This window comes from Aquarana catesbeiana, linkage group LG05, assembly GCF_042186555.1.
Source record: "Aquarana catesbeiana isolate 2022-GZ linkage group LG05, ASM4218655v1, whole genome shotgun sequence".
Lineage (NCBI taxonomy): Eukaryota > Metazoa > Chordata > Amphibia > Anura > Ranidae > Aquarana > Aquarana catesbeiana.
In genome coordinates, this window is record NC_133328.1 from 127,762,557 (window position 1) to 127,834,645 (window position 72,089).

The following is a 72,089-nucleotide window of genomic DNA, read 5'->3' on the forward strand; positions in this document are numbered from 1 at the left end:
TTACCTGAAACCGAAGCCTGCGATGTCACTTCTGTCCCCACTAGCAGCGAGCGTCCATCTTCACCCCTCTTCCTTCCGGGGCCGCGAACTCTGGCTCTGTGCCTGTCCGGAGTCGCGTGACGTCACTCCCGCGCATGCGCGCAGGAGCTGCCAGTCACGGCATGACCCCTATTAGAAACGGCACGATGTGCGCCAAGGTCATCGGCGCTCGTCTTTTCTGTAAATATCTCCTAAACCATGGGGGTTTAGGAGATATTTCAAGCACCTACAGGTAAGCCTTAATATAGACTTACCTGTAGGTAAAAGTGGTTGTACAGGGTGTACAACCACTTTAATACCTAACATGTTCTGCATTAGGACTTGCTGCTGTGAAAGTTCACAGTGACTTTGCTGAAAGATACCAGCACCAAACTCGCGCATACTTAGTTCCTCTGTATGTCCTTGAAAAGGTTAAATGGCTTACATATATAGTACATTGACTTTATTTTGTGTGCATATGTGTGATGATGCTGGGAGCATTTGCTTGTAAGTTCCTCTGTATCCAGAGACAAATAATATTTGTTAATATTTTTGTGTTTTCTGTAAAGTATTGAATTAAAAAAATGTTGGCCCTTTATGAATGACTAAGAATAAATAATATACAGCAGACAAAATAAGTATTGAACACGTAAATATATTTCTAAAGGTGCTCTTGACATGACATTTTCACCACTTGTCGGTAACAACCCATGCAATCCACACATACAAAGAGACTAAAACAAATAAGTCATACTTGCCAACAGGTCCCGATTTTCCTGAGACAATCCCGATTTTGGGACCCTCCCGATTAATTTCCCAGGATTTTGCTTTTGTCCCTGGAAAATCATGAATGTTTTAGGGAAAAAACGGCCGACGGGCTACAAAAAATGTCAGTCGTCGCCTCTGCCAGTACATTTCCCCTTGTGTTCAGTGGAAGGAGGAGGGGCAGCCAATAGTCTTCTCTCTTCAGTGTATTCTCTTGTACACGGAAGCCTATTGGCTGCACAGATCGATCGGAGGCCCCTCCTCTCTCCACTGAACACACGTGGAAGCCGGGAACTATGTAGCTGCCGCTGCACATGAAGGAGATGATCGCTGCTGCTGGGGACAAGAAGGGCTCTGCTGCACTGGGGACACAGATGTGAAAGAGGGCTTTGCTGCACTGGGGACACAGATGTAAAGGAGGGCTCTGCTGCACTGGGTACACAGATGTAAAGGAGGGCTCTGCTGCACAACACAGATGTAAAGGAGGGCTCTGCTGCACTGGGGACACGGATTTAAAGGAGGGCTCTGCTGCACAACACAGATGTAAAGGAGGGCTCTGTTGCACTGGGGACACGGATGTAAAGGACAGCTCTGCTGCACTGGGAACACAAATGTAAAGGAGGGCTCTGCTGCACAACACAGATGTAAAGGGGGGCTCTGCTGCACAACACAGATGTAAAAGAGGGCTCTGCTGCACAACACAGATGTAAAGGGGGGCTCTGTTGCACTGGGGACACGGATGTAAAGGAGGGCACTGCTGCACTGGGGACACGGATGTAAAGGAGGGCTCTGCTGCACTGGGGACACGGATGTAAAAGAGGGCTTTGCTGCACTGAGGGCACGGATGTAAAGGAGGGCTCTGCTGCACTGGGGACACAGATCTAAAGGAGGGCTCTACTGCACAACACAGATTTAAAGGGGGGCTCTGCTGCACTGGGTACACGGATGTAAAGGAGGGCTCTACTGCACAACACAGATTTAAAGGAGGGCTCTGCTGCACTGGGTACACGGATGTAAAGGAGGGCTCTGCTGCACAACACAGATGTAAAGGAGGGCTCTGCTGCACTGGGGACCCAGATGTAAAGGAAGGACTCCACTGCCTGGGCACACCTGATATAAGGAGGGGCTGTGCTGCTGGGGACACCAGATGTATGAATGGGCTCTGCTGCTGGGGACACCAGATATAAGAAGGGGCTCCGCTGCTGGAGACACCTGGTGTAAGAAGGGGCTCCGCTGCTGGGGACACCTGATGTAAGAAGGGGCTCCGCTGCTGGGGACACCTGATGTAAGAAGGGGCTCCACTGCTGGGGACACCAGATGTAAGAAGGGGCTCCGCTGCTGGGGAACACCAGATGTAAGAAGGGGCTCCGCTGCTGGAGACACCTGATGTAAGGACAGACTCTGCTCGGGACATCTGATTTGAGGAGGGGCTCCACTGCTGGGGGCACCTGATGCAAGGACGAACTCTGCTGGGGGGCACCTGATGTAAGGACGGACTCTGCTGGGGGCACCTGATGTAAGGACGGACTCTGCTGCACAACACAGATTTAAAGGAGGGCTCTGCTGCACTGGGTACACGGATGTAAAGGAGTGCTCTGCTGCACAACACAGATGTAAAGGAGGGCTCTGCTGCACTGGGGACCCAGATGTAAAGGAGGGACTCCACTGCCTGGGCACACCTGATATAAGGAGGGGCTCTGCTGCTGGGGACACCAGATGTATGAACGGGCTCTGCTGCTGGGGACACCAGATATAAGAAGGGGCTCCGCTGCTGGGGACACCTGATGTAAGAAGGGGCTCCACTGCCGGGGACACCTGATGTAAGAAGGGGCTCCACTGCTGGGAACACCAGATGTAAGAAGGGGTTCCGCTGCTGGGGAACACCAGATGTAAGAAGGGGCTCCGCTGCTGGAGACACCTGATGTAAGGACAGACTCTGCTCGGGACATCTGATTTGAGGAGGGGCTCCACTGCTGGGGGCACCTGATGCAAGGACGAACTCTGCTGGGGGGCACCTGATGTAAGGACGGACTCTGCTGGGGGCACCTGATGTAAGGACGGACTCTGCTGGGGGCACCTGATGGCATCTGGTGGCAGGTGACACACTCAGGGGACCCACTGATTCTACATTATGGTGAGTTGAATGCTTTCATTCTATATTACAATGTAGTAATAGAAATAATGCGCTTCAATCATGCTGACACCATAGCAACCATAGTCCTGGGATGATTGAAGCGCTAACACCAGGTGTTTGGAGTATCTTTATCTGCTGATTGTTAAACTCTGGAATACACATATTTCTAATGTGGTGTAGGATCTGGGGCTGCTGTCCCTCCATCCCCCCTTTCCCCCTTTCCCTCTCCATCCCTCATTCATCTCAGACTCTAACCACACCCCTTTGAGCCATGCCCATTTAAGCCACGCCCACTATTTCGCGTAAACAACCCCCATTTTTCGGCTGCCATGACTACAAACGCATGCCCTGCCCCCTAATTATAATTCGACTCCGACTACAGCCAAAAAAGTGTCCCTAAAATTTTTTTTAAGATGTTGGCAACTATGATAAGTTCAGAAATTAAGTTATGTGTAATAACCTGAAATCAAGACTGGCACGTGATACTCTAAGTCCCCTGACAGAGAGGGTGCTGTTTTCACTCTCTGGATCATCAGGCTCTGCACTCATCCAGCAGAATGCATCAGAGGCTGAGATATTTTACAATGCCACCTGCTTTCTCAGGTATGAATGAAACTTGCTGGGCTGTTCAAAGTAGGCGGGTTGGGACAAAATGGATTATTTGTCAGATCCATGTTCTGTGTTCTTCTAAAGGAACCTGAGTTCTGCCAGTGAGGAGACCCATCAGAAGATGCGAGAGTGTCCTGGGCTGGTGGACGCCCTGGTTGCATACATAAACCAAGCTCTACAGGCTGACAAATCTGAAGACAAGGTGAGGAGCAATCGTTAATGTGAATTTTTAACACACCTTTAGTGGATGTAAACCCTAACCAATTCTAATGCTCTGCGGGTTATTTACGAAAGGCAAATCCACTTTGCACTACAAGTGCAAAGTGCACTTGAAATTGCACTTGAAAGTGCAGTCTCTGTAAATCTGAGGGGTAGATCTGAAATGAGGGGAAGCTCTGCTGATTTTATCATCCAATCATGTGCAAGCTAAAATGCTGTTTTTTTTATTTTCCTTGCATGTCCCCTCAGATCTACAGCGACTGCACTTCCAAGTGCACTTTCAGTGCAATTTCAAGTGCACTTTGCACTTGTAGTTTGCACTTGTAGTGCAAAGTGGATTTGCCTTTCGAAAATAACCCCCACTGTGTTCTTTGAAGATGAGTTAAGCTGGGTACCATTAGAAATTGTGGTAGCCCATGTCAGCCACTTCCCACCCGTCATCCTTCAATTAAAAATCTGAGCAGAAAATTGACGGCTGTATGGCTGCTGCATCCAGTCAAATGCAGCTGCTGCTTCAGTATTCTGACAGGCACCCGCTGAAGCTGTCGGAATATAATAGCCACAGAGGGAGATTCCTCCATCAGTACTATGTAGCATGGATGGGGAATCTGTTGATCTTCCTTGCATGTCCCCCTCAGATCTACAGCAACTGCACTTCCAAGTGCACTTTCAGTGCAATTTCAAGTTCACTTTGCACTTGTAGTTTGCAATTGAAGTGCAAAGTGGATTTGCCTTTCGTAAATAACCCCCAATAGCTCTGTGGCTTGAAAAAGTAAATATGGCATTCCAGGGATTGTTCAGTGTTAAGCCTGAATTGGGGATACAGTTTAGTATTTACAGAATATTTTTAGGTAAGGAGATAGGTTAAAGGATAAGTCCACCTTTGGGAACATGTTACATTTTCCATCTGTTTTTTTGGGTGGAACATGTAACATGTTCCCACTGCTGCAGTCTCCCTGATCACCAGCCTGGCCACATCATTAATTCACAGAGTTCTGTGAATGGGAAAACTTTGTGGCTGACGGCTTGTAGTTTTCATTGAACTACCAGTGTACTGGTGAGTGCTCTAGGTAGTTCATTAACCTCCCTGGCGGTATGATTATGTCAGATTTTTGCATCTCAAATTGGTACAATTGTTTTGCATAGAAATTTGGCGTTTTATATTGTAGGCCTGTAATTCTTAGCAATAACACACTTAAATCTGTCCAAACAAGAGTCTAGTAGACATCCCGGGTATAACGTTTGAAACACAAAATCATAAATTATAATATAATAACTATAAATAATTATAAAAAATAATAATAATAATAATAATAAAATTAATTTTCCCACAATTCACTATCACTCAATTCTGCAAGTGTTCTAATTTACTATCGCTGTTTTCTAGCTGGTCTAAAACCACTTTTGATGTAAAGGGACACTTTTTGGTTGCTATGGACAATCTCAGGTTTCCAGGCAGAAAGAACAGTATGTCTAATATAAAACTGCATGCAGGGCATTGGACAAAGCGCTAGGGACAAAAGGGATGTGAAATTATTTGATACAGTAATGTAATCTGTAAGATTTCAGTGTACTGTATGTGTTATGAATTTTACATTTTTTGAATTTGCCGTGCCTCGCAGGGAACAGAGCCCAGCACACAGAGGCATGTGGTTCGGTGTTACTGCTAATAGTACTGAAATTTATCCCCGAGCCACACTTGGGAAAACCACCAAGGAGGTTAATGGTTCCTGTCACTGTGTAACTGCCTGCCCGTACTGACGGTTTGCAGGAACCCTGCATTACACCTGTGACCTGCTGATCGCATGTGCAATGCTTTCCAGGCTCCTAATAAAACAAAATAAAAGAAATGCACATTTTTTTACCCGCAAACAGATGTGCATTTATTTTTTTTTTTTAAAAGTGAACTTCCTTTAAAGCTAACGTTGAATCTCCCTATACATAGTTGCCTTGTTGCCTTCTTTGGTTCTCCTTTACCCTCCTAATCAACATGCTAATGAAAATTTTAAATAGAACCTTGTTTCACACCCAGTGATGTCATCACTGGGTCTCTGTGCTTTGCTAAGCAATGAAGGCTGATCATGGCTGGCAGAAGGGTCTGGTAAGTTGCTGTATATACTGTAGCTTCTTGAAAACATCACAGCACCCTATCTCAGTACTCCTCCCAATCCAAGAGCCCTCAGCCATGATGCAAGCAGTTGGATGATTCTTGGGAGGAATTATACAATATTGAACTGCCCTAATGAACAAGTATCAGTCTGGAGGAATAGATGTTCCTAGGTAGACTTTATTTGCATGCAGACCATTCTAGGTAATTTTGTGATACTGAACATATATTATTGAAACAACTAGAATCCAATGAGTGAAAACGGTGCTTCAGGGTCAGTAAGGCTGGGGAGGAAAAAGCTAGATGATGCTGGACATCCAAGCCAGGAAATGGGACAGGCTCTATCTGACTTGTGAAGCTTCTAATGCACACCAAGAGAAGCTTACAATGTGTAGTGAGTTCAACATTAGTGATTTTAGTACAAGAGAGGAGCCTGTGTGATTTTGCAAGACTGAAGGTAAGGCTAGAGATTTAGGAATCCATTTTGTGCTAACTTTAAGGCTAAGTGTTAGGGGCTCTAAATGAATCTTTTACTAAAGAGAGGGGTTCCACACAAACAATAGATTTTTATTTTTCAGGAATTTAATAATAAAAGAAAATACATAATGATATTGTGATTTTGGGATATTGTTATCAAAATTTCAGAATTGTATTTATACAGTATATAGCACAAAGACACTCTACTATATCAGTAAATTTATATCTGTTTCTCTTCTTACCCTAGTTTAGTGGCTACAATGTGGTATATTTTCTCATTGAGGTAGTTCAGAAAACTATACCACATTTTGGCCACTAGATGACGCTAACAATCATAGAAATGCATCTGTTATAGAAAATATGGGGACAATGGGGGTCATTTACGAAAGGCAAATCCACTTTGCACTACAAGTGCAAACTACAAGTGCAAAGTGCACTTGAAATTGCATGGAAAGTGCACTTGGAAGTGCATTTGCTGTAAATCTATGGGGTAGATCTGAAATGAGGGGAAGTTCTGCTGATTTTATCATCCAATCATGTGCAAGCTAAAATGCTGTTTTTTTATTTTCCTTGCATGCCCCCCTCAGATCTACAGTGACTGCACTTCCAAGTGCAATTTCAAGTGCACTTTGCACTTGTAGTGCAAAGTGGATTTGCCTTTAGTAAATAACCCCCTCTGTGTATCAAAGCAATTGTTACTTCTTTGTTTAAAAAAAAGAAAAAAAATGTTTTCACTTTTGTTTTTTTTGTTTTATTTTTTAATCCTTTGTTGCAAATCGGTGCTGCTGATCCCATGCATCCTTTAGTCAATTCCTACCTTCATACATGCAATCCAGAATGGCTGCATAGGATTTTTCAGGGCAGATTTCTTGATGGAGACAACAGTGGATTGTGAGTGTTATAATTGTAGTCTATTGAAGGCTTGTATGACAACATAGGAGAACAAATTGGAGACAGAAGTGTGGTCACTTCATTACAGTAAGGGATTAAACAAAGACCTTCATGACAGGATTACCATGTATTTTATTAAAAGCTGCATATTTAAGACTAATAAAAACAACTTGGTTTACATTTACTTTAGCTATAGGCTGTTGTAAAACAGAGCTGCAGAATCTACTGCGACTACAGTAGGCTTAAAACTGGCTGTGGACAGTACCAGGATGCATTTACTCAATCCCACGCTTCTGATCCAGGCTCTAGTGGAGCACAAGGCAACCACAATCCAGAATATCTACAAGTTACTGGGATTGCATGTGAGCTCCAGTGCTTCTCTTGGAACAGATCAGAACTGAGACAATGCTCTACCACACTACAGTAAGCAGTAATGCAATAATACAGCAGTGATCCATTGCAGACACATTTTGTACTTTTTGGGAGAGTCACAATTGTGCATGTAAGCTTGTGCATTTTTGCAATAAGATTAAAAATTTTTCAACTTTTTGTAGAAGAGCTTTAAACGTTGACTTTTGTACCTAATTTTCTGTTCTCTGGAAAAATCTCACCTTGCATTTACATACAGCCCCCAGTTATGTTCCCCTAAATCTAAGTGATGAACTACTGGAAAATGCATGTTTTCATGCGACCTTTTTTTTTTTTTTTTATTTCCCCTTTGATAAAACTTCTAAAATAAAATGCAACATTCAACTATGTTAATTCTTCTGCAAAAAAAATGCAAAATATAGGAATAGAAAATGCATTTTATACATACATACATATGTATAGTAGCATTGGGGTTACAAGGCTGTGCTCCAGATGTGGCTAATCAAGTAAGTGTACAAATGTTGGCACTTCATCCTTTCCTTTTTGTTTCTTTGGTATCAATGGTACTGAGATCATTTTTGGCCATGGTAAACCCAGATAGAGAGAGATGTAACTATAACTGAAATGAGCATGACTGAGGCTATTGGTCTTACTACGTTGATTTATGCAAAGGGTTGGCCATTATTAGTAAATACAACTTTATGTACCTTTTCTAGAGTGTTGAAAATGCAGTATATGTGCTCAGAAACCTGTCCTACCGACTGTATGATGAGTTGCCCCCATCTTCCCTGCAAAGGCTGGAAGGAACCCAGAGGGGACGCACTGCGGCAGGAGATGGTTTCGGTTGTTTTACCCCTCAGAGCCGGAAACTGAAAGAGGTAATTATTTAAAACTCGCTGCCATAAACTATTTGACACAATTTTACTGAGATATCACCAACTTTAAAATTTCAGGTAAAAGCACAGGAAATGTCAAGTAATCCTTAGATGAAGTGTATTTTCCACTCTATATATTTTTTTTTTATCAACTTGCAATGTACTTCTTGCCTTGCTGGAAAATTTGAATACTCTAGAAGAGTTCACTCCTTTCCTTGTTGAACGGCAAAGGCCTCTCCTCTTTTGAGAGTGTCTACTACTCTGTGCTGGTCCAGCTCCTGCACCCCTCCCTTCACCTCCCTACATAATCCTTTTTATGTAGTTTCTGGGGAAGGAGCAAAAGGGAATACAGGTACTATAGAATGTGACTTGCGTGAGAGCTCTGAGTGTACTAGAGCTGCTGACATCACACTCAAGATGGTGGTGCCCAGCGGGGCTTTTGGATATCTACACGAGAGGCTTTTAAAGGTACATAACATGCATAAAATGTTAAGGCGAAAGTAAGTTCTACTGTCAGACAGTGAGCAGACAGGCCTTTTATTGCAGAAGAGACCTTACGGGGTTGATTTACTAAAACTGGAAAGTGCAAAATCTGGTGCAGCTGTGCATGGTAGCCAATCAGCTTTTAACTTCAGCTTGTTCAATTGAGCTTTGGAAGCTGATTGGTTTATATTCAGAGCTGCACCAGATTTTGCACTCTTCAGTTTTAGTAAATCAACTTCTACATGTCTCTTCTGCATTTCGATTCAACTACCTGCCTGCTCTGTTTCCTCCGGCATGTACACTGAGCTGTGCACATGCAGCTCGACTTACATGGGTAGCCCCGGTCTCTGTGTGCTGGGATGACCGCCTCCTGCACATGCACAGGACTGAGGTCATCCAGTTCCAACCAATGAGGATGGCCGAAGACCTACATACAGCAGAAAATGTCGACTAGGAATAAGACCTTCTGAGGGAAGGTACGTTTTTAGTTCTGCTTTAAATACGCCTAAAATTTTATGGGAAAATCTTTGTTGAAATGAATGATCTGGTGACAGGATCTCTTTTTTAAGTACGATAACATCTTCCTTGGGTCAGTGATTGAGCCTTGCAGAACATTGTTTTATGCTCCTGTTGCTTATGGAACACCCCAATCTCCCATATGGTTATAGATGGTAAATATGCCAGTGAAGACTGGCTATTAGTGTATCCGAGACTTGTGAAGCTTCTAATGCACACCAAGAGAAGCTTACAATGTGTAGTGAGTTCAACATTAGTGATTTTAGTACAAGAGAGGAGCCTGTGCGATTTTGCAAGACTGAAGGTAAGGCTAGAGATTTAGGAATCCATTTTGTGCTAACTTTAAGGCTAAGTGTTAGGGGCTCTAAATGAATCTTTTACTAAAGAGAGGGGTTCCACACAAACAATAGATTTTTATTTTTCAGGAATTTAATAATAAAAGAAAATACATAATGATATTGTGATTTTGGGATATTGTTATCAAAATTTCAGAATTGTATTTATACAGTATATAGCACAAAGACACTCTACTATATCAGTAAATTTATATCTGTTTCTCTTCTTACCCTAGTTTAGTGGCTACAATGTGGTATATTTTCTCATTGAGGTAGTTCAGAAAACTATACCACATTTTGGCCACTAGATGACGCTAACAATCATAGAAATGCATCTGTTATAGAAAATATGGGGACAATGGGGGTCATTTACGAAAGGCAAATCCACTTTGCACTACAAGTGCAAACTACAAGTGCAAAGTGCACTTGAAATTGCATGGAAAGTGCACTTGGAAGTGCATTTGCTGTAAATCTATGGGGTAGATCTGAAATGAGGGGAAGTTCTGCTGATTTTATCATCCAATCATGTGCAAGCTAAAATGCTGTTTTTTTATTTTCCTTGCATGCCCCCCTCAGATCTACAGTGACTGCACTTCCAAGTGCAATTTCAAGTGCACTTTGCACTTGTAGTGCAAAGTGGATTTGCCTTTAGTAAATAACCCCCTCTGTGTATCAAAGCAATTGTTACTTCTTTGTTTAAAAAAAAGAAAAAAAATGTTTTCACTTTTGTTTTTTTTGTTTTATTTTTTAATCCTTTGTTGCAAATCGGTGCTGCTGATCCCATGCATCCTTTAGTCAATTCCTACCTTCATACATGCAATCCAGAATGGCTGCATAGGATTTTTCAGGGCAGATTTCTTGATGGAGACAACAGTGGATTGTGAGTGTTATAATTGTAGTCTATTGAAGGCTTGTATGACAACATAGGAGAACAAATTGGAGACAGAAGTGTGGTCACTTCATTACAGTAAGGGATTAAACAAAGACCTTCATGACAGGATTACCATGTATTTTATTAAAAGCTGCATATTTAAGACTAATAAAAACAACTTGGTTTACATTTACTTTAGCTATAGGCTGTTGTAAAACAGAGCTGCAGAATCTACTGCGACTACAGTAGGCTTAAAACTGGCTGTGGACAGTACCAGGATGCATTTACTCAATCCCACGCTTCTGATCCAGGCTCTAGTGGAGCACAAGGCAACCACAATCCAGAATATCTACAAGTTACTGGGATTGCATGTGAGCTCCAGTGCTTCTCTTGGAACAGATCAGAACTGAGACAATGCTCTACCACACTACAGTAAGCAGTAATGCAATAATACAGCAGTGATCCATTGCAGACACATTTTGTACTTTTTGGGAGAGTCACAATTGTGCATGTAAGCTTGTGCATTTTTGCAATAAGATTAAAAATTTTTCAACTTTTTGTAGAAGAGCTTTAAACGTTGACTTTTGTACCTAATTTTCTGTTCTCTGGAAAAATCTCACCTTGCATTTACATACAGCCCCCAGTTATGTTCCCCTAAATCTAAGTGATGAACTACTGGAAAATGCATGTTTTCATGCGACCTTTTTTTTTTTTTTTTATTTCCCCTTTGATAAAACTTCTAAAATAAAATGCAACATTCAACTATGTTAATTCTTCTGCAAAAAAAATGCAAAATATAGGAATAGAAAATGCATTTTATACATACATACATATGTATAGTAGCATTGGGGTTACAAGGCTGTGCTCCAGATGTGGCTAATCAAGTAAGTGTACAAATGTTGGCACTTCATCCTTTCCTTTTTGTTTCTTTGGTATCAATGGTACTGAGATCATTTTTGGCCATGGTAAACCCAGATAGAGAGAGATGTAACTATAACTGAAATGAGCATGACTGAGGCTATTGGTCTTACTACGTTGATTTATGCAAAGGGTTGGCCATTATTAGTAAATACAACTTTATGTACCTTTTCTAGAGTGTTGAAAATGCAGTATATGTGCTCAGAAACCTGTCCTACCGACTGTATGATGAGTTGCCCCCATCTTCCCTGCAAAGGCTGGAAGGAACCCAGAGGGGACGCACTGCGGCAGGAGATGGTTTCGGTTGTTTTACCCCTCAGAGCCGGAAACTGAAAGAGGTAATTATTTAAAACTCGCTGCCATAAACTATTTGACACAATTTTACTGAGATATCACCAACTTTAAAATTTCAGGTAAAAGCACAGGAAATGTCAAGTAATCCTTAGATGAAGTGTATTTTCCACTCTATATATTTTTTTTTTATCAACTTGCAATGTACTTCTTGCCTTGCTGGAAAATTTGAATACTCTAGAAGAGTTCACTCCTTTCCTTGTTGAACGGCAAAGGCCTCTCCTCTTTTGAGAGTGTCTACTACTCTGTGCTGGTCCAGCTCCTGCACCCCTCCCTTCACCTCCCTACATAATCCTTTTTATGTAGTTTCTGGGGAAGGAGCAAAAGGGAATACAGGTACTATAGAATGTGACTTGCGTGAGAGCTCTGAGTGTACTAGAGCTGCTGACATCACACTCAAGATGGTGGTGCCCAGCGGGGCTTTTGGATATCTACACGAGAGGCTTTTAAAGGTACATAACATGCATAAAATGTTAAGGCGAAAGTAAGTTCTACTGTCAGACAGTGAGCAGACAGGCCTTTTATTGCAGAAGAGACCTTACGGGGTTGATTTACTAAAACTGGAAAGTGCAAAATCTGGTGCAGCTGTGCATGGTAGCCAATCAGCTTTTAACTTCAGCTTGTTCAATTGAGCTTTGGAAGCTGATTGGTTTATATTCAGAGCTGCACCAGATTTTGCACTCTTCAGTTTTAGTAAATCAACTTCTACATGTCTCTTCTGCATTTCGATTCAACTACCTGCCTGCTCTGTTTCCTCCGGCATGTACACTGAGCTGTGCACATGCAGCTCGACTTACATGGGTAGCCCTGGTCTCTGTGTGCTGGGATGACCGCCTCCTGCACATGCACAGGACTGAGGTCATCCAGTTCCAACCAATGAGGATGGCCGAAGACCTATATACAGCAGAAAATGTCGACTAGGAATAAGACCTTCTGAGGGAAGGTACGTTTTTAGTTCTGCTTTAAATACGCCTAAAATTTTATGGGAAAATCTTTGTTGAAATGAATGATCTGGTGACAGGATCTCTTTTTTAAGTACGATAACATCTTCCTTGGGTCAGTGATTGAGCCTTGCAGAACATTGTTTTATGCTCCTGTTGCTTATGGAACACCCCAATCTCCCATATGGTTATAGATGGTAAATATGCCAGTGAAGACTGGCTATTAGTGTATCCGAGACTTACAGGAAGCCAGAGGCTGACTCAGCTCACCATGTTCCAGCTAGAACTAAATTAGCACTTTTGGGTGACTTCATTAAAGGTCCACCACACAGGTGATCTTTGTTTTACCTTTCTTTGTTGCTCATGCCCAGACTTACACTGTACCTCACTCTTTCTCACAGCAACAGGGCACAGACCTTTCCACTTTTGCAGAGATCTCAAAGGAGCCGAAGGGGATGGAGTGGTTGTGGCATCCACAGATTGTCCATCTATACAACCGGCTACTGCAGCAATGTGAACTCAACAGACACACAACAGAGGCGGCAGCAGGAGCGCTACAGAATATCACAGCTGGAGATCGCAGGGTAAGCAATGTCCTAGCCTGTTGGATCAGCGAATACTTGTTCAAGGCCTGAAAATGACTGCAAGTATTTATTATGTGATCGCTTGATTTTGGATAAACTGGCCGGTGTATTTTTAAGGCTTTGGTAGAAATATGCCCTAAAAGGAATACTACAATATAAACTATCAACACAGTGGGGTTGATTTACTAAGACTGGAGAGTGCAAAATCTGGTGCAGCTCTACGTAGAAACCAATCAGCTTTCAGTTTAATTTGTCAAAGCTTAATTGAATAAGCAAAAGTTAGAAGCTGATTGGCTACCATGCACAGCTGCACCAGATTTTGCACACGCCAGTTTTAGTAAATCAACCCGAATACCCTGTGGAAAAACTCATATTAAACATGTAGAAGGTATTTAATGTAGTAGAAGGTGGTTAGAATATGAATGGGGTGTAATGTAGAAATAGCTGAGAGATGTCCTTTTGAGAGTCGTTGTAGGGTGTGATAGGTATGATTTGATTGGCTTATATCTTTCTGAAATATGCAGTTTTAGAGCTTTGTATGTAAATATGTTTGTGCTTTAACAGTGGGCAGCTGTCATGAGCCAGGTGGCGCTGGAACAAGGACAAATTCCGAACCCCGTCCTTGCCCGCAAAATGAGCAAGATTCAGGCCAAATCGGTGTGCAGTACCGCTTTTGGCCTGAGGTGGGGGGCGCGGGAGACCAGCAGAGCCGAATGCCACGTTCAGAAATGCACGGAAAGGCCCGAGTACAGCATGGCTGACCTCGGCAAATCTCAGGTAGGAAGTCTTTCCGAGGTTTGCCAAGGTCAGCCGAAGCGTCCTCAAGCCTTTTCGGCCATATCCGAGGCTCTCCGACACCCCCCCGCCTCTGGCCGCATGCGGTATTACATCCTATTGAAGTCAATGCAGAACGAGTTATTTTAGTTTCCATTGACTTCAATGGGAAAACTCACTTTGATATGCAAGTACTTTGCATTATGAGCATACTCCTGGAATGGATTATGCTCGTAATCCGAGGTTCCACTGTATTAGGTTTTAATTATGCTGATTACTGACCACATGTAATCCATTATATTCTTGTTGCACTAAAATAACTTTTCTTGGCTTGGAGAACCTCCAGGCAGCAAACAAAGTCAATTGCCTGCCTAGGCAATTGAAGAAATTTATTAGCTTTCATAAGGTAAAAAAGTTTACAGCGTTTTATCTACATTTGCATTGCAGCCACATAAAGCAGGGCTTTTACAGTGCCTAGGCTTCTTGCAAATTGGCCTGACTGCTTCTGCCTCTGGCAGGGCTAGAGTGAAAGTTTTTTTTTTTTATTAGTTTAGCATCTCTTTACTTAAACCTTACCTTGCTTTACTCTGCATCAACATAGTTCAAATTTATAGGAATATATAGAATTAGACGGACTGTAGTCTTTCATTATTGCTAATGATGTCATTGATGTTACAGCCACCAAGCTAGTCAGCCATCTTCTAGAAAAACTTCCTGGGGACAGCAATGATAAAAGACCTCCTTCTGAAGTCATCGTGAACATTATCGCTGTGCTCAAATACCTGACTGTGGCTGGACCTCTCACAGCACGGGATATAGTATATTTCAATGGGCTCAGCAAACTGAAGTACATAAAAAGTAATCGAGATGGGTAAGTGGTGCTAGATAAGATAAGTACACAGGACATTGTTTAAAGCTAGGCCTAATAGCAGAACAAGAGGTGAGATCTAGCTGGTAGCAGTAGTGCACATATTATTTTTATGCGTCAGTTTAATTATCCACTGTATCTTCATGCTAAATACTTTGTAATGTTTGATATATTTTTATATATTTTAAACACGTGAGGCAGACCCCCAACACTGTCCATAAGTTGGTGTTTAGCTGGATCAGGATTTTGATATACAGGTACATCTCATAAAATTAGAATATCATCAAAAAGTTAATTTTTTTCAGTAATTAACCACTTGACCACTGGGCACTTAAACCCCCTTCATAACCAGACCAATTTTCAGCTTTCGGTGCTCTCACATTTTGAATGACAATTACTCAGTCATACAACACTGTACCCATATGAAATTTTTGTCCCTTTTTTCACACAAATAGAGCTTTCTTTTGGTGGTATTTAATCACCGTTGGGTTTTTTATTTTTTGCGCTATAAAAAAAAAAAAGACTGAAAATTTGGTAAAAAAATGAATTTTTCTTTGTTTCTGTTATAAAATTTAGCAAATTAGTAATTTTTCCTCGTAAATTTTGGCCAAAATTTATACTGCTATATATCTTTGGTAAAAATTAGTACAAATTGGTGTATATTATTTGGTCTTTGTGAAAGTTATAGAGTCCAAAAGCTATGGTGCCAATATCTGAAAATTGATCACACCTGAAGTAATGACGGCCTATTAAATTCTTGAGACCCTAACATGCCAGAAAAGTACTAATACCCCCCAAATGACCCCTTTTTGGAAAGAAGACATTCCAAGGTATTTGAAAAGATGTATGGTGAGTTTTTTTGAAATTGTAATTTTTTCCCACAATTCTTTGCAAAATCAAGATTTTTTTTTTTTTTTTTCACAAAATTTTCATATTAGAAGGTTATTTCTCACACACAGCATATGCATACCACAAATTACACCCCAAAACACATTCTGCTATTACTCCCGAGTACGGCGATACCACATGTGTGAGACTTTTACACAGCGTGGCCACATACAGAAGCCCAACATGCAGGGAGCACCTCCAGGCATTCTGGAGCACCCAGGCCAATTCTTATATTTCTCTCCTACATGTAAAAATAATCATTTATTTGCTAGAAAATTACATAGAACCACAAAACATTATATATATATATATATATATATATATATATATATATATATATATATATATATATTTTTTTTTTTTTAGCAAAGACCCTAGAGAATACAATGGCGGTTAGTGGAACTTTTTATCTCGCACGGTATTTGCGCAGCAATTTTTTTGTGCTTTAAAAAAACAAAACAGTAAAGTTAACCCAATGTTTTTGCATAATGTGAAAGATGAAGCTCCACGCTCGTGGAATGGTGCCAAACTTCGCTACTTAAAAATCTCCAAAGGTGACGCTTTAAAATTTTTTACTGGTTACAAGTTTTGAGTTACAGAGGAGGTCTAGGGCAAAACTTATTGCTCTTGCTCTACCGATTGCAGCGATACCTCACATGTGTGGTTTGAACGCCGTTTTCATATGTGGGCAGGACTTACGTTTGCATTCGCTTCTGCATGCGAGCACACGGACAGGGGCGCTTTACATTTTTTTTATTGTTCATTTTACTTTATTTTAGTTTGACACTTTCCCCCCCCCCCAAAAAAAATTTTGATCACTTTTATTCCTATTACAAGGAATGTAAACATCCCTTGTAATAGGAATATGGCATGACAGTCAATAAGACCCCACATCTCACCTCTAGGCTGGGAAGCCTGAAATTTAAAAAAAAAAAAGATCCTGGCTTCGATCGTAGCGGTAAGTCGGTAGAAGCACCGGAGGGTGGCGGGAAGGGGAAGCATCCCCTCTCGCCTCCCATAAGAACGATCAAGCAGTGGAACAGCCGCTATGATAATTCTTATGGTGTAGGGAATCGCCTGCTGAAAAAGCTGATATCTGAATGATGCCTGTAGCTGCACCCAGCATTCAGATATCCCCGCACAAAGTCAAGGACGTCATATGACGGCGGGTGGGAACTGGTTAAAAATTGCAGAGTGTTGTGGGGTATTGCGGAGTATTGCAGAGTATTGTGGGGTATTGCAGGGTATTGCGGGGTATTGCAGAGGATTGCGGGGTATTGCGGAGTATTGCAGAGTATTGCGGGGTATTGCAGAGTAGTGCAAGGTATATTACAGAGTATTGCAGGGTATATTGCAGAGTATTGCGAGGTATATTGCAGAGTATATTGCAGAGTATTGCAGGGTATATTGCAGAGTATTGCAGGGTATATTGCAGAGTATTGCAAGGTATATTGCAGAGTATTGCGGGGTATATTGCAGAGTATTGCAGGGTATATTGCAGAGTATTGCGAGGTATATTGCAGAGTATTGCGGGGTAGATTGCAGAGTATTGCAGGGTATATTGCAGAGTATTGCGAGGTATATTGCAGAGTATTGCGAGGTATATTGCAGAGTATTGCAGGGTATATTGCAGAGTATTGCCAGGTATATTGCAGAGTATATTGCAGAGTATTGCGAGGTATATTGCAGTGTATTGCAGGGTATATTGCAGAGTATTGCGAGGTATATTGCAGAGTATTGCGAGGTATATTGCAGAGTATTGCAGGGTATATTGCAGAGTATTGCGAGGTATATTTCAGGGTATATTGCAGAGTATTGCAGGGTATATTGCAGAGTATTGCAGGGTATATTGCAGAGTATTGCGAGGTATATTTCAGGGTATATTGCAGAGTATTGCAGGGTATATTGCAGAGTATTGCAGGGTATATTGCAGAGTATTGCGAGGTATATTTCAGGGTATATTGCAGAGTATTGCAGGGTATATTGCAGAGTATTGCAGGGTATATTGCAGAGTATTGCTGGGTATATTGCATAGTATTGCTGGGTATATTGCAGAGTATTGCAGGGTATATTGCAGAGTATTGCAAGGTATATTGCAGAGTATTGCAGGGTATATTGCAGAGTATTGCAGGGCATATTGCAGAGTATTGCCGGGTATATTGCAGAGTATTGCAGGGTATATTGCAGAGTATTGCAGGGTATATTGCAGAGTATTGCGGGGTATATTGCAGAGTATTGCGAGGTATATTGCAGAGTATTGCGAGGTATATTGCAGAGTATTGCAGGGTATATTGCAGAATATATTGCAGGGATGGCTGAGTATGGAGGGGTGGATGGATGTGACTGTATTTGTCACTGAGCAGCGCTGTGGGCACTACACATGCAGCCCACAGCGGTGCTGCCATCCGATCCCTTCCCCTCTCCCCTCGCACTGTACCGATCGGTACACAGAGGGGAGGGAAGAACCAGCGTCATGACGTGACGCCGGTTTGTTTACATGTGATCGCTCCGTCATTTGATGGAGCCTTCACATGGTAAACGGCCGCGATCAGCGGCCGTTTACCATGATCCGTGATGCGACGGGTCCTCTGGACCCGGCGGTCATGGAAGTTCTCGGGTGTGCGCCCCAGGGGGCGCGCGAGAGCAGTATTCTGGGATGATGTCCCAGGGACGTCCACCCAGAACTAGCCGACCGCTCTGCAGCCTTCTTTCGGCTATGGCCCGGTCGGCAAGTGGTTAGATTCAAAAAGTGAAACTCCTATATTTTATATTGATGCGTTACACACAGAGTGATATATTTTAAGCATTTTTTTTTTTTTTTTAATTTTGATGATTATGGCTTACAGCTAGTGAAAACCAAAAATTCAGTACCTCAGAAAATTAGATTACATAAGATAAATTAAAAAAAAGGATTTTTAATACAGAAATTTTGGTTTACTGAAAAGTTTGTCTATGTACAGTATAGTAAGCACTCAATACTTGGTCGGGGCTCCTTTTTGCATGAATTGATGCATCAATGGGTTTAGGTCAGGCGAGTTTGCTGGCCAATCAAGCACAGTGATCCCATGATCATTAAACCAGGCATTGGTACTTTTGGCAGTGTGGGGAGGTGCCAAGTCCTGCTGGAAAATGAAATCCGCATCTCCATAAAGCTGGTCAGCAGAGGGAAGCATGAAGTGTATATTTAGATCCATTGACATTTGAGTTAAGAGGTCACTTTCCTAAGCTCTGATGGGTCCAAAGAGGGAAGTGCCTGAAATAAAAGTAGTATGTTTAGTTGAATGAAGAAAGCACCAGATATATGGTTGGCAGTCCAGTTCAATTTTATTCCATGAGAATAAGAAAGAAAACTCATTTTAGGTCTTTACAGATCCCCCTTCTTCAGGGCTCCTGCAGGGAGAAGTTGGGTGAAAGCTGGACTGAGAATGGGTGTCCTGGAGTAAATGTCTCGAGTATAGATGGGGTCTGCTCTGGTCATTGGTCTAGTAGACAGCTAGATTATTGACCAGGGCAGGCTCTTAAAAGGAGAAATTGCCTAATTTAGAGGGACTTCCTCTCATTTCCTGTTGTATCTATGGAACCTGGAATGGAATGATAAGAATTGAACTTAATTGTCCCCAAAGGGACAGTTTTTTTTTTACCCTAGATTTAGTTTTGAACAGAAGAAAAACAAATAAAGACCATTTTGTATGTATCATGCTAAAATTTAAAGCAGATAAGTCCACGTTTGTGGAAAAATCTATATCTATCAAAGATAGATAGATAAATAATCTCATATTCATTTGCTGCACAAGCCATATTGAGATTTTGTGGTGTTAAAGTGGTTGTAAACCCTCACATGTACCCAGTAAAGTGACTGGCTTCAGGTGATACAGAGGGAAAACAAATCCACCTACATAAGCTGTAAATGTTTATTTACAGCTGTCTTTCCCCTATATTCATTCAATGTGCAGAATGTATACAGAATCTCTCAGCTCTGAAAAGCAGGGGGTGGAGAGCTGAAGTTAAATCAGTGAGGAGAGCTCTGAGAGCTGATTGGAGGAAAGGGGCATATCCCCCTTCACACAGCACACAGGAACAGAGCTCAGGTTGTCAATCAACTGGAGCTCCCTCCCCTGTCATCACACTTCTCTTGGTGTCAGGAAAACTTGTCAGAAATTATATTTGGGGGGGAGATTTACCAAAACTGGAGCACACAGCATCTGGTCTAGCTGTGCATATTAACCAATCAGCTTGTAGGATTTATTGTCGAAGTTTATTTGAGCAAGTTGAAGTTAGAAGCTAATTGGCTACCGTGCACAGCTGCATCAGATTCTGGACTCTAGTTTTAGTAAATCACCCCCTTCATGCTCTAGATTGAGACAAGTACACACTATAGAGGAATATGCTTTTGTTCATATTTTATGTCTGAGGGTTACAACAACTTTAACGTTACCTTTCCTTTTCAATCTGCAGGTTTGTAATTTCCTGTAAAATGCATGCAATGTGGCTACCTGCAGGCCTTCTGTACACAAATTGTGTACAGAAGTTCCTCAGAATAGTAATTTCCTGCTTGTTTGATTGGTCGGCACTAAGGTACAAGTCAGATTTTAGGCATGTGCAATAGGAAATATATTTTTGGTGAGATACTTTCTAAGGGTTAATTACTTACTGCAAATCCTTGCAAAACACATAGACCACCCAGGGGGATTCATTGATTGATTTATTTTTTCCTCCCCAAAAGTAAAGTTACTCTGTAAATAATTACAATAAATGAGAAGCTATTCATTTATCATTGATTGATTAGTATCTATAGGTTATAATGCTAGATAGCAACACATTAAGATGAACATGTCTCTTTTTTTTGTCCACACAGTGAGAAGGCCTCCCGGGCAGCCTCCAGCCTCCTTACCAATATGTGGCAATACAGCAAGTTACCCCGGGACTACAAATCAGTAAGTAGATTTTGTACAGCACTTTTACATATGCCATTTACCTCCTCATATAATCTACTCTGTTCCAGCAGTGAGGTGAAGAGTGAAGCTCCATCACTCATTACCAGGATTTTTATATGGGGTTCCTAATATGCTAACATTGATAAAAGGGGTTGTGCTGAAGACAAGTTAGACTACCTGTGTGGAGAACAATCTGAAGACTTGAGTTTACTGACCTTCTGAAAATGCTACTCTCAAAATAAATATACAAATTAAGGTTTCTTACTGTATGCTGGTTGCTTGTTTTGGATGAATTCAGAAGTGATCACTACTGGCATCTCCAGGAGTAGGTCAGCAACTGCAGTGGTCCTATTTCCCTCAATCCAGGTCTTCTTTTTAAAGGTGAACTGTATCGCCCAACATCCTTGACATGTAACATTTCTTTGATTGGAAGCAAAACCTTAAAGCGGAGTTCCACCCGGAACTTCCGCTTTAAGGCCTCCTCTCCAGGTCCTCTTTGTGAAACAGAGCTTTAGGGGAGGAGGGGGAGAGCAGGTACCCGATTTTGACAGCTACCTGCTCCCACTTCCGATGGCCTGTTCTTCATTCTGAAGTCTTCTGGGACATATGACAGGTCCTAAGACTTCGGAACCAGTCCCAGAGAGCAGCGCCACTCTCGCATGCACAGTGGGCATCCGGCTGTGAAGCTGCAAGCTGTCACAGCCGGGTGCCCATAGTAGATGCCAGCACCACCGAAGTAGGGCACGGGGAGAACATAGTGCGAGTGCGTGCACCGCTGGATCGTGGGACAGGTGAGTGGCTGTTTATTAAAAGTCAGCAGCTACACTTATTGTAGCTGCTGACTTTTAACCACTTGCCGACCGCCGATGTATGTCCAAACTTTGCCGGTGGATATCGTTGTTATGGCAGCAGCTAGTTGCCATAACCCCGGTATCCCTGTTTTCGTGCGGCGGTCGGCTTTCAGATAAAAGTGGTCCCTGCGGCGGTTTCGCGGTTTCCCCCTCCCGCCGCGATCCGGTGCCCTCCGCCGCTTACCGGAGCCGTCGGTAGCGGCGGAGGTGATCGCGTCCGTCTCCCTTCTGTGCCTGAAGACGAATGAGGCTAAGATGGCGCCCACTCGTCTCCATGACACTGCTGGGCGGAAGCGACGTCAAAACGTCACTTCCGCCCACATCTCTTAAAGGCACATTTTTTTCAATGTCATTTTTTAAAATGACTTTTTTTTTTTTTTTATTGCATTTTAGTGTAAATATGAGATCTGAGGTCTTTTTGACCCCAGATCTCATATATAAAAGAGGTCCTGTCATGCTTTTTTCTATTACAAGGGATGTTTACATTCCTTGTAATAGGAATAAAAGTGACACAATTTTTTTTTTTTTTTAAACAGTGTAAAAATAAATAAAATAATGTAAAATAAATAATAAAAACAAACAAAAATTTTTTTTAAAAACCCCCCGTCCCGACGAGCTCGCGCGCAGAAGCGAACGCATACATGAGTAGCGCCCGCATATGAAAACAGTGGTCAAACCACACATGTGAGGTATCACCGCAATTGTTAGAGCGAGAGCAATAATTCTAGTCCTAGACCTCCTCTGTAACGCAAAACATGCAACCTGTAGAATTTTTTAAATGTCGCCTATAGAGATTTTTGAGGGAAAAAGTTTGACGCCATTGCACGGGCGGGCGCAATTTTGAAGCGTGACATTTTGGGTATCAATTTACTTGGCGTAACATTATATTTCACAATATAAAAAAAAATTGGGCTAACTTTACTGCTGTCTTATTTTTTTATTCAAAAAAGTGTTTTTTTTCAAAAAAAAGTGCGCTTATATAACCGTTGCGCAAATACGGTGCAAAAAAAAAGTATTGCATTGACTGCCATTTTATTCTCTAGGGTGTTAGAAAAAAAACAATATATAATGTTTGGGGGTTCTAAGTAATTTTCTAACAAAAAAATCTGTTTTAAACATGTAAACACCTACAATCCAAAACGAGGCTGGTCCTTAGGTGGTCCTTGAATGGAGTAAATAAAAAGTAGTAAAAATAATGCTACTTTGTGTCTTTAAATTTCAAAACCGTACAGTGTTTACAAACACTGTTCAAAAATTATTTTATTCAGCAGTGGCTAGTTGCTGTGCAACATTTTGACAGGCAGGAATAGCCAATGAATGCGGCAGGGGGAACAGCAGGGAAAAGGGGGGAGGGAAAGGACAGGGCATGCTAGATTCACCTGGTGTACTTTGATTACCTTTTTTTCTAGTGTGTGTATGTGTTTGCGTGTGTAGCATGTCCAGTGTCTACAACTGGTTAAGGTAACTGCAAGTACAGAAAAAAATCTTGTTAATTCTGCCAGAAAGCCCATGAACTGACATTACCTCTGATACTCTAAAGTACCATGCATTGTTGTCAGCCCTGCCTGAGTTCTCCTCTACTAGAATACCCTTCGTTTCCAAACAAAAAGAGAGAGGTCAGCAGCCTCTGGGTGCGCACCACATTGTCAAAAGTATTGGGACCTTTAAACACACATGAACTTTAATGACATCCCAGTCTTAGTCGGTAGGGTTCAATATTGAGTTGGCCCACCCTTTACAGCTTTATGCTTCAACTCTTCTGGGAAGGTTGTCCCAGGAGTGTATCTAAGGGAATGTTTGACCAGTCTTCCAGAAGCAAATTTGTGAGGTCAGGCACTCGCTCGGCCATTTTTTTTCTGACCTCTCTTTGTGCACTGGTGTACAGTCATGTTGGAACAGGAAGGGGCCGTCCCCAAACTGTTCCAACAAAGTTGAGAGCATGAAGTTGTCCAAAATGTCTTGGTATGCTGACGCCTTAAGAGTTCCCTCCACTGGAACTTACTGGGGCCAAGCCCAACCTCTGAAAAACAACCCCACCCACACCATAATTCCCCCTCCACCAAATGATTTGATCCAGTGCACAAAGCGAGGTCCATAAAGACATGGATGAGTGAGTTTGGGCTGGAGGAACTTGACTGGCCTGCACAGTCCTGACCTCAACCCGATAGAACACCTTTGGGATGAATTGGAGCGGAGACTGCGAGCCAGGCCTTCTCGTCCACATCATTGCCTGACCTCACAAATGCGCTTCTGGAAGAATGGTCAAACATTCCAATAGACACACTCCTAAACCTTGTGGACAACCTTCCCAGAAGAGTTGAAGCTGTTATAGCTGCAAGGGTGGGCCAACTCAATATTGAACCCTACGGACTAAGACTGGGATGCCATTAAAGTTCGTGTGTGTGTATATATAAAAAAAAAATAAATAAATAACAGACGTCCCAATACTTTTGACAATATAGTGTAGCTCATCCAACCCACCAGTCCCAGAAAAAGAAGAAAATCAGCCGCTCACCTGGAATACCTTTGCTTGTGCCAGCCAATTACCATTGCCTCCTTGTGATCCAGTCTGATTGTACAATCTCTATAGATTTACTAAACCTATATAATCGGGGGACCCACCTAGACAATCCACTCAATTTGTATCAATGCAGGCCTGCCCGTGTAACACATAGTTGATGGTGGACCTAAAGAAGTTTTTACAATCACATTGGTTAGTGTATGGTCTCTTAAAGGGCCTGTGTTGATGGCTTTATTCTTGTCAGAACATCTTCTTTATTTGCATAATAAAATAGGAATGCAAATGCAGGTTGATGCAGTTTAGAAGATTAACTGTAGTAGATCAGATGCCCCTGCCAATAAACTCTCTCCATATGTAATATCTGAAGCATTTTAAACTGATCTCAAATAAAAGCAGAATGCAACTGAAGGCAATCTGCATTTACTCATCAGCACAAGCCCCGTGTGAAACATGTCAAAGCAGAAGCCTGTTTGGATCAAGGTAAATGGTCCTGCCGTCAGGACTGTACTGCTGGGTGGATTGACAATCGGGCAGGGGATGGTGGAAAGGTTACACCTTGGGGGATAAGAAGATGCTTCACTTTCTTGTTATTTATATCCTATATTTTATATTGCAATATTCTGCTACTCTTACACACAGTTACTGATCAACGGCATTATCTGGTCCAGTGGAGTTTCCAAACCAATGTTCCTACCTCATACAGACACATACCATCCAGGGTTTCTCAGCCAGGGTTCTATGGAAGCCTAGGGTTCCTCCAGAGGTTGCTAGAGGTTCCTTGAGCAATGAGCAGTTTTTGCCTCTAATGCTCTTCTCGTCGGAAATAGATATGATGGCTTTTCCGACTGGATTCCGCTCGAGCTTGGCTTGCATACACACGGTCACACAAAAGTTCGCTGAACTTCCGACCGTCAAGAACGCAGTGACGCACAACACTACGACGAGCCGAGAAAATGAAGTTCAATGCTTCCGAGCATGCGTCGAATTGTTTACGAGCATGCGTAGGAATTTTGCGCATCGGAATTGTTACAGACGATCACATTTTCGGATAGGAACTTTTTCCGACCGAAAAATTGAGAACATGCTCTCAATCTTTTGCTGGCTGGAATTTGGCCAGCAAAAGTCCGATGGAGCATAGACACGGTCGCATTTCCCAACCAAAAGCTCTCATCGCTCTTTTGCTGGCCGAATTTCCGATCGTGTGTACGCGGCATAAAAGTTCCCACTTACACCAGCTTTCTGGAATTGTCTTCCCAATGCCCATAAGTGTAAGGGGCAATCTTTCCACTGACTATCACACTAATATATCATGAGTTGTAGATATAGTAATTTTTACCAGTGGGTTCCCTGAGACCGGAACTTACTTCAAGGGTTCCTCTGTGTTGAAAAGGTTGAGAGAGGCTACTGTAGGTAGAAAGTGATTAGCCTATCTGTATAATTTAGTATTGCCAAAGAAAACTGGAACGAATGCAGTGGTACAGTACATGGGCAGAATATAACCTCTTCAAGCGTTTAATGCTACTGGCATGATCTGAATCCAGGACCGCAGTGTTGTAAGACATCAGGGCTAATCACTACACCTCCATTCCCCCTAGTTAGATGTTCCTTCTCACCGAACACCTCTTTTTTGTTTTACAGAAGGGCTACCGGAAGGAGGATTTCCTTAGCAACGCCCACTTGCAATACCAGTCTCCGTGTCTCCTCAGAAGATCAGCAAGAAAGCACTGACCAATGGACTGCAATCCTGGCCCTTCCTACTCTCTCTCCTGTGTACACCTAAGCACTCTTGACATAGCACAACAGAGCCTGAGGGGGACAGTTTATGTAGCTAGGTAGAATATCGACTAGAGTTACACATTTGTGTGCAAATGTATTTTGTAAGAAAAGAAGAAAAATAAATAAAATTAGTCTATGGGATTGTACGTAAATACGGGTGAATGTGCGTGTCTTGGTTTGTAGAGCTAATGCAAATACATGTACTATAACAGGAAGCGAAAACCTGTGCCTTTCTACTATTGTTAGACCTTCACACCCAGCAGGCTGTACTGGCCAGTCTCGGCAGTAGTGATTTTTTTTAACTCTTAGATATGCTGCTTGGAACTAGTATAGGTCTGGTATACTTACAGCAGTTTATTTGATCCCTTTGACAAATAATGCCACTTTTAGGCAAAAAAACATGCAGTATCCAAGGGTCAGACTGTATTCTGACCATGTAGAAAATTTTATAAAAATATTGGGGTAGGGGCAGTATGTCCCTTGGTGTTAAGTGTATGTTGCGATGTACAGATTGGTCAACTGCAGATGAATTTGGTGTATGAAAGTCCTCCCTAGCCCCCCCCATGTGTTTTGTCTTTTCAGAAAAAAAAAAAAAAAAAGTTTCCGATGGCTGTAAGCAGTGGGATCGTCTTCTTGGAGAAAACTAAATGTCTCTTTTCACTTCTCACAAGTGGCACTTTAATGGGTTCCATTTATTGTACAGATTGGGTTGTATAGGGGCACCCTTGGGCCTTTTATATAAAGATATATGATGCAAAGAGAAAAAAAAGAGTAAGTTATAAAACATTTTTTTAAAAATGTGTCCAAAACACAACCGTGAACTTTAAAGAGCGTCTTTCCATTGTAGGTGTATTACAGAACGCAATATTCATTGTATAATGGAATTCGGCTTACTTAATAAGGCAAAACGCCATTAAAAATCACAGTATTCCTTGGTAATGGCATATCTGATCGCTATTGGATTACTGAACTTTGCAGATCACCCCAAGACTGCTTTACTAAATAAGCCCATATACATCCATTACTATGCAGATTTAGGTTTTAAATCTCAGGGAAGCATTCCTGTTTGTGTGCTTATGTCCTTTTCAACTGACTTGCTCAAATGTGCTTTAGCCCTTTGCGGGCTCTTGTAAAATATAGCACAGTGTTTTTGGTACTTAATAAATAAAAAATGTTAAATTCAGAAATTGTTGTGTTTCTTCTCAGGATAAAAGGTTAAGTGTGGGAACTTTACATAGGAGCAGTCCCTTGCATTCCTGGGCGGAGGTGGAATCTTTATTTGGCTTTGCTGAGGCTTGTTCTACACCGGGATCCTCAGGGGGTGAAGACTACGTCAGACACACGTATTCCCTTAAAGTGACGTTCTGTTACATAGAGACATATATGCAATAAACGGCAATAGCATTTGACTGTGCGCCCTCTTCTGCCATCCTCTGGTGAATGCCAGATTTTTTTGCAATAGAATAGAAAGGATCAAGCGTCAAGAAAAAGGTGATCAACAAGGAGTACAGCAAACACTTATTATACGTATACAATGATGGAGGAGTCTACAGGCAGGGAGGTCGAATGAACAAAGTGGTCAGGCTAGATGGAGATGCACATGAGCAGCGTCTCTCCATGCAGATTGAGCACGTTCAATGATTTCTGAGTGGGACTAATACTTTGGATCTAATCTCACATTGTGTGTCGAGAACGATAAATTCCACCTTTCTCTTGTATAGGACAGTTGTAGTCAACATTTATGATATGGGGGGGCCTCAAGTGTGACCCTCAACATCACCAAAGGGCCGCACATAAAATCCAATATCAGAGACTGGAGACCCACAACAGGATGTAGTCAAAAAATAACAAGTATAGGCGCAATAACTCAGAATATCCACAGGATCAGATCTACACAAGTTATGAACCAAAAATCATTCAAATGATAAGGAGAAGAAATAACAATCCATATAGCAAGCACAAACCGATAGTCTATGTGTTGCTGTTAAATGAGGTGAAGGGGTAAAAACGTCCAGAAGGAGCAAGCAGGGCTGCCATCATGATAGGAAAGAAACCATATTCCTGAGGCTGAAAAACAACAAGTAGAGAGGCGCCTCTGGGTGCAGTCGTTTTTATAGGTAAAAATACTTTTAATAAAACATAGATAAACTCACATTACAGTGGTTAAAAGGCATGGTAGTATGTGTCATGGATGGCGCTTCCGATCCTGTGCCTATGGACAGTCTCTGCGGTGGATGTATAAACAGCTCTTCCGGATGTAGTAAGCCGGCTTCATACACGGAGGAGCGGCCTCAGAACGAGGCTGGGAGCACACGAGACCGCTGGCTGCAAGGGGATGACGTCATCAACAGTGGACGCGTTTCTTGGGCATGCGTGCTTGGATGGTTAGCAAGCCGCGCCCCTTTATCAACAGACAAATCTACTGACCATGCTAAGAGGTTTAAGTAGGGAAAGGGGGAGGGAACGGGGCGGGGAAAAGAGCTGAGAGGACAAAGAACAAGGGATGTGTATACAGCCCAATACTGATGAAAGTGACCGTGACATGTGTGGGCAGTGCAGAGAACGGAAAAAACGGAAAGGGACTAGAAGTGTCACCAAGGAAACTATGTGACCTAAAAAGAGAGGGACAACAAAGAGGAGGAAAGAAAAAAGGGGGAAGGGGTAAAGAATCCCTAAAATAGGGGAGAAGGAGGAAAAAAAGGGGGAGGGGAAGGGAGGGGGGAAAGAAAGGAAGGGAATGGGTAAGCCAGACTAGCAAACATCTATATCGCATCTCTGGAGGTCAAGATCTAGAGCATCTCAATATACAAATATCTAAAAAAATATATAAACAAATATATAAAATATTTATCCTAAAAGATATATATACACACAGAATGTGTATATATACAACATGCGTATGAAATACACTGGAATATATAAATGAAACAAGTGAATAAAATTACCTTACATGACATCATATGTGTGAAAAATATGAAAATTGCGGTATATGATGAGTAAGTAAATGTCAAATAATATAAGTGCCTGAATAGGCGTTAAAACAAGGACAGGGAAAAGAGGGACCATGAATAACGGAACCCGTGGATAATGGATACCTGTATTATTGGAAGTCCATGGTAATAAAATTATAACAATGGAAAAAATGCATGTATAAGTAAAAATTACACTACTGTGGGAAATATGAAAATTGCGGTATATAATGAGTAAGTAAATATCAGATAATATGAGTGCCTGAATGGGCATTAAAACAAAGACAGGGAAAGGAAGGACCATGAATCACGGAACCCATGGATAATGGATACCTGTATTATTGGAAGTCCATGTACTATATTTCAACAATGAAACTGGGAGAAGAAATAGTACCAAGTATTACAGTATGGTGGAAATTTCTATTCCTTCATTCATACCCCCAGGTGAAAGAACATCTAACTGGTAAATCCAGAACGTTTCACGGGCACATAGTTTCTTGAAACATTCTGCAGCTGGTAAAGATTTGGGGATTTGTTCAATAATGCCGCGTACACACGGTCGGACTTTTCGTCTACAAAAGTCCAACGGACGCTGACGGACTAAAGCTGGCTGGTAATCCGATCGTGTGTGGGCTTCTCCGGACTTTCAACGGACTTTTTTAGCCTAAAATCCGACGGACTTTAGATTTGAAGCATGCTTCAAATCTTTACGTCGTAAGTACGACGGACCCCGAAGTCCGCTCGTCTGTATGCTAGTCCGACGGACAAAAACCCATGCTAGGGCAGCTATTGGCTACCGGCTATGAACTTCCTTATTTTAGTCCGGTGTACGTCATCACGTACGAATCCGTCGGACTTTTGTGTGGTCGTGTGTAGGCAAGTCCGTTCGTTAGAAAGTCTGCTGCAAGTCCGCTGAAAGTCCGCCGGAAGTCTGTCGGACAGGCTGTCGGACTTTTGTAGACGAAAAGTCCGACCGTGTGTACGCGGCATAACACACACTTTAAGCCCTATAGTGGATTTCTGGTGGGCTTGGAAAAAATGTTTGGGCACACTATGTGCCACCTTCAGAGGATCAATCCCACCCTCAATAGATCTCCGATGTTCACCGAACCTAGTCCTAAGTGCTCGTATTGTGCGGCCTACATACAGTAGGCCACAAGGGCAAGATAATCCATAGATCACAAAATTGGAGGAGCAGTTATAAAAATCTTTCAACGTATAAGTGACCCCTTTAGTAGTGAACGATTTCTGGCCATGATGAACAAACCTACAGGTTTTGCACAATGGTTTACGACACTGAAACATCCCAACTAGTGGGATAAGTACAGGCTTGTTGGGAGAACAGTGTCTGGATCGGGTTTTAGTGGGGGCTATTTTCATCTTGAGGTTGGGAGCTCTATGATATGTGACCTTAGGTTTTTCAGAAATATAAGGTTTTAGCAGTGGATCTTGTAGTAAAATATTCCAATGATCCGCTAGAATTTTTTCCATTTTTTTAAATTGATAATGGAAAGTGGTGGTGAACCGTACTGTGTGATGATCGGGGTCCCGGGATGGTTTCGGAGGTTTGCCTTTTAGATAGTGCTTGAAAGCCTGATTGGTAAGAGCTGGAGGGTAGTCCTTGTCTTTGAACTTGTTTTTTAACAGGATACTCTGGTCAACGTAATCACATTCCCTGGTACAGTTCTGTCTTAATCGGCAGAACTGTCCCTTTGGAATGTTGTTGATCCACTGCAGGAGGTGGCAACTTTTATAGTGTAAAAAAGAAGAATTTCCCGCAGTCGGTTTAACATAGTTTTTGGAAACAATAGTGGATGTGGCTACATCGGCACTTAGCTCCAAATCGAGGAAGGGCAGCATGTCAGAACTGGCAACAAAGGTGAAAGAGAGGCCATACTGGTTGTCATTACAATTTTTAACAAAATCGTTAATCACATCGACATCGTCATCCCAAATGATGACGATGTCGTCAATGTAACGACCGAAAAACATAATGTGACGTGCATATGGGTTGTTGTGGAGAATGTGTAGATTCTCCCAATAGCTCATAGCCAAGTTGGCATAGGAGGGCGCAAAATTAGCCCCCATGGCTGTTCCCTGTATTTGGACATAGAATTCTTCATCAAATTGGAAGTAATTGTGCGTTAGGCAATATGAAGTAGCTTCCAAAATAAATGCCACCTGGCGGGGATTGATGAAGGGGTCATTAGGCCAAAGGCATGAGGAATCGATGTGTACAATGAGTTCACATCAAGTGAGAGCCAAGTATAAGTTGGCTCCCACTTGTATGCCGAAAAAGTTCCATCAAATGAGTCCCATCTCGAATATATGACTGTAATTTTTGAACAATGGGCTGGAGGAAATGGTCAATATATAAGCTAAGACCCGTAGTGATGCTGTCCATAGCTGCCACTATGGGTCTGCCGGGTGGGTTATCTAGGCTTTTGTGGACTTTGGGGAGGTGATAGAAATAAGGGATTTGGTAAAAATCTTTGAGAAGAAAGGACTTCTCAAATTTGTTGAGGATATCATTCTGAAAGGCCTCAGAGACCAAATTATTGACCTCTTTGGCATACTCGGAGGTTGGGTCGTTATTGATTTTATGATAAGTGGAAGTGTCAGAGAGCAGCCTTCTGGCCTCTGTGACATAATCTTTCTTGTCTTGCAGGACAATTCCACCACCCTTGTCCGCCGATTTTATGACCAAATCCTCTGCTTCCATTAGCGATTTAAGTGCCTTGATCTCTACAGGTGACAAGTTGTGGGTATTGGTGGCATTAGAGGATTGACAAAGCTTCTGAAAATCTGAAAATACAACCCTATAAAAACTCTCAATGTATGGGCCTTTGGCTTGTGAAGGATAAAAAATAGATTTTGGCTTGAAAGTGGTGTGAATGATGGGAGGGGAGGTAGCGGTGTGTTGGGTGCCCGTGAAACGTTCTGGATTTACCAGTTAGATGTTCTTTCACCTGGGGGTATGAACGAAGGAATAGAAATTTCCACCATACTGTAATACTTGGTACTATTTCTTCTCCCAGTTTCATTGTTGAAATATATAGTACATGGACTTCCAATAAAACAGGTATCCATTATCCATGGGTTCCGTGATTCATGGTCCTTCCTTTCCCTGTCTTTGTTTTAATGCCCATTCAGGCACTCATATTATCTGATATTTACTTACTCATTATATACCGCAATTTTCATATTTCCCACACCAGTGTAATTTTTACTTATACATGCATTTTTTCCATTGTTATAATTTTATCACCATGGACTTCCAATAATACAGGTATCCATTATCCACGGGTTCCGTTATTCATGGTCCCTCCTTTCCCTGTCCTTGTTTTAACGCCTATTCAGGCACTTGTATTATTTGACATTTACTTACTCATCATATACCGCAATTTTCATATTTTTCACACATATGATGTCATGTAAGGTAATTTTATTCACTTGTTTCAATTATATATTCCAGTGTATTTCTTTTCTCAAATATAATTTTTATTTCGGCAAAAGAAAGGGCAGAGCCCCAAATTCACAACATGTATAAGTGCAAAAGTTGAGGGCGCAGCCTCTTGTAATTAACATTGGAATTTACATTTGATGTGTTAACAGTTACATACTAGCATTGGAATTAGTACGTTGATCAGGATCGCTGCCCTTTTTAGACTTATCTGGGTAACCCCTTCCTCCTGCCTATTTTCTTTTAAGAGTGAGAGTAAGAAAAGTAAGTTAGAAGAGAGCTTAGCAAGAATGAAACAGGAGGGAGATGGATGGGGGAAGGAAGGAAGGGGGAGATTAGGCGGGGGTACACATGGAGGTGGCCACAGCCCCACGCGGGGTCGACGTATCAGATTGGCTAGTACAGTATTTTCAGTTTTCCTTAAGAAGAGTCTGTCCTTCCCTTGAGAATATAAAGGTCAGCCAGAGGGACCAGGTTTTAGTGTATAACTAATTTTTATGTCGTGCCGTAAGGATGAGATCCTCCATTTTCCTAATTTCCTCAACTTTCCTGACCCACATTCCTGTGGTTGGGGGTTTGATGGACTTCCATAGTAATGGAATACATGATTTCACTGCATCCAATAAATGTCCGATCAGGGATTTTTTATATTTTTTGCTTGTCATATCTGTCGCATGTAATAGGTAAGTACCCGGCTCCAAAGGTATGGGGCGCTCTGTGAAATTTTGTATCGTCTGTTGTATACTCTTCCAGTATTTATCTAATAAAGGACAGCTCCAGAAGATGTGTAAAATCGTCCCCCGTTCCCCATGACATCTCCAACATAACCCAGGGGAGGACGGGTAGAATTTCTGCAGTTTCGTGGGTGTATTGTACCATCTGGTGAGTATTTTGAAATTCGTTTCCTGCATCTTTGTACATATTGAGGATTTAAACGTAAAAAGGACAATATTTTGCTTTTGACGAGATGAGAATGCATTGTAAGTCCCTTTCCCATGTCCCCAACGCGGGTAGCTGATAATTTTCTGGTGGAGTGATCAGCAGCTGGTAGGTGGTCGACAGTGCGTGAGGTAGTACTCCCTCCTCCGAGCACAAAGCCTCAAAAATTGTCAGGGTCTGCGCAGGCCCCTCAGTAGGGGGTAACGTATTGAGGTAGTATTTGAGTTGTAGGGCTCTCAAAAAGTCCAAACCAAACTGCCCCTCTGGATTCATGAGTTCCTCCACTGTAGGCCACCTCCCATTCACCGCAAAGTGGGAAGACTGAGAGCATCCCCTGCTACTTAAAGATCTGAACATTGGGTCTGTGTGTCCTGGAGTGAAATCTGGTGTTCCCAAAATCGGACGTAGTGGGGAGTTGGGAGAAGTCAAGTTAGCACTTGTAAAAAGAGATGCACATATTTTGGATGTTACTCCAATGAGAGGGTGATTCTTGATCGTGCGTGGTAGAGAGTTATGGCACCAGGGTAATCTATTTAAAGGTATTTCACTTTGTGTCTGCTCAATTTGAGTCCATAATTTAATAGATTGGTGTCGAATCCAGTCTATCAGTCTGGTCAAATGGGTCGCCTGCTGGTATTTACGGAGGTTCGGAACCGCCAGGCCTCCGAATGTCTTGGGTAGTGTGATCAGTCTTTTGTTTAGTCTGGGACTTTTGTTTGCCCAGATAAAGTTTGAAAACAGGGCATTAGTTTGGTTAAAGAAATGGGAAGGTATATGAATTGGTAGGGCTTGTAATAGGTACAGAAACTTTGGTAAGATGCACATCTTTAGAATGTTACATCTACCAAACCAAGAATGTAATCCCTTGTTCCATGTTGTAAGAAGAGTCCTAACTGTGGATAGTAATGGAGGGAAGTTCAAGGCAAACAGCTGTGACAATTTAGGGGGGGATGTACGTGCCCAAGTATTTAATGGCTGTGTTCGTCCATTTAAAGTTAAAACTGTCTCTAAAAGTTGTCATGGCACTTGAGGATAGGCCCACTCCCATTGCTACCGATTTGGTAAAGTTTATCTTCATATTGGAGAGCTTACTATAAATTTGGAATTCTTGCATTAAATTGGGTACCGATACTATTGGGTTAGTTAGGGTGAATAACATGTCATCTGCATAAGCAGCGATTTTTTGCTGTGTCTCTCCCATCGTCACTCCGGTCACGTCCGGGTTTGCTCGCACAGTCCGCAGGAAGGGTTCCAATGACAGGGCGAAGAGGAGTGGCGACAATGGACAACCCTGGCGGGTTCCGTTCCTGATCTCAAAGGGATCCGATAAGACTCCATTCACACGAGCCCGAGCTGTGGGGTCCGCGTAAACCGAGTTGATCCAATTAATCATCCTGTTGCCCAGTCCGATATGTCTCAGAACAGATACCATGAAAGTCCAATCCACCCTGTCAAAGGCCTTCTCCGCGTCCGTGCCGAGGAAGACACAGGGAGTTTTATTCTGATTCACTACATGTAGAATGTTGAGTACTTTGATTGTATTATCCCTAGCCTCTCTTGTAGGTACGAACCCGACCTGATCCAAATGGACCAAAGAAGGGAGATATGTTTGGATTCTGATGGACAATATTTTCGTAAATATCTTGAGATCGAGGTTCAGTAGTGAGTAGTCCCTCTTTAGGAATTACTGTGATATGAGCTAATAACGTGTCCCTTGGCATGTGTAAGCCTGAACCCAGCGAGCTGAAGAAGTTTTGCAAGTGGTCTCCCAGTGCCGGCAGTAGGGTTTTGTAGTATTGGGCCGTAAGGCCATCCGGTCCCGGGGCTTTGCCCACCTTTAAGGATGCTACTGCTTTCTGTATTTCTTCTATAGTTATGTGTTCATCCAACAGCTCACTGGATTCCGCTGACAAGTGGGGCATACCAGACCTATATAAATAGTCGTCTATTTGTGGCCGTGTCGTGGATGGTGTCTGTAAGTTATAGAGTGAAGAATAAAATTCCCGGAACACCGAGGCTATTTTCTGTGGGTGTGAAACTCTCTGACCCGATGGTGATACAATACGTGGGATGTAGTTCGCAAGAGTCTGTTCTTTCAATGACTTGGCGAGAAGTTTGCCGCATTTGTTCCCGGATTCGTATGTGATCCTACGGCAGATTTGGAGCGAAGCCTTCGCCCTAAATTGCATTAAATCCGTTATTTTAGTTCGTAATTGTATAAGTTCTGCCTCCCCCTCTGAAGTCTGGGCGTGTTTGTGTCTTGCTTCTGCTAGATGTAGATCTTGGAGTAAGGATGTAATCTGTCGTGAACGCTCTCATTTAATGCGTGCTCCGTGTTTGATTAAGACCCCCCGGATTACCGCCTTGTGGGCTTCCCAAACAATTCCGGGGTCGCTGCCTGGGGTATTATTGGTTTTGAAATAATTATCTAGTTCTATCGAGACGTCTTTTAACACTTCTTCGTCTTGAAGAAGACTTTCATTTAGATGGCATGTTTTGGATCTGGAAGTGGTATTCTCCGTCAGGGCGTATGTTAGCATAACCGGGGCGTGGTCAGACCATGTAATTGACCCTATTTTGGAGTCTCGAAGGGGGTGTAATTGGGCATGTGGGATTAGAAAGTAATCAATCCTTGAGTAATTTTTGTGTGGGGTCGAGTAGAAAGTGTAATCGCGTTCAGTTGGGTGTAGAAGCCTCCACACATCTATCAGTTGTGTTCTATGTAGAGCCTGGAAATTCGTTTCCTAGAATTAGGCGTTACCGATGATTTCCCAGAGGAGGTATCCTCAGCAGGGATTAGTGGGACATTAAAATCGCCGCCTACTATGAGGTGGCCACTTGTGAATTCTAGGAGGATTTCCATGATTTTGTGAATAAAGTGGTCTTGGTGACAGTTCGGTACATAAATATTAGCGAGAGTCACTTGAACTCCCCCAATCTCCCCTTTAAGGAACATATATCTTCCCTCTGGGTCTGCTCTCATATCTGTACATTTCCAGGGGACTTTGTGTGAAATGAGTATAGACACTCCGCGGGTCTTGGAGGAGCCGTTAGTGGCATGATATGCTATTGGAAAGAGTCTGTTTTTTAAAATGGGAAGGTTACTGCTTTTAAAGTGGGTCTCCTGTAATAGGACTAGGTCTGCTCTGTGGTTTAAGTCTTGGAAAAGCATCTTTCTCTTTTCCAGTATGTTCAAGCCTTTTACGTTTAACGAGAGGATGTTTACCGCCTCCATGCTGCCCAAGATAGGAGAAAGGGGTTGGGTTCAGAAGGAAGGGGGGCTAATGGGAAGGAGAGGGGAGTGAGGGGAGGGATTAGAGATCAGAGGAAAAGATAAAGAGGAAAGAATATGAAATAGAATCTGAAGTCGAGGACTTAGTGTGATCGACTGAAAAACAAAATTTAAAGAGGTTGAAGATCGAGAGAAGATATAAGAGGTTTGAAAATGCAGAAACGCACTTATAAACTCTATTGAGAGTGGTCTATGTCAGTAGCACTAAGGTGCTATGACGCTCACCAGTATTAACTGGTAATTGAGCGCTGGCCTACTTGGGGTTTTGGAAAGGAATAACCAGAAGAACACTCACCGGTTCCCCCCTCCCACCCTTCTGTGGGACTGTATGTGTCATATTTGTAATTGAAAACGGCTGCAATATCTAATTGCAGATAAATGGCATGTGCAAAACTTTTAACATCAATTTCCATATAAGTAAAAGAAATCATTTCAAGCAATAATACGTTAAGCATAACATTTTAAACAGAGGATAATCTTACCCGAGCACAGGATAGGGTCCCTTTTAGGCCTAATTGCGTAAACCTGAGAGCAGCTTTTGACAGTAACATAAAAGGAAAACAGAAAGAAAACAGAAAAACAACTGCAACTTAAAACTGCTTCTCTTCCCATCCCCGTTGTGTATTGCTTAAACTTATTTCTCCTGTTGAAGAGGATTTCTAGTGGTAAATTCTCCTCACACTCTCCCTCTACCCCTGGCAGATCAAAGTACTTCAGGTAAATGAAACCGTCCCACAGGGATGGAGGTCACAATCCCACACATTTCTTATGGGCCCAGAGCTTCACCATATCCCCCCTCCCTTTGCCCCTCCCCCCATTTCATTAAGTCCTACATGTATGTACAGCTTCTCGCTCGCATCGTGTAACATCTGTTGCAAAATACAATACCCTGTCAGAGTTCGACCGGTCTGCAACTGCTTTTGCAGTTTCCTGATGCAATCTGATCTTCTCGCTTGCGGATGCTTCCAGTGTTCTACATAGAGCAGGTGTACAAATATAAACATGGGGTTAGGGTCCAAGGCAAAGAGGAAAAACCCTTACAGCTCATGCTAATATGGCCTAAATAGTTCCCAGAGTTCTATCATGAGCTCCTCCCTCCGGCTCTTTGCAGGGTAGTGGGGATTGCGATCCAACCATGTTCAGCTGTGCTGTCTTCCTACTCCTCTCTGGAATGTGAATGTGTGTAGGGGAGCAAGAGTCTCCTGTATTCGGGCATGACATTTCTAATTGCCTGAGAGTCAGTGGGGATAGGAGTACCCAGCTATCATACACAAAAGGGGGGGTCCGTCCATTGGCCAATCATTCTAAGAGTGTCAAAAGGCATGCTATGCTCGGGCAGAACCACACTCCTGTATGAAATCGCTAGACTTAGGACTCACGTGTCCCCTCGTTAGAAGGCGCCCTGGATCTTCTTCTGGAGCATTGCTGGCGAGGTGGTTGATGACGTTGAGTGTAGAGACCTGGTCTTCCTGTGGGACGGGGCACAATTGTCAGCCAATTTGGAACATCGATCGGTTCAGATCCTAAAAAGGTAAAAAGGGCCGGCAAGTCTGATGGGGTACGTAGGGTGAAAGAAGTCGTGGTGTTCCGAAAAGTGACCGCCAAAGGGTAGCCCCACCGATATGTGCAGCCTTGTCTTCTGGCAAGTTCCAGGACGGGTTTCAACAGCGCTCTCCTTTGAAGTGTGGCTCTGGAGAGGTCCGGAAGGATTTTAATTTCTGCTCCATCAAACATTGCTACTCCCTGCTTCCAGGCCTTGCGGAGGATGAGGTCTTTCTGGGTGTAACGTTGCACCCTACACAGAACGTCTCTGGGTCTGTCTGGATCTGTGGGTCTGGGACCTAGTGTCCTGTGGACACGGTCTAATTCGATAGTCGACTGCGGTGTGCCCAAGACCCCCTGGAAGATGGCTGTTACAGTTGCTTCCAAATCCTCCGCTCCGGTGGCCTCTGGAAGACCCCGCTGCCGCAGGTTGTTGCGGCGGCTGCGGTCCTCCAAATCCTCCAAATGGAGCTGCAGATCTACCGCCGTATCCGCCTGTGTCTCCTGCGATTGCTCCAGGGCTGGGATCCGCTGTGAAAGGGCAGAAATCGAGCTTTCTCCTGCCTCCACTCTGTCAGTTATTGTCTGTAATTCCACCCTTATCTCCTGTACGTCTCTGGCATGAGCTTCTTCTACTCGTTGGATAAGGGTCTCAATGTCCGATTTGGGCGGGAGGGCCTCAAAGTCTGCCTTAGTAGGCAGAGCCTGTAGAATAGCGCGGAGATCGTCGGGCATGTCTCCCATCTGCCTCTGATGGCCCGCCATGTCGGATCGGGATTCCCTGTCAGAGTCTGAGTTGCCTACCTCGATCGTCTGGGAGGGTGCAGACAAGGAGGGCGAAGCAGCTTCAGCCGTGGAATGTACACGTGGCGCTGAAACAATGGCGCCCGGTGAGCTCCTCTGTGAGTCCCGAAAGTAGCTTCTGATACTGCTCCGTGGGGTGGAATTCAGGTTGTTGCTCACCGATGCTCTTGTCCTGTATTTCCTCGGAGTTGGCATGCCGTGGAAATGAGTGAGTTAGCCGTCTTTTGTATGGGTAGGACGGGGGGAAGCCAGGAGCTCCTCAAAGACACTTCTTCACTCGGCCATTGCTAAGCCACGCCCCATTCCAGTGTATTTCATACGCAGGTTGTATATATACACATTCTGTGTGTATATATATCTTTTAGGATATATTTTTTAGGATATATATTTTATATATTTTTTTAGATATTTTTATATTGAGATGGTCTAGATCTTGACCTCCAGAGATGCGACATAAATGTTTGCTAGTCTGGCTTACCCATTCCCTTCCTTTCTTTCCCCCCTCCCTTCCCCTCCCCCTTTTTTTCCTCCTTCTCCCCTCTTTTAGGGATTCTTTACCCCTTCCCCCTTTTTTCTTTCCTCCTCTTTGTTGTCCCTCTCTTTTTAGGTCACATAGTTTCCTTGGTGACACTTCTAGTCCCTTTCCATTTTTTCCGTTCTCTGCACTGCCCACACATGTCAGAGTCACTTTCATCAGTATTGGGCTGTATACACATCCCTTGTTCTTTGTCCTCTCAGCTCTTTTCCCCGCCCCGTTCCCTCCCCCTTTCCTTAAACCTCTTAGCATGGTCAGTAGATTTGTCTGTTGATAAAGGGGCGCGGCTTGCTAACCATCCATGCGCGCATGCCCAAGAAACGCGTCCACTGTTGATGACGTCACCCCCCTGCAGCCAGCGGTCTCGTGTGCTCCCAGCCTCGTTCTGAGGCCGCTCCTCCGTATATGAAGCAGGCTTACTACATCCGGAAGAGCTGTTTATACATCCACTGCAGAGACTGTCCATAGGCACAGGATCGGAAGGGCCATCCATGACACATACTACCATGCCTGTTTTAACCACTGTAATGTGAGTTTATCTATGTTTTATTAAAAGTATTTTTACCTATAAAAACGACTGCACCCAGAGGCGCCTCTCTACTTGTTGTTATTTAGGATGTAGTCAAAGGCTATGGTCTGAGGCTGTAGACATAATACACTGGTTGATCAGAGACTGTGGACAGGTTACAAGAGATGGTCAAATAATGTGCATACAAGAGAATGTGCATGGTCAGACTGCAGAAAGAATACAAGAAATGGTTAGACTGTGGATATAATACAAGGGATAGTCAGAGACTGCATACAGGATACAATAGATAGTTAGAGACTGTGGATATACTGTAACACAGGAAATGGTCAGAGACAATGGACATAATGCAGGAGATGGTCAGAGACGGTGGACATAATACAGGAGGTGGTCAGAGACGGTGGACAGGATACAAAAGATGATCAGGGACTGTGCATATAATAAGAGATGATCAGAGACTGTGGGCATAATACAAAGAATTGTTCGAGACTATGGATTGGATACAATAGAAGGTCAGAGACTGTGGACACACTACAGGAGATGGTCAGAGACTGGAGACATATATTACATGAGACTATTAGAAACACTGTTTAAGGGAGAAGAGAGGAAATGGGACTTTAAATGAGGCCCACCATATCAATTAGAAAAGGAATGGGTACATACAGGTATATAAAAATATATATGTTTATTGGATTACAGTCTAAAATTCATTCAAGCTCTCAAAATTACATTGTAACAATAATTTGGTAGTCACATGACTTACACTTATATTATCTTGCTCATGGCATATACAGAAAATTAATTTACATATTAGACATAGTTAACAATGGGGATACATAGAAAAATGCATGTACAAGCGATAAAGCCAGATATATCTTGGTATCAATTAGCACTAGACGCGTTTCATGGCGTAACAGCCACTCATCAGGAGTGTGATATGATAATGTACTGTAAGAGAATATCAATTATTAATAATAGTGCCCTCTAAAAAGAGAAGGATAATAAGTCAAAAATTGATGACAGGTCAATGACTTACAACTCTGTCTCTGAGGATGAGCCCAACCTCTGCATGGGAACTGGTGGGGATCTCAGGTACGGTGTCTCCCCCGGGGTTGAGGCGGGAATACCCCACCAAGGACCTAGGAAGACAGAGAAAGGCCAGATGGCCACAGCATGGTCCAAGTGTACTGTGTGTGAACTGGGTCGTGCATATGTAATCTAAGGAGTAAAAAAGTAAAAAGAAAAGTGTAAATAAATAAATGAAAATAATGTGAGAGCTCTTTTATGTGTTCCCTCAATGGGGACTATATGCAAGGTGATAGTGGGCATGAATATACACACTAAACGAATGGTGGTAACCCATAAATGGTAAAAAACAAACAAAATTAATAGAAAACGTGATAAAATGACCCCCTTGTGTCTGGGTATCCTTCCAAGTGATAGGATCATGCAGAGTGAACCATCGGCCAGCTCCGGCCGTCATATACCCCCAGCCCAAGGCGGGGTCCCGCCAACGTCATACTATACGAGCCAAGGCAGCACGAGGGAGGCTAGGGGGCGGATCCCATCTGTGTGCGGCGTAACCACCAACTTCAGCGGATCCACGCCCACCTCGCCTGCGGCGCGAGATGGAAGAGATCGTCCCAGACAAATAGCGTCAAATGATGTCACGAGCGGGGCGTCAGTGCATGACGTCGATGTGCAAGAGGTCAATCCCCAACGCCACCAATGGGCGACGAGGAGGAGAAAACTGTCGCACATCGCAGCCCTGGAAGTGGACACAGTCCGACCCCCATCAAACCTGGACTGGGTCAGCCTGGTGGAAAAAAAAAAAATGATTTACACTTTTCTTTTTACTTTTTTACTCCTTAGATTACATATGCACGACCCAGCTCACACACAGTACACTTGGACCATGCTATGGCCATCTGGCCTTTCTCTGGCTGTCTTCCTAGGTCCTTGGTGGGGTATTCCCGCCTCAACCCCAGGGGAGACACCGTACCTGAGATCCCCACCAGTTCCCATGCAGAGGTTGGGCTCACCCTCAGAGACAGAGCTGTAAGTCATTGACCTGTCATCAATTTGACTTATCCTTTATCCTTCCCTTTTTAGAGGGCACTATTATTAATAATTGATATTCTCTTACAGTAAATTATTATATCACACTCCTGATGAGTGGCTGCTACGTCATGAAACGCGCCAAATGCTAATTGATACCAAGATATATCTGGCTTTATTGCTTGTACATGCATTCTATGTATCCCCATTGTTATCTATGTCTATTATGTAAATTCATTTACTGTATATGCCATGAGCAAGATAATATAAGTGTAAGTCATGTGACTACCAAATTATTGTTACAATGTAATTTTAAGGGGTTGAATGAATTTTAGACTGTGATCCAATAAACATATATATTTTTATATACCTGTATGTACCCATTCCTTTTCTAATGGATATGATGGGCCTCATTTAAAGTCCCATTTCCTCTCTTCTCCCTTAAACTTATATCAGGGATGGAGGCCTACCATTTGGCTGTACCAGGTCACACCCTTTTTCAATTAGAAACACTGCTACAACAAGGAAATGGAGAAACACAGATTTGTGTCTGCAGGAGCCCCACAAAGGGGCACCAGGGGTATAGGAGATACTCCCAAGAGGGTAAGAACAATTAACAATCAGATTAGTTACTGCATTCATATAAACTTCAGGCAAAGTTCTAAATGCAAATTGAAAGCGCAACTCCTGCTAAAAAAAAAATCTTTGTCAGATGAAGTCCTTCCCCCCCCCCCACAAAGTGACCAAAATGCAATAGTTTTGGCCACTGCAGCTTAAGGGCTCTTGTAAAGAATGTTTAGGTTTATCTTTATTTTACAAAGTTTTGGTAAAGCTAAAGGAGATTGTCATAGGCATTAGCATTATCCAGGGGCGGCACCAGGTGGGTTGTTGGGATGCCAGTGTAAACATCGGGTAGTTAGTACAGCGGCTCCTCCTGAGCTGTCAGTTCTCTTTTTATTCAGCCCGCTGGTGGCTGTGTATGGTGCGTATTATGCTTAAGTCAATTTACTTACAGTACAATCCTAGAAAAATTCAAGTAATTGAAGTCTTGAAGTGTTTTTTTTTTTTGCGAAGTGAGCTGCTAGCAGAACTTACATGTTCTTTTCTGTTGTGTGTGTTTTTTTTTGTTTTTCTTTTACAAAATGTTCTCCTTTTTGAGCTTCCTTTTCATATTGCCCCCTGGCCACACTGCCTGACCTAGGTATGTGGGTGTCAGTTGCGCGTGTGTGTTCTCCTCTTTGGAGTTAAATCCTTACTACTTGTCCTAGTGCGCTCTATGTTTGATGTTTATGTGTAATGCTTAGGTTGTAGAACCATAATCTTAAGTAGTTAGAAACAATAAATTGGTCTTGTGAAAGGGGGAACTCCTGCGCTGTCAAAGAGGGCCTACACTAAAGGACACTGCTGTGTACTGATCCAGACAGACAAATAAAACTAGAAAAGGGGTGGTGGTTGTGCTGTGATGAAGGAAAAGTGGGGAAAAAAGGGGTGGGGAGGGGCTACATAAATTACATGAAGAGATAAAACAGATTGACCTGAAAAGTGAGCCAAACACACTAATGGGCTCTAGATGCTGGAAAACATAAATAAGTGGAAAATACAAAATAGAAAATTGCTAGCATCAAAATAAGAAAATGCAGGCAAGAAATGCGTGATACATATGTATAACACTGGTGAATCAATGAATCAAGTAGATGCGACTTCCTAAATAAAACAGACCTTATAACTGCATGGATAAAAATGCTTACAAAATAAAAAACACCAACAATCCAATGGCACAAATGAATATGAGTGAATAAATAACAATCCAAAATAAATAAAGCAAAAACTAAGTCCAGAATGGGTATGGGCTAATATCACACTAGCACATGAGTGACAACTCTAACGAGCTGCAAGTGACAAGTCCCCAGGAGTAGATAAATAACAGTCCCATCACCAGGTAAAGAACTCGTAAATAAGAAAACAAAAACAGTTCCAATAGTGAAGGAAGGGGAATCTTCAGTGAGGACACCTCCGTTTTTGCAAGCCCTTACCTTACAGCTGTAAGGCATACAGCTTGGGTTGCAAATAGCTGGCAGGTATGGGAGTCCAGTTTAGGCAGGTGGTGACGATGGTGTGAAAATGCCAGACGAAATATAAAAAGATAAAAAATGGACAGCACGTAATATGACTCTGTGGCGACCACAGTGGAGGGGGGCAAGACACACAAGAGGGGAAATTGCACTCACTTTTATAAAGTGAGTGTGGGCATCAATCCACGAGCGCCGAGCTCGTATGCCTCCAAGGGTATCTCCAATTTACAGTCTGTTCCCGTGCCTCACTCCTCAGTGCTCATCAGATAGAGTAACGGTATAAGATATAGGAAAAGAAAAGCGCACATAGCGTGATCCCATATCAAAGGATAAATTTATTAGATAAAAAACGTCCAGTCAACTTACATTTAAAAACAGCTACAGTGTATAGCAACCACAAGCGCCGAGCTCGTCTCCTGTTGTTGGTCTGTGGCAGCGTCCCGTGCTCCAATCCTGACGCGTATCGTCACGTCACGTGACTTCTAAATTATACAGGTTGCATGTTTTGAGTTACAGAGGAAAATTATTGCTCTCGCTCTACCGATTGCGGCAATACCTCAAATGTGTGGTTTGAACACCGTTTTCATATGCGGGCGCTACTCACGTATGCGTTCGCTTCTGCATGCGAGCTCGGCTGTACGATTTATTTAATTTATTCTTATTTAGTTTACCTTTTATTTTTACACTGTTCTTTAAAAAAAAAAAAAAAAAAAAAAATTGTGTCACTTTTATTCCTATTACAAGGAATGTAAACATCCCTTGTAATAGAAAAAAAGCATGACAGGACCTCTTAACCACTTGTCGACCAGCCGCCGCAGTTGTACTGTGGCAGAATGGCACAGCTGGGCGAAGCAATGTTATGCAACGTCGCTATGTCCTGTGGCCACTAGGGGCGTGCACGCTGCTCGCCCCCGGAGCTGATGCCCGGTGGTCACGATCACCGACGGGCTCCTGCGATCGCTGCCGACACATGGAGAACCGGGATCTGTGTGTGTAAACAGTTTCCGGTTCTCCGAGGGGAGAAGAGACAGATCGTCTGTTCATACATAGTATGAACAGCGATCTGTCATCTCCCCTACACAGTCCCCTCCCCCCTTCAGTTAGAACACACACTAGGGAACACAATTAACCCCTTGATCGCCCCCTAGTGTTAACCCCTTCCCTGCCAGTGAAATTTTTACAGTAATCAATGAATTTGTATAGCACTGATCACTGTATAAATGCCAATGGTCCCAAAAATGTGTCAAAATTGCAGATCGCCTCCATTACTAGTAACAAAAAAAATTTATAATAAAAATACCATAAAACTATCCCCTATATTGTAGACGCTATACCTTTTGTGCAAACCAATCAATATACGCTTATTGCGATTTTTTTTTTACCAAAAATATGTAGAAGAATACATATCAGCCTAAACTGAGGAAAATAGTTTTTTTATATATTTTTGGGTGATATTTATAATAGCAAAAGGCAAAAAATATTGTGTTTTTTCAAAATTGTCGCTCTTTTTTTGTTTATAGAGCAAAAAAAAAAAAAAACCCCAGAGGTGATCAAATAACACCAAAAGAAAGCTCTATTTGTGGGGAAAAAAAGGACGTCAATTTTGTTTGGGTGCAACGTCGCACAACCGCGCAATTGTCAGTTAAATCGACGCAGTGCCAAATCACAAAAAGTGCTCTGGTCAGGAGGGGGGTAAAATCCGGGGCTGAAGCGGTTAAATATGAGATATGGGGTCAAAAAGACCTCAGATCTCATATTTACACTAAAATGCAACAATGATATGGATATGGAGACGGGTGGGGGTCGTCTTCCCCTCACTCATCTCCATGTTAGGCTAGGGAGAGGATCCGATCGCCTCCGCCACTACCGGTGGCTCCAGTAAGAGGCGGAGGGCACTGGAGCGCGGCGGGGGGGCCCCACTCCCACCGCCGTTAAAAGTGATCTCGCGAAAATGCGCCTCAGAGACCACTTTTATCTTGAGAAACAAAATATATATGAAACCCTGCGAGCCACTTACGGATAAATGCCTACAAAATAATAAGTGAACAGTGGAGACCAGCTGCAAACACTCAGTCACGTTCCATATTCGTGCAAAGTATTAAAATAAAAAAACAATGTGTCTGCGCTAGAAAAAATCGCTGCACTCAAAGTGCAGTACCCCTAGGTGCTAAAGTATAAAGTGCACAGTGCTATGTGAAACACAGCAAATGAGTGATCAAACAAAACAACATATCCATTAAAATATCAAAATAAAATACAAGGGGATATAACAAACAGTGAATAAATGAAGTCCAAAAACGTGTATATCCAATGATATAAAAGTGCCCAAATAAATTAGTCCAAAAATTTGGTGAATTTCACATATCCTATCTTCCAAACTGTGCCACCAAAAAACATGCTATGGTGTCTTCCAGCCGCCCCCACAGGTGTATATGCTCACCTTCCTGTGTGTGACACAGCGATTAGACTATGTCAAACAAAGCCTTGGAGCCACTCCTGTGCTCATTAGGAACCAGCTGTGCAGACTTCCAATGTTCTCAAGTGGAGATGGTTTATGCAAGAGAAAAAAACTCCATAGCGCAATATGTAGGTATAAAAGATTTTAAAATAATCAGCTCCCCTCACATATATGTGCATGCGTAAAACTACCCCTAAGTGCTAAAGTATAAAGTGCACAGTGCTATGTGAAACACAGCAAGTGAGTGATCAAACAAAACAACATATCAATTAAAATATCAAAATAAAATACAAGAGGATATAACAAACAGTGAATAAATGAAGTCCAAAAACGTGTATATCCAATGATATAAAAGTGCCCAAATAAATTAGTCCAAAAATTTGGTGAATTTCACATATCCTATCTTCCAAACTGTGCCACCAAAAAACATGCTGTGGTGTCTTCCAGCCGCCCCCACAGGTGTATATGCTCACCTTCCTGTGTGTGACACAGCGATTAGACTATGTCAAACAAAGCCTTGGAGCCACTCCTGTGCTCATTAGGAACCAGCTGTGCAGACTTCCAATGTTCTCAAGTGGAGATGGTTTATGCAAGAGAAAAAAACTCCATAGCGCAATATGTAGGTATAAAGGATTTTAATCAAATAATCAGCTCCCCTCACTGGGGTACTCACATATTGTGGGTGCGTGAGTGCACCATCCTTAACAAGCATAAAACGGTCAATCTCTCGGTGTGGTGTGCGGTGCGGCGTGTGTAACGAAAATCTCCTGCTCTCTCTCTGCTGACAGCTCCGTCCAGGCCCCTCCCCTACGCGTGTTCGGCACCGGGACCACGTGCCTTCTTCAGGGGGAATTCCCCCTGAAGAAGGCACGTGGTCCCGGTGCCGAACACGCGTAGGGGAGGGGCCTGGACGGAGCTGTCAGCAGAGAGAGAGCAGGAGATTTTCGTTACACACGCCGCACCGCACACCACACCGAGAGATTGACCGTTTTATGCTTGTTAAGGATGGTGCACTCACGCACCCACAATATGTGAGTACCCCAGTGAGGGGAGCTGATTATTTGATTAAAATCCTTTATACCTACATATTGCGCTATGGAGTTTTTTTCTCTTGCATAAACCATCTCCACTTGAGAACATTGGAAGTCTGCACAGCTGGTTCCTAATGAGCACAGGAGTGGCTCCAAGGCTTTGTTTGACATAGTCTAATCGCTGTGTCACACACAGGAAGGTGAGCATATACACCTGTGGGGGCGGCTGGAAGACACCACAGCATGTTTTTTGGTGGCACAGTTTGGAAGATAGGATATGTGAAATTCACCAAATTTTTGGACTAATTTATTTGGGCACTTTTATATCATTGGATATACACGTTTTTGGACTTCATTTATTCACTGTTTGTTATATCCTCTTGTATTTTATTTTGATATTTTAATTGATATGTTGTTTTGTTTGATCACTCACTTGCTGTGTTTCACATAGCACTGTGCACTTTATACTTTAGCACTTAGGGGTAGTTTTACGCATGCACATATATGTGAGGGGAGCTGATTATTTTAAAATCTTTTATACCTACATATTGCGCTATGGAGTTTTTTTCTCTTGCATAAACCATCTCCACTTGAGAACATTGGAAGTCTGCACAGCTGGTTCCTAATGAGCACAGGAGTGGCTCCAAGGCTTTGTTTGACATAGTCTAATCGCTGTGTCACACACAGGAAGGTGAGCATATACACCTGTGGGGGCGGCTGGAAGACACCATAGCATGTTTTTTGGTGGCACAGTTTGGAAGATAGGATATGTGAAATTCACCAAATTTTTGGACTAATTTATTTGGGCACTTTTATATCATTGGATATACACGTTTTTGGACTTCATTTATTCACTGTTTGTTATATCCCCTTGTATTTTATTTTGATATTTTAATGGATATGTTGTTTTGTTTGATCACTCATTTGCTGTGTTTCACATAGCACTGTGCACTTTTATCTTGAAGCGGACTGCCCGCTGAAGAAGAGGATACCGGGGTTATGGCAGCTAGCTGCTGCTATAACAACAATATTCCTCTTCAAAGTACAGATGTATAATGATGGTGGGTGGTCTGGAAGTGGTTAAATACATCAAGGGGGTGAACAAGGTTTAGAAGGGCAGTTTTTTCAATATAAAACCAAAATCAAGAACACGGGACAGACATGACCTCAAACTAACTGGAGGAAAGTTCAAAACTAATTTTAGAAACTATTATTTTACTGACAGGGTAGCTGATACTTGGAATGGAAAAAGGTCCCCCGAGCGGGGTTTTTAGGCAGCTAACCATAGATATGAACAAGGCATTAAATAAAATATTATATTAAAGTGCTTTATTGAAGGGTAATGAATGAATGTAACATATAAATATAAATTGGGAGCTCCAGTGGGAAAATACCCATACCAAATACATATAATAGCAAACATAGGTTATACACAGCATATGATAAGGCTATTGCATAACAATCCTGACGCGTTTCGACCCATGAATTTTGGGGTCTCTTCAGAGGATGAGTTTGCTACAAAAAAGAAGAAAAATTTATAACAGTATGTCCAGCTTATTTAAAAGAATTACAGCATAGGCAAGTTTGTTTAGCAACACTTTGCACATAATTACCACTGAGTTTGGATGTACCCCTCGATCAGAGCCTCCCCACACAGCAGCCAGACCATCCAGTGTGCCCGCACGTAGCAGTACCCCAGGAAGAAGGGGGAACAGGAATCCACTTGATATGGCTTGCAAGGAGTCACACGTATAATTGCCCCCCTACCAACACACCACTGGGGGGTGGGGCCGGAACCTACGAAAATTGTCAGAGCGTTAGCTCCTGAATATACCCATATAGGTTAGTAGTTAGATTTAACTATTGGGCGGTCAGAAAGTATTGTAATAATCTATTGCAACTTGAATTGATCATGTGAAGGATAATAGAATGAGTGGAGTGACTATATTGGTATAACCAATATAGAATATGTCAGGGATGACCTTGTCCTTAAATGCTGACAATGGCAGTGATAGGAAGAGAAGTGAAGGATGTGCACAGTGAATGTGATGTGTGAATTTGAGGAAAAAGTGCATGATATTGCCAAGTATCTAAGTCTACGGCATCCAAAGCTAGTGTGCACATAAATCAAAATTAAATATAAGTAAAATATTATTCTATGGGGTCTGACAAAGCATTGATAATCAGAGGTATCATAAGTTCTTACTCACTCCTACTGTTGAGGAAAAGAGTCTGGCCGTCCAAGGAGGAAGTGGAGGGATCACACCCAAATCCACCCTCATTAAATAGTGTCCTTAATTAGTACTGAAATTAACAACAGGTATCGTTTCTCACCCCCATATTGGGGTGAGCAGCATTGACTCCTTAATGTGTCTTCCCTCTTTTGCTGATACTTGGAATAAACTACCAGCAGAGGTAATGAGACAGACAACAGTAAATGGCTTCAAACATGCTTGGGACAAACCTAGATTTATATTTAGAGAATAAGCTTAACACAAAAAAAAAAAAAAAAAAAAAAAAAAAAAAAAAGGAGGATGGGCTACTCGGTCTTTCTGTTTCAATTGTATTTATTTGTTTTACAAAAAACAGTAATACAATTTTTAGTAAACATTTTTACATTACTGAAGCCATCAAGAACGGTAAAGGCCTGCCGTCACCTTTTTATGTACCTAGTAATGATCGGTGATGTTCACCTCCTTACCTTTCTTAACCCTGTCATGCCTAAGCCTATTTCTGACATTTATTGCTTACAAGTTAAAATCCGTATTTCTTGAAAATTACTTAGAACCCCTAAACATTATATATATGTTTTTAGCATAGACCCTAGAACAGGGATATGCAATTAGTGGACCTCCAGCTATTGCAAAACTACAAGTCCCATCATGCCTCTGCCTCTGGGTGTCATGCTTGTGGCTGTGAGAGTCTTGCTATACCTCAAGGGACTTGTACTTCTGCAACAGCTGGAGGGCCGCTAATTGCATATCTCTGCTCTAGAGAATAAAATAGCGATTGTTGCAATATTTTATGTCACACCGCATTTGCGCAGCGGTCTTTCAAACATTGGGGAAAAAAGACACTTTCATGAATTAAAAAAAAAACTAAAAAGTAAAGTTAGCCCAATTTTGTTGTATAATGTAAAAGATGATGTTACGCCGAGTAAATAGATACCTAACATGTCATGCTTTGAAATTGCACACATTCGTGGAATGGCGACAAACTACGGTACCTAAAAATCTCCATAGGCGGCGCTTTAATAAAAATAAATGGTTACCAGGTTAGAGTTAGAGGAGGTCTAGTGCTAGAATTATTGCTCTCACTCTAACTATCGCGGCGATACCTCACATGTGTGATTTAAACACTGTTGACATATGCGAGTGCGACTTTTGTGTGCGTTTTCTTTGCTGCGCAAGCTCGCAGGGACAGGGGCGCTTTAAAAAAAAAATTCTTATTTTTTTTTATTTTTTTACATTGTCACTTTGAAAAAAAAAATGTCATCGCTTTTATTGCTGTCACCAGGAATGTAAACATCCCTTGTGACAGTAAAGGGTGGTGACAGGTACTCTTTTTTTTTTTTTAAATTCTGTTTATTAAATGTTATACATATAAACATACAAAAAACAGTGGAATGATCCGGCACAACACTGGCCATTCTTGGACCCACATGGTCAACTTGAATCTAACATTGAAACAACCTAACACAGGTTACTTCTTGTACCAAACTCCCCCCCCCCCCCCCAACATCCCACACCACAGTTCACCCCCATTAAGAAAAATTGCTTCACTTTATTTTACCACTGGAGGACCATCTGAAATAAGACCATGTAAATCTATATGTATGTGTTTTTTATTCTCTCCAAAGTACTGCACCGTAGTTGATGATTAGCTAATTTATGATCCAAAGGACACAACTACCTGTAATTACCACCCCTCCTCATGTACTTGATTATATCACAATCCTATGACTATTGCTTTACCCCATAAAAGACGACAGGTTCTCTTTATGGAGAGATCGGGGGTCTAAAAGACCCCAAATCCCTCCTATGCACTTTAAAGTCCAAAAACGGTGATTCTGAATACTGTCAGGTTTTTTTTTTTTTTAAACAGCACCATTGGCAGCCGAGTAAACCGGAAGTGACGTTGCGACGTTCCTTCCGTGTTTACAGAAAGAAGACTGGAAGGAAACCAGAAACGGCTTCCTTCCAGTCTTACTCTAGCCGGCGGAAGTGGCTGATCGTGGATTGGGTCTCCTGGTGGGATGGGAAGAGCGGCGGAATGTCCCCTCTCGCTCCTTTGGGATAACAGCCAAGCGGCTTTTAGCCACATCAGTTATCCCTGAAGAGCCGACCGCCCGCTCTAAAAAAACGGTACCGGGATGATGCCTGCTGTTGCAGGCATCATCCCCCCCCGTATAACCCCTTAAAGCCTAGGCCACATATATGTTTACGGTTGGCGCTAAGCAGTTAAGGATCACTCTGCAAACTGACTCCCTCTTCCATCTACACCTGTACCCAACAACCTGCAATCTAGGATTCCCCATCATAAGAGGCACTCTGCAATATATGCACCCCACCACCATAATGATGGCCCTGTAATGTGACCCATCATTTCCCCATACCACACAGCTTACAATCTATGTACTTGTGTAAGATGTAGTAGATCTTCTGTTTTTAATATCAAATATCGCAAGTGTAATCCTGCCAACTAGCTTTAGAGGGGATGGTCTCATATGGCACAGCAATCCTGCTTCTATGAGTGTCCTGGAAGAAATCTAAAAACATAAGATAAGCAGTTAGTGCCACACCAATGTTTGTAGAGTCCAGAAAGAATTACAGCATTATAATGACACCCAGCATACAGGACAAGAGAAGTGGTACTGTGCGGTCTCCATATATACAGACGATAAACGTCACTTCCGTATTTAAATGTGATTGGATGCGATTAAAGAACCACGTCATTGGCTCTTTACAGACACCGGTTGCACTGTGTCCTAGGGACATGGCGTGACCGCGATCGCTGCACTACACGCTCACCCCCCCCCCCCCCCCCCACCATTCCCAGGGTCTTCCTCCTCCATCTGGCACAACTTCCTCCTGGGACTTATAGTACCAACAAGTATCTCAGTTTAAATTCTCCAGATGGGGACTACATCCCCCACAGATCCCTGCAGCCCTTCGCAGCTCCCTTGGTGGGCTTTCTCTCCCGGGATATTCTGCCACCAATCCTTGCCCTCCTGCTGTCTGAGTGGTAGGTGGGACCGCCATCCAGGAGCCGCAGAGTCCTCTTTCTCCTCTTCTCTAGCCCAGCAGCTCTGGCAGGGAGAAGTAGAGTGTGCAGGGTAAGCTGTGTGTGAGGACCCATCATGCAGAGGGACAAAGCAGCACCACTGTCCAGGCTGCAAAAGCAGTAATGTATTCAAAAAACAGTACAGGGATTTAACCGCTTCAAGACCAGGCCTTTTTCTGACACTTGTTGCTTACAAGTTAAAATCTGTATTTTTTGCTAGCAAATTACATAGAATCCCCAAACATTATATATATATATTTTTTTTTAGCAGCGACCCTAAAGAATAAAATGGTGGTCGTTGCAATATGTCATTCATTCATGTCACTCTGTATTTGCCCAGCGGTCTTTCAAACGCAATTTTTTGGGGAAAAATACACTTCAATGAAAAATAAAAAAAAAAAAACAGTAAAGTTAGCCCAATTTTTTTTTGTATAATGTGAAAGATGATGTTGCGTTGAGTAAATAGATAACTTACATGTCAAACTTTGAAATTGCGCAAACACGTGGAATGGAGCCAAACTTCAGCACTTAAAAATCTCCATAGGCGACGCTTTAATAATAACTTTTTGGTTACCCGTTTAGAGTTCCAGAGGAGGTCTTGTGCTAGAATAGTTGCTCCCGCTCTAACAATCGTGGTGATACCTCACATGTGTGGTTTGAACACCGTTTACAACAAATAAAAAAATTATACATTTTTTTTAACCTGTTGCCGCCCTCCCACCGTCACATGACGTGATGGAATTTGATCGGTGATATCTGAACGATGCCTGTAGCTGCCGTTTTCAGCCGGCGATTCCGTACACCATATGAACGATCATAGCGGCTGTTCCACCGCTTGATCGTTCTTACGAGAAGCGAGAGGGGACGTCCCCCCCCTCCGGTACTTCTACCGACTCACCACTACGATCAGTGAGTCGGGGACAGGATCCGCTGGCCCCGGATGTCGATCATAGAGAATTCTGGCGGACCAGATGGTCGGCAGGGTCTCTATGATTGTCGGAGGCCGGGCGCGATGTTATGATGTTACGCCCAGCCTCTGCATTTAAAAAAAACAGTGCCGCCTCGGCTGGGAAGCCGTGATTGGTTTATTTATTTTTTTTATTTCAGGCTTCCCAGCCTAGAGGTGAGATGTGGGGTCTTATTGAGGACCGATCGTGCCATATTCCTATTACAAAGAATGTTTACATTCCTTGTAATAGGAATAAAAATGATCAAAAAAATGTTTTTCCAAAAAAGTTGCAAACTAAAAAAAAGAAAGTAAAATTAACAATAAAAAAAATAAAATTTTTAAAGCACCCCTGTCCCCGTGTGCTCGTATGCAGAAGTGAACGCATACGTAAGTCCCGCCCACATATGAAAATGGTGTTCAAACCATACATGTGAGGTATCGACGCGAACGTTGGAGCGAGAGCAATAATTGTATCCCTAGACCTACTCTGTAGCTCAAAACATGTAACCAGTAAACAAATTTCAAGCTTCGCCTATGGAGATTTTTAAAGCACAAAACAGTTTTTTTCCTAAAAAAAAAAAAAATCGTATTAGAAAAATTGCTGCGCAAATACCGTGCCAGATAAAAAGTTGCAACAACCACCATTGTATTCTCTAGGGTCTTTGCTAAAAAGACATATATAATGTTTGGGGTTCTGTGTAATTTTCTAGCAAAAAAAATATGATTTTTACATGTAGGAGAGAAATGTCAGAATTGGCCTGGGTGGCAAGGGGTTAAATTGTCTTTTTGTTTATGGCGCAAAAAAAAAAAAAAAAAAAGCCGCAGTGGTGATCAAATACCACCAAAAGAAAACTCTATTTGTGGGGAAAATGGACATAAGTTGTATCTGGGTACAACATTGCACGACTGCGCAATTGTTAGTTAAAAATAGCACAGTGCCGTATTGCAAAAAATGGCCTGGTCATGAAGGGGGGTAAATCTTCTGGGGCTGAAGAGGTTAATCTTGGTTTCATGTTCTGTTATATCACTGAGGATCATTTTTAATAACATTCTAGTAATGATAAGGTAGAGATCTACATGGATGGAAGAAGCTTTATTGTGGAAAAAGAAATACAGACAGTGCAGAGCATAGAATGAGTCTCTTATCACACAGAACAATCTAGTAGTGTGACCTCCATGTGTTATAGTGAGCCCTGAGGTCTGAGAGAGAGGGGGGGGAGTGAGGAAGAGAAGGGGGGGGGGGTATGAGGAAGAAAGAGAGGGGGGGAATGAGAAAAAGAGAGAGGGGGGTATGAGGAAGAGAGAGGGGGGGGTATGAGGAAGAGAGAGAGGGGGTAATGAGGAAGAGAGAGGGGGGTAATGAGGAAGAGAGAGGGGGGGTATGAGGAAGAGAGAGGGGGGGTATGAGGAAGAGAGAGAGGGGGTATGAGGAAGAGAGAGGGGGGGTATGAGGAAGATTGAGGGGGAATGAAGAAGAGAGAGAGGGGGAATGAGGAAGAGAGAGAGGGGGTGAGGAAGAGAGAGAGAGGGGGGAATGAGGAAGAGAGAGAGGGGGGGGAATGAGGAAGAGAGAGAGGGGGGGGAATGAGGAAGAGAGAGAGGGGGGATGAGGAAGAGAGAGGGGGGGTGAGGAAGAGAGAGAGGGGGGATGAGGAAGAGAGAGAGGGGGGATGAGGAAGAGAGAGAGAGGGGGTGAGGAAGAGAGAGAGGGGGGATGAGGAAGAGAGAGAGGGGGGATGAGGAAGAGAGAGAGGGGGGGGGGATGAGGAAGAGAGAGAGGGGGGGGATGAGGAAGAGAGAGGGGGGGGGGATGAGGAAGAGAGAGGGGGGGGATGAGGAAGAGAGAGGGGGGTGAGGAAGAGAGAGGGGGGTGAGGAAGAGAGAGAGGGGGGATGAGGAAGAGAGAGAGAGGGGGTGAGGAAGAGAGAGAGGGGGGATGAGGAAGAGAGAGAGGGGGGGGTGAGGAAGAGAGAGAGGGGGGGGATGAGGAAGAGAGAGGGGGGGGATGAGGAAGAGAGAGAGGGGGGAATGAGGAAGAGAGAGAGGGGGGGTGAGGAAGAGAGAGGGGGGGGTACTTACAGACTGAGAAACATGTTCTTCTTCCTCCCTCCAGTTATCTGACAAGGGTATAGAATGAGTGAGAACGGGCACAGCCTTCCCTCACTGTACAGCGGCGCTCTCTATTGCCACCTGCAGGCTGGAGGGTGAAGAACACCGAATCATCTCCAGCAATCCGTCTTCTCCCGTCACAGGACATTATGACTGAGCGACGTCAGAGGCAGCTCGTGCCCCGTGCGGGGGGGGGGGGGGGTCGCGGGGGGATAACGGTTATACCGGGCACGAGAGGGCTGAGCGGCGCCATTTTCTTCCGTGCATTGCCAGCGACAGGACTTGTCTCAGCGGCTCTCGTCACAGAAGAAGAACAGCGCCCTACAGCGCATTTATCGGTGATTACACCCCCAGCTCTTCTATCGGAGATATAGTAAGTGTCATTATCAGTGATTATCACCTTACAGTGAGGTCGGGATGTGTGGGGCATGTCAGGCGACTGCCTAGGGCGCCGGGTAGGGGAGGCACAATCCGGATCCAATAGCTGTCTGTCCCTCCAGCAGGAAAACCTCCACCCTGCGCCCCATAGAAGAGGAAGGTTTAGTTTCCGGGGAATGGGATGCAGATCTGGGGAAGGGATCCCAGTGGGGGAGGAGCAGGATGGACAGAGTGAGCGGCGCGGTCCTGTGAGGAGAGAGAGCCCAGAGAGGAGGAGACTTTGGGAACCAATGAGAGAACTCAGGGGAGGGGCCCAGCATCGGATCAGCAGCACCGCTGACACATAGGCAGCATGTGGGATTGTTTTACTTCTGTCCCCGCCTTGTGTCAGTGAGAAGAGTGACGCTGAAGCCTCTCCTACGCTGCTATCTGCATAGCCACGCCTCCCAGCATGAGCTCTGGCTGCCGATTGGTCTGCTGCTCTATCACTTAGCTCTGCACCGGCCTTCTCTTCATTCTCCAAGCTGTGTGAGAAGTACAATGGTGTCCTTTTATGAAAGTGAGATGAGCGGCGATCCCGAGTGTCACCGCTGATCTCAGATCATTACCAGTGTATGAACCTAAGGAGAAACCAGGAAAGGGGCGCCCCTGTATCCATATAGCATTTATTAGAAAAACCAATATCCACTCACATGGTAGATGGCACATCTGTGTTCAAGCATGTCTGTGGATGGGAAGAGAGGAGGGGACTGCAGGTCTCAGCAAGTCCATAAACAGCTGGCAGCACATGAAATCCCATGCGGATGGTGTGAGGTGGTGGGGCACTGTGGTTTCTCCTTAACCACTTGCTGACTGCCTCACGCTGAGATACGTCGGCAGAATGGCACGGGCAGGCAGAATCGCATACCTGTACGTGATCTGCCTCCCGCGGGCAGGGGGTCCTAACGGACCCCCCCCCGGTGGTCGGCTTCTGACTGGGAGCGTTCAGAGATGAGGGGGAGGCCATCCATTCGTGCCCCCCCCTCGCGATCGCTCCCAGCCAATCAGATCATTCCCCTGCCTCTGTATAGTACACAGAGGAAGAGGAAATGATGTCATCTCTCCTCGGCTCGGTATTTTCCGTTCCGGCGCCGAGGAGAGAAGACATCAATGTGAGTGCACAACACACAGTAGAACATGCCAGACATACAATAAACCTTCGATCCCCCCCCCCCAGTCACACTGACACCAAGCAATTTTTTGGTTTTTTTTCTGATTACTGCATAGTGTCAGTTTGTGACAGTTATAAGTGGTAGGGCAGTTAGTATTAGTCCCCTGTAGGTCTAGGATACCCCCCTAACCCCCCCTAATAAAGTTTTAACCCCTTGATCACCCCCCCGTCGCCAGTGTCACTAAGCGATCTTTTTTCTGATCGCTGCATTAGTGTCACTGGTGACGCTAGTTAGGGAGGTAAATATATAGGTTCGCCGTCAGCTTTTTATAGCGTCAGGGACCCCAATATACTACCTAATAAAGGTTTTAACCCATTGATTGCCCCCTAGTTAACCCTTTCACCACTGATCACCGTATAACCGTTACGGTTGACGCTGGTTAGTTCGTTTATTTTTTAAAGTGTCAGGGCACCCGCCGTTTATTACCTAATAAAGGTTTAGCCCCCTGATTGCTCGGCGGTGATATGCGTTGCCCCAGGCAGCGTCAGGTTAGCGCCAGTACCGCTAACACCCACACACGCAGCATACGCCTCCCTTAGTGGTATAGTATCTGAACAGATCAATATCTGATCCGATCTGATTTATACTAGTGTCCCCAGCAGTTTAGGGTTCCCAAAAACGCAGTGTTAGCGGGATCAGCCCAGATACCTGCTAGCACCTGCGTTTTGCCCCTCCTCCCGGCCCGGCCCACCCAAGTGCAGTATCGATCGATCACTGTCACTTACAAAACACTAAACGCATAACTGCAGCGTTTGCAGAGTCAGGCCTGATCCCTGCGATCGCTAACAGTTTTTTTGGTAGCGTTTTGGTGAACTGGCAAGCACCAGCGGCCTAGTACACCCCGGTCGTAGTCAAACCAGCACTGCAGTAACACTTGGTGACGTGGCAAGTCCCATAAGTGCAGTTCAAGCTGGTGAGGTGGCAAGCACAAGTAGTGTCCCGCTGCCACCAAGAAGAAGACAAACAGGCCCGTCGTGCCCATAATGCCCTTTCTGCTGCATTCACCAATCCTAATTGGGAACCCACCACTTCTGCAGCACCCGTACTTCCCCCATTCACATCCCCAACCAAATGCAGTCGGCTGCATGAGAGGCATTTTTATGTCCTCCCGAGTACCCCTACCCAACGAACCCCCCCAAAAAAGATGTTGTGTCTGCAGCAAGCGCAGATATAGGCGTGACACCCGCTATTATTGTCCCTCCTGTCCTGACAATCCTGGTCTTTGCATTGGTGAATGTTTTGAACGCTACCATACACTAGTTGAGTATTAGCGTAGTGTACAGCATTGCACAGACTAGGCACACTTTCACAGGGTCTCCCAAGATGCCATCACATTTTGAGAGACCCGAACCTGGAACCGGTTGCAGTTATCAAAGTTAGTTACAAAAAAAAAGTGTAAAAAAAAAAAAAAACAAAAAACAAAAAAATATATAAAATAAAAAAAAATAGTTGTCGTTTTATTGTTCTCTCTCTCTATTCTCTCTCTATTGTTCTGCTCTTTTTTACTGTATTCTATTCTGCAATGTTTTATTGTTATTATGTTTTATCATGTTTGCTTTTCAGGTATGAAATTTTTGATACTTTACCGTTTACTGTGTTTTATTGCTAACCATTTTTTTGTCTTCAGGTACGCCATTCACGACTTTGGGTGGTTATACCAGAATGATGCCTGCAGGTTTAGGTATCATCTTGGTATCATTCTTTTCAGCCAGCGGTCGGCTTTCATGTAAAAGCAATCCTAGCGGCTAATTAGCCTCTAGACTGCTTTTACAAGCAGTGGGAGGGAATGCCCCCCCCACCATCTTCCGTGTTTTTCTCTGGCTCTCCTGTCTCAACAGGGAACCTGAGAATGCAGCCGGTGATTCGGCCAGCTGACCATAGAGCTGATCAGAGACCAGAGTGGCTCCAAACATCTCTATGGCCTAAGAAACCGGAAGCTACGAGCATTTCATGACTTAGATTTCGCTGGATGTAAACAGTGCCATTGGGAAATTGGGAAAGCATTTTATCACACCGATCTTGGTGTGGTCAGATGCTTTGAGGGCAGAGGAGAGATCTAGGGTCTAATAGACCCTAATTTTTTCAAAAAAGAGTACCTGTCACTACCTATTGCTATCATAGGGGATATTTACATTCCCTGACATAACAATAAAAATGATAAAATAAAAAAAAATGAAAGGAACAGTTTAAAAATAAGATAAAAAAGCAAAAAAATTATAAAGAAAAAAAAAAAAAAAAGCACCCCTGTCCCCCCCTGCTCTCGTGCTAAGGCAAACTCAAGCGTCGGTCTGGCGTCAAATGTAAACAGCAATTGCACCATGCATGTGAGGTATCACCGTGAAGGTCAGATCGAGGGCAGTAATTTTAGCAGTAGACCTCCTCTGTAAATCTAAAGTGGTAACCTGTAAAGGCTTTTAAAGGCTTTTAAAAATGTAATTATTTTGTTGCCACTGCACGTTTGTGCGCAATTTTAAAGCATGTCATGTTTGGTATCCATGTACTCGGCCTAAGATCATCTTTTTTATTTCATCAAACATTTGGGCAATATAGTGTGTTTTAGTGCATTAAAATTGAAAAAAGTGTGTTTTTTCCCAGAAAAATGCGTTTGAAAAATCGCTGCGCAAATACTGTGTGAAAATAAAAATGAAACACCCACCATTTTAATCTGTAGGGCATTTGCTTTAAAAAAATATATAATGTTTGGGGGTTCAAAGTAATTTTCTTGCAAAAAAAAATAATTTTTTCATGTAAACAAAAAGTGTCAGAAAGGGCTTTGTCTTCAAGTGGTTAGAAGAGTGGGTGATGTGTGACATAAGCTTCTAAATGTTGTGCATAAAATGCCAGGACAGTTCAAAACCCCCCAAATGACCCCATTTTGGAAAGTAGACACCCCAAGCTATTTGCTGAGAGGCATGTTGAGTCCATGGAATATTTTATATTGTGACACAAGTTGCGGGAAAGAGACACTTTTTTTGTTTTTCTGCACAAAGTTGTCACTAAATGATATATTGCTCAAACATGCCATGGGAATATGTGAAATTACACCCCAAAATACATTCTGTTGCTTCTCCTGAGTACGGGGATACCACATGTGTGAGACTTTTTACGAGCCTAGCCTCGTACGGGACCCCGAAAACCAAGCACCGCCTTCAGGCTTTCTAAGGGCGTACATTTTTTATTTCACTCTTCACTGCCTATCACAGTTTCGGAGGCCATGGAATGCCCAGGTGGCACAAAACCCCCCAAATGACCCCATTTTGGAAAGTAGACACCCCAAGCTATTTGCTGAGAGGTATAGTGAGTATTTTGCAGACCTCATTTTTTGTCACAAAGTTTTGAAAATTGAAAAAAGAAAGTTTTTTCTTGTCTTTCTTCATTTTCAAAAACAAATGAGAGCTGCAAAATACTCACCATGCCTCTCAGCAAATAGCTTGGGGTGTCTACTTTCCAAAATGGGGTCATTTGGGGGGGGGGGGTTGGGCATTCCATGGCCTCCGAAACTGTGATAGGCAGTGAAGAGTGAAATCAAAAATTTACACCCTTAGAAATCCTGAAGGCGGTGATTGGTTTTCGGGGCCCCGTACGCGGCTGGGCTCCCAAAAAGTCCCACACATGTGGTATCCCCATACTCAGGAGAAGCAGCTAAATGTATTTTGGGCTGCAATTCCACATATGCCCATGGCCTGTGTGAGCAATATATCATTTAGTGACAACTTTGTGCAAAAAAAAAAAAAAAAATGTGTCACTTTCCCGCAACTTGTGTCAAAATATAAAATATTCCATGGACTCAACATGCCTCTCAGCAAATAGCTTGGGGTGTCTACTTTCCAAAATGGGGTCATTTGGGGGGGGGTTTGTGCCATCTGGGCATTTTATGGCCTTCAAAACTGTGATAGGTAGTGAGGAGTGAAATCAAAAATTTACGCCCTTAGAAATCCTGAAGGCGGTGATTGGTTTTCGGGGCCCCGTACGCGGCTAGGCTCCCAAAAAGTCCCACACATGTGGTATCTCCGTACTCAGGAGAAGCAGTTGAATGTATTTTGGGGTGCAATTCCACATATGCCCATGGCCTGTGTGAGCAATATATCATTTAGTGACAACTTTTTGTAATTTTTTTTTTTTTTGTCATTATTCAATCACTTGGGACAAAAAAAAATTAATATTCAATGGGCTCAACATGCCTCTCAGCAATTTCCTTGGGGTGTCTACTTTCCAAAATGGGGTCATTTGGGGGCGTTTTGTACTGCCCTGCCATTTTAGCACCTCAAGAAATGACATAGGCAGTCATAAACTAAAAGCTGTGTTAAGTCCAGAAAATGTACCCTAGCTTGTAGACGCTATAACTTTTGCGCAAACCAATAAATATACGCTTATTGACATTTTTTTTACCAAAGACATGTGGCCGAATACATTTTGGCCTAAATGTATGACTAAAATTGAGTTTATTGGATTTTTTTTTATAACAAAAAGTAGAAAATATCAATTTTTTTTCAAAATTTTCGGTCTTTTTCCGTTTATAGCGCAAAAAATAAAAACGGCAGAGGTCATCAAATACCATCAAAAGAAAGCTCTATTTGTGGGAAGAAAAGGATGCAAATTTCGTTTGGGTACAGCATTGCATGACCGCGCAATTAGCAGTTAAAGTGACGCAGTGCCAAATTGTAAAAAGTGCTCTGGTCAGGAAGGGGGTAAATCCTTCCGGGGCTGAAGTGGTTAACCTGGTAAAAGTGACACACGGAGCAGAGATGAGATGACTGCTAAGATCATGTGGCCAGGTGTGGGTTCCGGGAGAAGGGGAAATGGGATGCCCAGTCCTGTCACAGGCTGTGCCACCATATGTGTTCGGCCCGTCTGGCATCTGAGGTGTAAAGATGACACGGCCGTAAGAGGGGAGCCAGAACGAGGCTTGGCAAGCACAGCAAAGCGTGGCGCGGGGCTGTGACGTCATAAATGTGCGACACGTTTCCGAGTATTCACGCTATGGATGGAAAACATAGCAGCACTCCTTGAACCAGCGTGATTCCTGTGCGGGTTTCCACATCGCACCTACATTGACATCTGTGCACCACTGCGGGTGTCAATGTAAAGTTATTGACACCCCCAGATCATTTTACAGATCGCAGTGCGAACTATGTAATGGTGCAGGAATCAGATCGCATGGGTGTTCACACCATGCGATCCGATTCCAGTGCGGACCAAATAAAGGGTCCTGTACCATTTTGGTTCAAATGCAATATGATTTAAATTTGCATCACACAAACATTGCATGTGATATGCACAGCAATGCATCACATGCAATATCTGTGATTGCACAATTGTGAATCCAGCCTCTTTCTCTCTCTCTCTATCTATTTACAGTATCTCACAAAAGTGAGTACACCCCTCACATTATTGTAAATATTTTATTATATCTTTTCATGTGACAACACTGAAGAAATGACACTTTGCTATGATGTCAAATAGTTAGTGTACAGCTTGTATAACAGTGTAAATTTGCTGTCCCCTCAAAATAACTCAACACACAGCCAATAATGTTTTAACCGCTAGCAACAAAAGTGAATTCACCCCTAAGTGAAAATGTCCAAATTGGGCTCAATTAGCCATTTTCCCTCCCTGGTGTCATGTGACTCGTTGGTGTTACAAGGTCTCAGGTGTGAATGGGGAGCAGGTGTGTTAAATTTGGTGTTATCGCTCTCACTCTATCATACTGGTCACTGGAAGTTCAACATGGCACCTCATGGCAACAAACTTTCTGAGGATGTGAAAAAAGGAATTGTTTCTCTACATAAAGATGGCCTAGGCTATAAGAAGATTGCCTAGACCCTTAAACTCAGCTGCAGCACAGTGACCAAGACCATACAGCGGTTTAACAGGACAGGTTTCAATCAGAGCTGGCCTCGCTATGGTCGACCAAAGAAGTTGAGTGCACGTGCTCAGCGTCATATCTAGAGGTTGTCTTTGGGAAATAGATGTATGAGTGCTGTCAGCATTTCTGCAGAGTTTGAAGGTGTGGGGGGGGTCAGCCTGTCAGTGCTCAGCCTCAGACCATACGCCGCACCCTGCATCAAATTGGTCTGCATGGCTGTCATCCCAGAATGAAGCCTCTTCTAAAGATGATGCACAAGAAAGCCCGCAAACAGTTTACTGTAGGCAAGTAGACTAAGGACATGGATTACTGGAACCATGTCCTGTGGTCTGATGAGACCAAGATAAACTTATTTGGTTCAGATGGTGTCAAGCGTGTGTGGTGGCAACCAGGTGAGGAATACAACCAGGATCGCACGCCCCTATTGATGACCGTGGGAAACATCAGCGACGCAGTGTGCGCCGGCTGTTGTTCCCCTTTCCGGTAACATGCTTTAGGCTTTTGGAACGCAGGTTCCTCCAGTCATTGTGAGGCTTGGAACGCAAGCCGACCCGGTACTTTGATCTTCGGGATCTTTTATCAATGTCCACACTCTGGTTTTACCCTAAAATCATTATATACTTACAACCTAATGCAGTATGTTTGCTTACATGGGATTAATACCATACCAATTTCATAAGTAGCCAGTTTATGGTGTTTTCATTATTCAATCTTGCACTTCCGGTCCCGCCATGATGGGGGTGGATCCAATGAATTTACAATGGTGTCTACAGTCTATATATATGGGCAATGTGGAGAGGCTGTTTCATGCCCCAGTTGAAGGCTTTTTAGTTGAAATGCGTAGGGCGTTCAGCTTTCCACATTGCCTTCAATTTTTATTTTGTGATCACTTTTACTCTGTAAGTTTTTTTTATCCAATAAATCCCTTTATTTTTGACCTGCGCCATGTGGAGCCCCTTTTCTTTTCTTTTTCCTCCATGTTTTTATCCTTGACTGGTCCCTTTGAACCTGCCTGGAACCTGAGAGCATGCGAGAGGGCTGTCCACTCCCACCGTCGACCGTTTGGCTATCGGTGACTGCGACTCAAATGACAACCTGGCCGATTGGAGATCGCGATTGAAGGGAGAACTCTTGGAGAGAGTGCACGGGAGGCTACTTCCACAAGCTCCGATAGACGCACAGTTATATGGCTGATACGTCCCACTTGCTCCGGTAAGAGTACTTTACTCTAGATGTTTTGTCGTGCTGTCCATGATTGATGTGCTTTCCAGTCTCCAGCCAACATCATGGGTTCAAGTACCCCAGCTATCTGAGAAGACTCCTTTTATGCACTGACTCCAGTTCTTGATTGCAGTCCCTGGAGCTTAATATAGTGTTATTGGACATTTTGCATTTTATAGTGTTTTTTGGACCTTTACATACACTTCACCAGTTTCTATTTTTATGTAGATTAATATCAAATTATATTTGGTTTCAATCACCAATCGTATATTTGATTCACTCACTTTTTAGCGCTGCACTTATTCTGTTTATATTTAACGAGACTTGGTTTGTTTGTGTGCTAGCAGCAATCTATTACCTGTTCACATTTATTTTTGGGGTCAGCGTAACTAGTTTTTTACATCACGAGGAATACAAAGACAAGTGTGTCTTGCCTACAGTCAATTATGGTGGCAGGAGTGTCATGGTCTGGGGCTTCGTGAGTGCTCCTGGCACTGGGGAGCTATAGTTCATTGAGACAACCATGAATGCCAACATGCACTGTGACACGATCCCCTCCTTTCAGAGACTGGGCCGCAGGGCAGTATTCCAACATGATAACGACCCCAAACACACCTCAAAGACGACCACAGCCTTGCTAAAGAAGCTGAGGGTAAAAGTCATTGACTGGCCAAGCATGTCTCCAGACCTAAACCCTATTGAGCATCTGTGGGGCATCCTCAAACGGAAGGTGGAGGAGTGCAAGGTCTCTAACATCCACCAGCTCCGTGATGTCGTCATGGAGGAGTGGAAGAGGTCTTCAGTGACAACCTGTGAAGCTCTGGTAAACTCCATGCCCAAGAGGGATAAGGCAGTGCTGGAAAATAATGGTGGCCACAGAAAATATTGACACTTTGTGCCCAATTTGGAAATTTTCACTTAGGGGTGTACTCACTTTTGTTTTCAGCGGTTTACACATTAATGGCTGTGTGTTGAGGTATTTCGAGGGGACAGCAAATTTACACTGTTATACAAGCTGTACACTCACTACTTTACATTGTAGTGTGTCATTTATTCGGTGTTGTCACATGAAAAGATATGATAAAATATTTCCAGAAATGTGAGATATGGGGGGGGGGGTTTGTTTGACATAACATATATATTTATTGTAAATAACTGTTAACGATTCTTTATATATACATATATATATATATATATATATATATATATATATATATATATATATATGTATATATTATTCTACCTGCATTTAAATGCTATTATTAATGTCATTTTTATATAATTTTTAATTAGTAAATAAAATTTTGTAAACCCTGAAATATGATTTTACCCATGGCATGTTCTATTACAGCTATACGGGTGTTTATCAATTATGAAATATATTTTATTTTAATTTATTAATAAATATTTATAGTTGTATACTTTATTAAAATTATTTTTTAATGATTATAATGTATTTTGCATTTATATGAATGGTGTATAGCTGCATTACATATGTGGAATACATTTATTTACTATACACCATTCACATTTAAATAGGCACATGTATGATCTTTAAATATTGATAAAAACAATGTTTTTTTTTATAATTAGGTTAATGTATATTGTGTAGGGGAAATTTAACTTTATTATTTTATTAATATGTTGGGGAATAATGTGTGCTGATTCGTGTTCAACTTTTTGTATTTTACAGTTCCTCATACTGTAATCCCGCTACATCACGCGAGATTACAGTGAGAGGAGCCGTTCTCAGGAGTTCCTGGCGTTTGTAGATCGCTTCTCAACTCAACATGAGAAGCGATCTACAGACCTTGAAAAACAGGCACTCAGACGAGAGCGATCTCCTCTGAGAATGCCTGAGAACTGAATAGCGGTATTTTACCGCAGTTTCATAAAAGGACACCAATGTGCAGCTTGGAGAATGAAATGTGTGCTGGAGCAAGAGTGGGAGGAGTCAGAGCCCCCTCTTGTCACAGTTATACAAAATGTACACAGAACCCGGATTACCATCAATAGGGAATATGTGCAGGAGAGAGAGAGTACAGCAATGTAACATGTGTGTGCAGGAGAGAGTACAGCAATGTAACATGTGTGTGCAGGAGAGAGTACAGCAATGTAACATGTGTGTGCAGGAGAGAGTACAGCAATGTAACATGTGTGTGCAGGAGAGAGTACAGCAATGTAACATGTGTGTGCAGGAGAGAGTACAGCAATGTAACATGTGTGTGCAGGAGAGAGTACAGCAATGTAACATGTGTGTGCAGGAGAGAGTACAGCAATGTTACATGTGTGTGCAGGAGAGAGTACAGCAATGTAAGGTGTGTAGTAGAGAGTACCGCAATGTAACGTGTGTGTAGTAGAGAATACAGCAATGTAACATGTGTGTAGTAGAGAGTACAGCAATGTAACATGTGTGTAGTAGAGAGTACAGCAATGTAACGTGTGTGTAGTAGAGAGTACAGCAATGTAACATGTGTGTAGTAGAGAGTACAGCAATGTAACATGTGTGTAGTAGAGAGTACAGCAATGTAACATGTGTGTAGTAGAGAGTACAGCAATGTAACATGTGTGTAGTAGAGAGTACAGCAATGTAACATGTGTGTAGTAGAGAGTACAGCAATGTAAGGTGTGCAGTAGAGAGTACAGCAATGTAACGTGTGTGCAGTGATGGATTATGTGTACAGGAAAGTACAGTGATGGAACATGGGGGGTAGAGGTGTGGGGGGGGTTGCACTGTACTTCATATAATGGGGGGCCTCTGTGTGTCCTGAGCAGAGACAGTGTACTCATAATGGGGGGGCCCTGTCATGTGGATTAGGGGGGCTGCGCTCATATTGAGAAACCCCTGTGTATTCTAAAGGATGGGGGGCACTGTACTTATAATGGGGATCTCAGTACATCTTCTAACCATCCCCAGGTCCTATATGTCCTGGGGGTGGAGGTTTTATACACCTTGTAATGAGGGGCACACTTTAGGACTTGTGCTTTATAATTGGGAATCCCCTCTGTGAGCTGAGGTTGAGCATATACACTGCCACTGTATACATGGACAGGGCAAAGGGGGGGGGGGGGGGGGGCAGGGGGGGGCAAAATTAGGTTTTGCCTAGGGTGTCAAAAATCCTTGCTCCAGCCCTGGTGTGGGGGGACAATAGAGAGCTGGACCCGGCTTGTGCTCTAATGATCTGTCAGTGTTTTCTCTGTTTGCCACCTTTTCTTCAAGCCAAACCTGAACACTAAATCCCCTATTACAGCTGGACCTGATCGGAGCCTCCATTCACCTCTGTGGAGCGGTGGATGTGAGCGGGGACATGTCCGCTGCGATCCGATCCATGAAATCCAGACGGATGGTAACCCATATTTTCCATTTGTCTGGCGGATCGGATGAAAATGGAGAATGGCGCTCTGACAGGTCCATCTCTGCACAGTGAGTGGAGACAGACCTGTCATCCGCCTGCTCCGTGGGTATCAGCAGATCGATCACCCGCTGAGCAAAGCGGAGTCTGCCAGCAGGATCGCCCGTGTGAAAGAGCCCACTAGCCTATGGCACTGCGCTTGTTTAACTCCACCCATTCAACTGAGGGCAGTAACTGTGTGCAATGCACATGGCTACAGCACAGTGACATGGGATTTTAGGGGTTAAAAACAGGTGGTGAGGAGAAAACATAACGCTTCTTCACCACCTGTCAAATACTTAAAAAAAAATCATCCACTGTGGATTACTCTTCAGAGTGCTCTGCAACTTCGTTTACACTTGTGGTTGGGGGACAGTAAAAAATAGAGGTTGAGCTGTGTTTTTACTGCTACCCAACTGTTCCTCTTAAGCTGCAAAGGCAGCAGAGGGGGGATCTGCACACACAATAGCCAAAATGCTTTTCATCACAGTGTGGCAAAAATTGTCTGCACTGTTGGGTTCAGTGAGCAGTAATGCCTGCTGAATGTGGCCCATCCATGTGAATGGGGATTTCCTGCATCCGTGTGCAATGCATTCAGTTGCGGGGTGCTGCTGTGGGGTTTAAACAGGTGATGAGGAGGTGATATAACACCTCCTCACTGCCTGTCAAAGTCCCTCTGAAGAGCAATCCAAACATGGATTGCTCTTCAGAGGGCACCGCATGTGTAAACGACCCCCTGAGCCTAGGTTCACACATATGCGATGTGGGAACCAGCACTATTCCAGCGCCGGTTCCTGCATCACATCTCTCCCGCAGGCAGTTCACACTGCCCTCTGTGAACCGCTGCGGGTGTCATTACAATGTTAATGACACCCCCAGATCGGTTTACAAATCACAGTGCGAACTGTGAACTCGCACAGGAATCAGAATACATAGGTGAGAACACCCATGCAATCCGATTCCAGTGTGGGGGGAAAAAAGTCCCTGCACTATTTTCCTGCAAATCTAATGCAAGTTCAGTCATACAGCTGTATACAACTGTATGGCTGAACTCGCATTGCACAGACATCGCATGCGATCGGCACAGAAATGCGGTTGCGAATCACATGTGATGTCTGTGTTCGCACAAGTGTGATCCCGGGCTGAGGCTGTTCAGCCATGCCAGTATATTCTGTGGAGTAACCTCTTGTTTACAACAACTCCAAAAACTTCTGCTCAGCTGGGGGCCAGTAGAAGGAACACTATTTAACCCCCCAGGCTCAAGTGCTTACCTCCTGTGGTGATCCAGACTGTGGCTCTGCCCAGTGGGGGCACTGAGATCCCCACCTGGGGGCACACACTACCAAGTGGGGGTACAGAGATCCCCGCCAGGGGGCACACACTACCCAGTGGGGGCTGAGAGATCCCTGACGGGGAAACCCACTACCCAATGGGGGCACAGAGATCCCAGCCAGGGGGCACACACCACCCAGTAGGGGCACAGAGATCCCATCCAGGGGGCACACACCACCCAGTGGGGGCACAGAGATCCCCACCAGAGGGCACATACTACCCAATGAGGGCACAGGGATCCCCGCCAGGGGGCGCACACTACCCAGTGGGGGCGCAGAGATCCCCCCCGCCAGGGGGCGCACACTACCCAATGGGGGCACCGAGATACCCGTCAGGGGGGGCACAGTCACGCACACTACCCAGTGAGGGCACAGAGATCCCTGCCAGTGGACTCACACTACCCAGTGGGGGCATCAAAATATCTGCCTGGGGGCACACACTACCAAGTGGGGGCACTGAGATCCCCACCTGGGGGCACACACTACCAAGTGGGGGCAGAGAGATCACTGACAGGGGGCACACACTACCCAGTGGGGGCAGAGAGATCCCCACCAGGGGGCACACACTATCCAGTGGGGGCAGAGAGATCCCTGACGGGGGGCAAAACTACCCAGTGGGGGCATGGAGATCCCCGCCTGGGCACACACACTACCTAGTGGGGACACAGAGATCCCTGCCAGGGGGGCACACACTACCCAGTGGGGGCACAGAGATCCCTGCCAGGGGGGCACAGATGTGTGCCAGGTGGGGCACAGAGATATCCCTGCTGGGGGGCGCACACTACCCAGTGGGGGCACAGAGATCCCTGCCGGGGGGCACACCCACTACCCATTGGGGGCACAGATCCCTGCCAGGGGGCACACACTACCAAGTGGGGGCTCAGAGATCACTGCCAGGGGGGCACACGTTGCCCATAGTTGGTAGTATAGTGTGTGTGTGTGTGTGTGTGTGTGTGTGTAGGGGGAGGGGTATAGTGGTTCTGGTGTTTTCCAAGAGTGGGGGGTATAGGGGGTCTGTTACTTAATTGTGGGAGGTATAATCGTTCTGTTGTTATCTAGGAGTAGAGGTTATAGTGGTTATGGTGTTATCTAGGAGTAGGGGGTATAGAGGGGTCTGGTGTTACCTAAGAGTGGGGGGCATAGAAATCACGGGGCCTACCTGACAGGGCCCCCCTCCTCCCAGCTTAAATCTTTGCTCCCCAATACCGCCTCCAAACTCGCATCCCACCACAATTCCCCCTCCTAACAAAAATCTACTCCCCCAAATTCCCCATCTCAGCACAAATCCCTCCTAGTACAGCCCCCCAATCCCTCCTCCTAGCACAAATCCTCTCAATCACTTCTAGCACAGATCCCCCTCCCCAATCCCCCTCCCAGCACAAATCCCACCCAATTACTCCCAGCTCAAGCCCACCCCCTTAGCAGAAATTTGCACCCCCTCTCCTAGTACATACATTCACCCAATGCCTCCTCCTGGCTCAAATACCCCCCCCCCCAAACTCTTCTCCTAGCACATATCCTTCCCCATTCCTCCATCTAGCAAATTCCCCCCCCCCCCAATCCTGATTACACTTCTCAGCACAGATAGCTGCCCATCCCCCCTTCTTCACAAACATCCAAAGCTCATACAATTACTCCGCCCCCCACACCTCATTGTGTACAATTTCCCTGTAGCCTTCCCCCTTCATCCTCTCCTGTGACTACAGTGCTTCTCCAGGACATGAGACAGGATCGCTCTTAGATGGCATCCGACTGTACACAATTACAGTGTGATTACCGCCCCCTATCCACACTTCCTGCTGCTGGGAGATGAGCAGCCCTTGGAGGAGATAGGGGGCAGTAATCAAACTGTGTGTGTGTACAGTCCGATGCCATCTCTCCACTCTGCCACTTCTCCTCTCACTGCTCCAGGATGCCGTTCTCTTTTCCCGGCTCTGAGAGCGGGCGATGGTGGGGGGAGATCAGCGACCACTCAGACATCACATCAAAGGGAAGGCTGGCTTGGAGAGGGGGGGACAACTAAAATCTGTCTGGAAATCAGCACCCCCCTGGATGCGGCAATGTCTGTGTCTCTCCCTCCAGCAGCTGAAAGCCGGTGGGTAGGAGAGGGGAGAAACCGGCTTTAAAGGAGAAGTACAGCCAAAGCTCGTTTTGCACTCCTGTGACATGTTTTCAGTGGAGAGCGGGCTGAAGTCCGCTCTCTGACATCACAGAAGTCAGTCCAGGGTCCATGTCATCACAATGGAAGTCGGGATCTGCCAGGTCCCTGGACCAACATCCGGATCAGCCTTTCAGTGAGCCGCTGAGAGCCTGAGCCAGCCACCCCCTCCACAGCCCAGCACTCCAGTGAGCGAGGAGGGGGCAGAGCAGAGAGCTGTGACTGACAGTTGGCAGCTCTCTGCTCACGGAGCTGTCAGAACCGAGGCATCGACAGTTTTCGATCGCTTGGTTCTCCATGTAGAGGGGCCGGGGGACGGATGCAGAATCCACCTAGGTAAGTATGATACTGGAAAAAACACACAGCTTACAGGACAAGAGATATGGTACTGTGGAGAGTCCATCCATACAGAATGAGAACAGATACT

At 43.7% G+C, this 72,089-nt stretch overlaps 1 protein-coding gene across 1 annotated transcript; it reads left to right on the forward strand.

The window, feature by feature from the left end:
• Nucleotides 1-3,365: 3,365 nt before the first annotated feature.
• LOC141145957 (plakophilin-3-like) lies at nucleotides 3,366-27,467 on the forward strand. The gene is made up of 10 exons (XM_073632747.1): nucleotides 3,366-3,520; nucleotides 3,611-3,728; nucleotides 8,306-8,467; nucleotides 13,281-13,463; nucleotides 14,028-14,127; nucleotides 14,916-15,108; nucleotides 19,220-19,228; nucleotides 20,849-20,927; nucleotides 25,938-26,012; nucleotides 27,282-27,467. The coding sequence occupies exons 1-10, from the start codon at nucleotides 3,366-3,368 to the stop codon at nucleotides 27,465-27,467; spliced, it is 1,260 nt and encodes a 419-aa protein (XP_073488848.1).
• Nucleotides 27,468-72,089: the final 44,622 nt, after the last annotated feature.

Bases quoted from the DNA above. Each gene is read 5' to 3' on its own strand.
- LOC141145957 (XM_073632747.1), top strand. From the start codon at position 3,366: ATGTGTAATAACCTGAAATCAAGACTGGCACGTGATACTCTAAGTCCC. The intron at 13,464-14,027 runs GTAAGCAATGTC...GTGCTTTAACAG, and splicing joins TCACAGCTGGAGATCGCAGG to TGGGCAGCTGTCATGAGCCA. The intron at 14,128-14,915 runs GTACCGCTTTTG...TTGATGTTACAG, and splicing joins TCAGGCCAAATCGGTGTGCA to CCACCAAGCTAGTCAGCCAT.